Source organism: Malania oleifera, chromosome 9 (genome assembly GCF_029873635.1).
Source record: "Malania oleifera isolate guangnan ecotype guangnan chromosome 9, ASM2987363v1, whole genome shotgun sequence".
Taxonomy (NCBI): Eukaryota; Viridiplantae; Streptophyta; class Magnoliopsida; order Santalales; family Ximeniaceae; genus Malania; species Malania oleifera.
In genome coordinates this window covers 34,285,073-34,357,161 of record NC_080425.1, presented here as the reverse complement: position 1 = coordinate 34,357,161, position 72,089 = coordinate 34,285,073, and the positions used below count along the sequence as shown (strand labels likewise).

Below are 72,089 nucleotides of genomic sequence, written 5' to 3'. Positions count from 1 at the left end.
GATCCAACGGTTAAGATTCATTCTAAGGGCAAGGTACCTATATAATGAACATCTAAACCCTAGTGCCCTAACGAAGATCAAAAAGAATAAGAAGAACGATAAGAAACAACCACAATAAGAAGAAAATTGAACCTTTGGCATACGATTGAGCATATTAGCACAGCTTGGGAGATCACACTATTGAGGTTGTGATTGGGATTTCAAATCTTATACAACACATCTGAGCTAAAGCCACTTTGATCCTCAAAAGGTTTTCTTCTGATTATTGTGCAAGCATTTTGATATTGAGGTTTGGTAAATCAAACTACTTGTTAATATTTAGTCTCATAGAGTTCTTCATATAAACATATTTACGTGTTGATATTTAGTTTTCAAAGAACTCTTCATCTCAAAATCTATTATTGAATATAAGCTGAGTGATTGATCTTGAGTGCGTTTACTTATAGATTATTTAGATAAGATCACTACTTAAGAAAGGTTTTCACCATTGATTAAACGGTTTTGATTCAAGTGTGTATTCAGTTAAAAGGCTCTATATTTTAGATATCTTAAAACTACTTGATTAAATATCCTTAGTGTTCACAACTATATATTTTATTAAGGGATATTTTCTGGAAAACATTATATTCAGTTTTTGATCTTTGGAATTCATATTATATATATACATATATATATGTATATTTGTATACATATTGTTGACTCTACAAGTCCAATCCGGTTTTGATAATGACAAATCACTTGCTATTTGATATGTGCATTGAGTTTGTGAACAGGAACCATATTAAGCATGCACAGAAGGATAACGAGTCATGGAAGCCTTAAAGTAAAGTACACATATCTTAACATGATCCATGGAACTCAAAGAGTACGAGAATCAAGATGCAAGTGGCAAAGTTCAAGCATATCTTGGGAATGGGTACTTAGACCTCGTGTATTTACATTTTCGTATGATTTAATTTGAGGCTCAACATATACCTTAGAATGACTTTGGGACTCACGCATTTCATAAACATCATTAGGGGACATTCATGGACTTAGAATTAATGTCAAAACCCTGGAAAATGTTTTTATAAAAGAGCCAAGAAAGAAAGCAAAACAAATTTTTGAACTGGGAAGTAAATATGCAAAAATTGGGGACTTTGGTTGACTGAACTTTAAGTTTGGTTGACTAAAGAATTTCCTCAGACATCTGAAGAATAAGTTCAGTCGTCTGAAGTTTTATGGGTGAAAAATAGAAACTGGCAGAAACACCTTAGATGACTGAACTTGACACTTCGATCGTCTGAACTTGACACTTCGGTCGTCTAACCCTTGACCTCAGTCGTCTAACCCTGTGTCTAGGCTATTTTTTCGAAGGATAAATTGACTTCAGTCGTCCGGGCTCTTGACCTCAGTCATCTGAACTTGTGGGAAATATTAAAAATTTAATTTTTATTGAGCAAACACGCGAGATATCTTTTGATCCAACGATTGAAATCAATTCTAAGGGTAAGACACTATATATACTGAATATCTAAACCCTAGCTTGGATGCCAATAAAAACAAGAAGAAAAGAGAACACATTTTGAAGTGAATTGAGAACGTTGAGCACTTTGCTATACGATTGCCTACACTTCAACTTACTTTTATCAAGATTGGGAAAATCTACTCCGGAAATCAAAAGGGTTTTATTCACACAACTTTATTTCATCTTGGTAATGAGGTTTGTTTGATTCATTTAGTTCTTTCCAAGAGATTCTCATATCAACATCTGCTATTGAATATTTTTGGACAAGTTTGATATTGAGTCTTTTCATATTCATATAAAGATTGTTTTTGACTAGTTGAATACTTGAGAAAGTTTTTATTTGGCCATTGTTTAAAGAGTAATCATTCAAGTGTTTTCAAAATTAAAGACAAGATATTTTGGTTACTTCTAAACTAGTTGATTGGATATCCTAAGAAGTGCATAACTAGATCTATACATATTGAAGGATATTTTATGAAAATCATATATTAAGTATTTGATACTTGGTATTCTCATCACATAGATACATACATATATATATACATAAGGGCAAACACTACCAAGATCACATTGAGATCGAACTCTTAAGAGAAATATTGTTTTTGACAAAGTGTGTGTCAAATATTTGCAATGCTTCAAAGTTATTTTCGTATTCAAAGATTTAACCTAAGTTTCTCCAAAGTATTGATTCATAAAAACATTTTGGGAGATTTGATAAAAAGAGAATTGTGTGTTGAAGCATATCATACATAAATGATTGTATCGTTTCATACGTTCTGAGCTTCAAGTTATATCAAATGTTAAATGTATTAGGAATTTGAATTGCATTCACAAGCTTTTGTTTGGAAGCATTTTTGAGTATTTTTTACAGATTCTATTGTATTCATGGTTCGGTGTGTGAACCGGTGTTTGAGGAAAGAGTTGTATCACTTGTAAGCAGTGGAGTAGGAGAGAGTTGTGCCTCTTGTAAGCAGTGGATTGAAAGGGAAGCTCCATCCCAATTTAAGGAGCAGGGATTTTAGTAAAATCCTTGAGTGGTTGCTCAAGGAGAGGACGTAGGCCAAGTAGGCTGAACCTCATAAAAACCGCGTTTGTCTTCTCTCTTCACTTTACTCTTTACTTTCAGCATCACATTTAAATTGTTCATCTTGCCTGTGTAGGTTGAATAACATTGCACACAATTAATTGGGTAATAAGAACTTATTGCTAAATATACAAGTAAGGATTAAGTGGTAAATAGATTCAGTGAATTTTAAAATACCTAATTCACCCCCCTCTTGGGATTACACCTAATTTAACATATATATATATATATATATATATATATATATATATATATACATATTACAAAGATCGTATTGTGGTTGAATATTTGATAGAAAGGTTTTAGATTTTAATTGATATAATATTCAAGACAAAGCTTTTGATAAGTTCACATTTGTTATTCGTGCATTTTCATGAAGTGAACTAGGACCCTAATTTTCTCCAAAGCTTTTACTTATATCATTAATTGGGAGATTTGATAAAAGGGATTTTGGTTGAAGCATTTCATTCATATAACGATTGTATCATTTCATACATACTGAGTTTCAAGTTTCATCATATGTATATGTGATAGGTTTCAATTATACTCACTAGCTTTGTTAGAAGTAAATCTTGAGTTGTTTTTCAGATTTGATATTATATTGTAATCACGGTTCGGGTTGTGAACCGGGTGAGGAGGAAGTTGTGCCTCTTGTAAGTAGTAGATGTAAGGGAAGCTCCATACCGGTTAAAGGAGCAGGGAATTAGTGGAATCCTTGAGTGGGTTGCTCAAGGCGAGGATGTAGGCCGGGTTGGCTGAACCTCGTAAAATCGTGTTTGCCTTCTCTCTTCCTTTATTACTTTTTATTTTCTGCATCGCACTTCAATATCTATCTTGCATGTGTATGTTGAATAACTCCACATGTACTTAATTGGGTAAAAAGAGTTAATTGATAAAATAAATTTAAATCAGCCTCAAACTTTTGCGTTTAATTTGTTAAACATAGAAATCAAGATTAAGCGGTAAATAACTTTAAAGGTTTTAAAAATTCCTAATTCACCCCCCCTCTTGGGATTACACCTAAATTAACATACCCAATTCAACCCCCTTTTGGGGTTGCACTAAATCTAACAATTGGTTTTAGAGCCTCGTAACTTAGACTTAAACGTCATTTAGTAAAAGATCATGATGGCTCATGTTAGTGCGTCCCCTTCATGTGAGGAAAGATTGGTCACACACCCACCAGTATTCTATGGTGATAACTATGCTATATGGGAATTTCGAATGACTATGTATGTGAAAGCTTTAAATTGGAAATTATGGAATGTCATTGATGAGGGTGATAGTGTGCATGTTAAATCCATTGGTTGTACTAGTGTTTCTAAATCTAAGAATGAATTGAATGATTATGATAGGAACTTAGTGTAGGTTAATTTTGATGCCTTGAATACCTTACTACATGCTTTAGATTCTAATATTTTATGTGAGGTTATGGCATGTAGCAATGCTAAGGAGATCTGGGATGAACTTGAGAGGAGATATGGAGCACCCATGCAAAAAAAAAGGTGATCTCTCCATGTGACTCAAGCTCTACTGATCTTGAAGGACATAACCTGTGCTTTGTTGCTTTAACTGATAATGACGTTATCTCTATTCCTTCTATTTTAGAAGATAAATCTGAAAATGATTCATGTGCTGATTTGAATGATGTGTCTGGTTGTGAATCATATGATAGTACTGATGATGAAAGCATGCCAACTTATGAAGAATTGCAGATTGAATATGTTAGGACTCATAAGTTACTTGTTAAAAGTAATAAGAAATATACTGCTTTGAAAAATAAGTATAAGGCATCTTTCTTGTTGAAAGGGAAAATGATTTAAAAATCAAACAGTTAGTAAACAAGAATGAAAAATTAGAAAAAGATTTGAATGTTGTAAGATCTCAAATTTCAAGTGATAATAAAAAGGATCTTCTCATTTCATAACTTGAGTGTAAAGCAAACACGATGTCCAATGAATTCATAAAATTACAAAGTGTTTGCAAAGACTTGAAAAACTCAAAAATTCAAGATCTAGAAAAGAAAATAGAATACTTGTCTAAGATCATCCATACATTCACTAGAGGTAAAGAAAATTTTGACAAACTCTTAAGTTCACAAAAAGATGACCTTAGATAAGGAAGGTATAGGTTTTAATGGAGTTGAAAATAGGAAAAGGAAGAACCTATACATGGGGTACTTTGTAAAAGAATCAAAACATTATGCTAGTACCTCCTCCAATCCATACACTCACACCACATGTGTCTTGTGTAAAAGAAGGGTCACATAAAATTTGATTGCCCGTTTAAAAGAAAATGTGTGAAATCCAAATGAGTATGGTAAGTCAAAGAATCACCAACTCCTAACCCATTGAGAATAAAAGATAGAAAAATGGTATGGGTTGTTAAGAAAACAAACCCCTTGAAATTCAAGGAAGAATTTGCTTAAGCAGGAATTACATGATCACATAATTCTTCCTTAGCATTTAGGATTAGCTATAAGGGGTAGTATCATCTAAAGGCTTAGGAAGTGGTTCAGGTTGAAACCATAAAAACTTAATATTTATCCACTATTTAAAATTTTACATACTAAGGATCTTGAAAAGTTAAGCCAATACGGAAATTCAAGAAAAATAACCAATATGAACTTAATGCATATATTCCTTGGTTGAAATATGAAATTATTGGCTACTTGAATAAAAATCCACTTCCAAAAGGACATGACATGTTTGCCTTGTATTTAAATTTCAAATTTCTTAACTCACGCTTAAATATGAATATCTAAAGTTAAGCATACTCTGTCCATTGCACAAGTTTGAGTTTTAGGAAATGAAGTCAAAAATCTTATCCTAAACTCACCTTGAAAGCCTAAAATGCCTAATAAAATGTTTAGTCATTGCTTTAGGCCTGAAACACTATTGATCATAAATTCCAAATATTTCTAATGCTTATTAAAAGACATATTTTCTCTTGATCAAAACTAGAGGCATCCACTAGGGGATTCAAGTTTCACTATTAAATCAAAAAGTTCCCTTTGAGCTTAAATTATAAATCCTCTAATTTTGGTTTATATCCTCCATAGGAAATTTTTACCATACCACGATCACATTAGGTAAAGATCCTCCCTCTCATTGGTTCGTATTCTTGCTCCAAAATTATGATCATATCTAAATGATACATTCCAATCACCAAAGAGTGTCAGTTACTAGTTTTTCATATCCTCTACAATGCTCTTTGCCAGAATAAGTTAGGACATATTCTTTAGAATGCTTATTTTGTACAATGTCCTACTTCTAAATACTCTCCTGAACTTAAATAAAATTTTTAATCTTTAAGAGTAATCATTCTTTACTTCTCACACAAAGCTCTCAAACTTTAAGTCAAACCCATTAGAGCTTTATATACTTAGAGATGAGTCGAATGGCTAATAAAATCACCTAGGTCTCAATCTAGATGAATGTATCAAATTCAAATAGACCTATGCTTATGCATTTTTTAAATAGAAAGTCATTCAAACTTGGGCCTCTCACGTACTACAAATCATAAGAAAAGAGGCAAAATTTTGGCTTAGTTCACTTAAAGAAATATCTGTTGTGACCTTTTGGTCCTTTAAGCTGAAAGCATTTAAAGCCAAGATATAATCATAAAAACTTAAAACACTTGGCTAAAGAACTTGAATAATTAGAAAATGGCATAAAATGAGTTGAGCGCATAACTCAGGGGAGCATATATTCTTTCATGATTATATAAATTAAAATGCTCTCATATTTTTATTTCATGCCTAAATGTTCATATGAGTACTGCACTGAATTCCTAACTATTCATGGTTATTCATTGCTCATGCCATCTATTGGATAGTTCATTTCTTTTATGAGTTGTTGATTGAACTACTGGAAAGCATGCTTGTGTTGAAAGCCTCATGTATGGCGGATGCGGTGACATAATTTGCTTGCTAGTTGTGGATATTAGGTTGTGGCTTGTTTTATATGATTTATCTGTTGAAAACAGCCCACTATCAGGTACAAGTTTTATGAGAAAACGTCCAATTTACAGACGACATGCTGTCAAAATTTCGGTAGATTTTTCCCAAAATAAAACATTGTACAAAAATGATTATGATGAATAAATGTTAAAATATTTTTGAAAGGATGACTGAAAACAAATTGAAAATTAAATTTCATCCTAACATAATCATCAGGTAGTTAGAAGAGCTTAGCTCCATTCCTATAGAAAGATCATAAACAATTCATATGCATCAATTCACATTTTTGAATATTGAGGCTCTTCATAAAACCTTAAACATTATATCATGTGCTTAACACTTTATGATATGATATGGAATGTTCTTGGTTCACGAACTACATTGCATGCCTTAATATATACTCTTTGATGCATCTATGGTCTATAGGGACAACTATACTAATCAAGTGACAAATGTAATTGACAAATACTCAGTATAGTTCGTTTTAAAGAGTTGAATTGATGGCTTATACTACTTGGCATAATGAAATAATTCTCTATCCGGTATAAGCAGTTCGTTGCATCTAAACTAGAATTCAAATTGATAGGAGGAGCATCTTAAATTAAAATGTCTATCATGTTATGCTCACCAACACCTTTTAGCTTAGATCTGTTTTGAATTGAATGTGACATGTGCTTAATTAAAATGATATTATTGAAAATCTTTGTTTGTATTGCCACAGTTGTTTGTATTTGTCATATGATTTTACATGTGATTTTTGATTTTTTAGGATCATTATGGTTGTGGTTTTCTGGTTATATTGTGAATACTCTTAAAATGCTAAACTAGAAAAATTCGTGCTTGCATGTTTTGAATTAAATATTTTTTTTTAGCAAGCATATACCCTCAGTACTTTTTGCAAATATCAAAGGGGGATATATATTTATATTTATATTTATATTTATATTTATATGTATTTATTTTAATACTTTATGGCAAGAACTAATTTCAAAACTAAAACTCTTCCTCTTGCCTCATTATTATTATATACATATATTTTTTTCAAAATTGCATAACTGGTTTAGTAACTTCACATAAAAATGCATACGAACTAGTTAGGCCGTTTTATGCTCAAACCTTCTACCTGTTATCATATGTCGTGTTCTTTTAACTCAAATATTTCACGGGTCTTATGATATATTTCAATTGAAATGGTTTGTGCATATTTATGGTCTAATTCTATTTTTCATGTCATTTAAATCATTTAAATGATAAGTTGTATTATTTGTGTGCTAAATTGTTGAGGTTATCTTTGTCATTCATTTTGCATTGTATGGCTATTTTATCTCTTGAATGACTGAAAGTTATACTTTTATTTAATGTTTTGAGAATACTGAACTTTTTGAGTAAGTAGTTGTGGATATATTGTCAATATATGACTCAATCAGGTCATTTGTGTACAGAGATTTTTGGGAAATGTTCTATTTTCAAACGGCATGCTGCCGAATTTTCTAAAAACTTTTTCTCAAACATTTCCTGTATTCAGATGATTATTTGCCTATATACTTAAATGCTTATTTAGGCCCTTTTTGCTGTTACCAAAAGGGGGAGAAGTAGGCAAGTATTTTTCATCATCAAAAAGGGGGAGATTGTTGACCTTATAGGTCATATCTCGTTTTAATTATGACAAATACTCTAATATTTAATGGTTGATGAGTTTGTGTGCAAGACCAATCGAAAGTATCACTAAAAGAAGACCAAGACTCAGAATGTTTATTCATTGTAATTTATATTTATCATTTCGGGTTTGTAATAGTAGCATAGGAACATGGTCTGTAATAATTAAGTTCTTAGCTACATGGTAGGATAGATAAGCTCAATGACTATAGCTGGACCTAAGGGACGGTCAACCGACGCCAGATTTTTGGGCACAGTTGAAAAGCCTTGGCCATTAACCTTAGATTGACCCTAGGTAGGGGTGAGCAAACGGTCGGTTCGGCCAAATTCGGTTAATTAACCGAATTAACCAAAATTTTCGGTTAATGATTTCTGATAACTGAACCGATCGAACAAAGGAAGCTCACCGAACCGAACCCGACCGAATTACCTTTTCGGGTAATTCGGTTAACCGAATTTAACCGAAATAATTTGAAATTAATTATTAAAAACAAAATATAATTATAATTTTTTTACTAATTCGAGCTTAATTAAGCATCTCATCTATTAATTTTATTAATAAAAAAGATATTTTGGTATTAAACTATAAGAGTAGAATCACTAGAATCATTAATTATCAATTCGGTTAACCGAATTGATAATTCATATTAACCGAACCGATAACCGATTAACCGAAAATTGGTAAAATCGTAACCGAACCGAACCGACCAAAATTGGTCGGTTAATTCGATTAATTCGGGTTTCCCCGAATTATGCTCACCCCTAACCCTAGGTCCCTGATCATCACATGTAAAGTCCCCCATAACTTAAAATTTATACCTATATAAACAAGAGTGACTTTTGATAAAGAATAGGACCAAAGTTGTGCATTGAATAGTGCTTTGGTCGACCAAACTTTCACATTGTAAATCACTCGGTCGACCGAACCGATCAGAGATCAACAATTTGACCATAGCACGGTCGATCAAACCTTGCCAAGTTCATACAGCTTGGTCGACCGAACTCCCACCGAGTCAACGCTTTGACTCCTCGGTCGACCGCCTAGAAATATGCGGGCAACGCCCTGGTCGACCGAACCCCCACGTGGTAGATTCCAACTTCCTGGTCGACCAAACTACCTAGTTCAAAATCACCTGGTTGGCCGAACTGCTCAAAATTGAAAAATCGCCCTTGAGACCCTTAGTCCAGTCGACGGAACTCCCAGTTCATTTTTTGCACGGTCGACCGAACTTTGTCACTCGGTCAATTGAACCTTAAGTTCGGTCAATTGGTGGTCTCGGGTTAGGCATTATTTTTACAGCAGTTAAATTTTTTAAACAAGGTTAACTTTGCTAAAATGTTTTAAAACAATCCTAATAATACCCTACATGTCCTGAACGGTTATATTTTTGGGGAACTCTATACATACTCCCTCATTTGCAAAAATTAGGTGAGATTAACATATATAATTAGAAAATATCCTCTGAATTTCAAAAAGTCTATTTTTCATATTCAAGTTTTATACTCCCATTCTTTCTCATCCATATTGCAAATATCACTTAGTAAGAGTGTTCTTGTGTTCATCTTACCAATCTTTAGCTCTCACTTGCTCGTCTTGATTGAGATTGATTTTTCTTTGAGAGTAAGCTTCTAGTTTTTCTAGGGGCCTTCGTAAATAAGCCTCCCGTACAAAAACTTCATAGAGTTTCTGAGTTTTACATTTTCATTACAATACTCAAGAGTTCATATTGTGCTTTGGTTGCGAAAAATATTATATGTCATTTTCAAAAATATCTCTTGTGCTTATCTTTAAGAAATTCATTTTGAGATATTGTCTTGAGTTCTAAAATATCTTTGTTGTTATATCATTTGATTGAGATTATCATTTTAATACAAAGTTCAAATAAATTTTTACAAATCATTTTTGAATATCTCTTGTGGTTTATTATGAGAAAAAATACTTGTTGAGATATTTGAAGTGTGCTTGTGATCTTTATTGCTGCATTGTGATTGAGACTATTATTTTGACACAAAAATCCTATCACTTACACTCTCACGTACTGATTATCATACTTGCATTAATCTTTGAGAGTGGACACTAAGACTACACCAAGCTTATCAAATCCTTTTTGGTAGTGTATTGATTATACTGTGTGTATTGTAGTACATATCTTCTTGTGAAGAAAAGTATTTCCATGTACAAAATTTCATATCATTTGTTATATTCCAGACCCGGTTAGGAAAGTTAAGTGCGCCACCCTGGTAAAGTGTGTTGTATTAGGTGCTGCTCCACTCATTTAAATGAGTCGTAGTGAAATACTTGTGCTGGTGTAGCTAAAGCAGGGATGTATTCACTTTAGCCGAACCTCGATAATATATCGCATGTATCGTTTATTTTTATTTTTTTTCACACTTTACTTTACTGCACGTGTATGTTTATTTATTGATTGCAAAGACTTACCTTAGGTTGTGTAATATTGTTGTTAAACCAATTGACCTAGATGATAATTTTTAAATACCTAATTCACCCCCCTCTTGGGGTTGCACCAAAGCTAACATATATCCTAATGGCTTAGAAAAAAAGGAAAAAAAAAAAGTTTGAAGCAAATGAAAACAAGAAACAAGCTAGAGATCAATTGAAAAAAATAAAAAAAGAAAAAAAAATCAAACAGAGGGGAACAATTGTGTATTGGAAATGGTTACCTATTACTGGGGTCCTAACTAAACAAAAAGTGGGTACCTTTTAAAGTGTACTAGCGTGAATTACTATCAGGGTCCTAACTAATCAAGAAAGTAGGTGCCTTTTAAAGTGTAATAGTGTGAAAGCCACCAGTGCAATGGTTTTGAATTAGAGTAAGACCATGCAATTTTCTATGATTAATTGGCCAGTAGACACTAGAGGGATTGGAATTGAAAAGTAAAGGAATTAGGGAAGGAAGAAAAAAGGAAGCTTAGGGATGTAGGGTTATTCTGGGAAAGAGGCAACTAGAAAAAAACTCAAGAGGACCTAGGGTTCAAAAAAAAAAAAAGGAAGCTAGAAGGGGGTTTTGCATGTGGGGACTTGCTTGGGTTGCGCTTCTTGTCTGCAGCTGCTGTGTTGGTGATGCTTGCGGAGGACCCGAGGCTCTCCTTCTCCATCTCCATTTCTCTCTCTCTCTCTCTCTCTCTCTCTCTCTCTCTCTCTCTCTCTCTCTCTCTCTCTCTCTCATTTTAATTAGTTGTTATTTATTTTCATCTTGTCATTTCAATACATGTTTTAATATTTAGTTTTAGTTAATCATTACATTGAATGCTTTTATTTGGAGTTAATTTTGAATTTAAGTTTTTGTTTAAGTTAGTTGGTGCATTAAATTATTTCATTGTTAAAGAATTTTTTTTAGTTCACTCGCTCTCTTTCTCTCTTTCTCTCTCTTTGTGTTATTTTAATACTTGTTAGAGTATCGTTAAATTCAGTTTATCTTTTTTTATTTATTTAATGCCATTGTTAAATTTAAATTCTGTTTGGATTAATTGTAGTATTTTTTTTTACTCTTTCTCTCTTTCTTTTTGTTTAGAATCTTGAATACTTGTTGGGTTAATATTTACTATTAAAATCAATTTATTTTACTTTATTAAATCTTGCTTGAGTTATATTATTTGTTAAGTTTACTTTGCTGCGTTTATTTAAAATTAATGCTGGATTTAAATCACTATTCAAGTAGTTTGTTTAGGTTATTTTATTGTCAAAGGACTTTTGTTTAGACCCTCAGTTAATCTTCTTGTTTGATTTGTTTATCATTTATTTGGATGGTTGAATGGATTGTACTAGGTTAGCTTAGTTAGTTTATTTGTTTAATTGCATGATAGTTATTCTCCTGTTTATGCAAGTTATGTTCTTATTTTAGGTTTTAATTTATTTTAATTTCGCCACAAACTTTCAAAAACCATAAGATTTCAAATCAGAACCATGTTTAGTAAAAATTTTTTCTTGTTTTCTTTTTCCTATTTTGCGCTAGTTTAAAACTAATATGCATTCCTTGAAGAGGCAATCTGGCCTTTTTGGGCTAATTATTACACGACATAACTCCTATACTTGGGACAGTATTTGCGCTGCTCATTTTTAGAAGTTATTTATTTGCAAGAAATGAACCTATATAGAATATATTTTGTTTCTTGCTTGTATGCCTAAAAGGTTTCATGACTCGTGTCATATTGTTTTGAAAATTTTCTGTTATGAAAATTGTCAAGTCCCTTAAGGGTGTTGCATTGCATAATTGGTTCATAGATTTTACATGAAATGCATGTGAACTAGTTAGACTGATCCTATACTCAAACCTTCACTTGCATTCATATGCCGCATGCTTTGCATTCATATTTTTTTTGGCAGGTCTTATGAAATGCTTAAATTGCAATGGTTTGTGTATATTTCTGACTTAACTTTGTTCTTCAAGTCATTTTTATTTTGAATGATCAGTTATTATTTTATGAAAAATAAATGCTAAAAATAAAAAAAAGGGAGAGTATTGAACAAATTGAAATTTTTTTTCAAAAAGGGAAGTTCTCTTTGTTTAGTTTGTTTTAAATATTCAAAATGTTTTCTACTTAACTTAACTCTTTTGCTGATGATAAAAAGGGGAGAATTTTATGAGTAAAATGTTTATGACCAAAAGGGGGACGTTTTTTTTTGGGCAAATCGCATAGGGGAAAATATTTGAGCTTGTGCTTGAATGCTAAAATTAAATGCATGATCATTTGTAAAGTCTTCTTTCGTGAATATGCTTGAACTTTACTGTTTATATCTTCTATGCATATTGTTGGGGGGAGCCTTTTCAGGCTGTATCCATTTTGCTCTTATGTGTTTGTCATCATTAAAAAGGGGGAGATTGTTGGCTTTTTGAGTCCGATATGTGTTTTGATGTTGACAAATACAAGTGTCTCATATGTGTGTCTAGTATTTTGAATAGGTTCTTTATTTGGAATGCACACGCAAAAGAGGAAGATGGAAGCCAGAAAGGACTTAAAGCTCACATCATCTTGGTTGTTCCATGCAAACCTAAAGAGCAGAAGAAGAAGAAATAACTGTTCTATTTGTATTGCATTTTATTTTTATCTTTGGTATGTAATAATACATGCATCTGTATGATATGGATTGATTGCCCAGACGACTTTAGATTGAACCTAGGGACCAACACTTTTCACATAAGAACTTTTTCTTAAATAACTATTTGGTTGGGGTCAAAGATTACAGTTAAAATGAAGTTTGACCGACACTGGATTTGTGGCCTTAATTAAAAAGCCTAGGTCATAGTCTGACCTCAGGTTCCCAAACATTTCATGAAAAATCTCTTGAACTAAAATGTCATACCTATATGAAAAAGGGAAACTTTTAATCAAAATTTGGACCTAAATTTACTTTGAAAGAACTTCGGACAACCGAACTTAGGAGGTTACAAATGCCTCGTCGACCGAACTAGTAAGAAGTCAACAAGTTGATTGAGGCTAGGGCAACCAAACCATATTTAAACTAACCGTCCACGGTCGACTAAACCTTAAAGTTAACTTTTCTCATTGTCCTCGAGCGACTAAACATGTAGTTCAAAATAGGCTCAGGCGACCAAATAGTGAAGTTTGGCAACCCGAACCATGGACCGGGCACCTAAAGTCATGAACGAATGGAAAATTGCCCTAAGTTCAGCCACCCGAACTTGCATTTAGTCACCCGAACCCAAGAACAGACTTGAGTCTGTTTGAGTGACTAGCCCTAAGGACCAGGCAATCGAACCTCTTTGGTTAACTTGTTTTAACCGCGGTAATTAGGCTAAAAAATTAATTAAATAATTTTAAAAATCCCTAATATGTCCCTAATGGTCATAATTCTTAGAAAATCTATAAATACCCCATCATAACCTCAAATTAGCAACTTTGATTAACTTTCAAATCCTCTCAAATTATTTTGTTAATCAAAGTTCCCCCAAACCATTTTTAATGTAAAATCCTTTTCTTTGGGTCAAAATGTTTTAATTTCTCCTACTCTCTTTCACTCTCTATTTTTTGAAAAATAATTTTTGAAAGAGAGCACTTATCTCTTTTGGGCATTCATATTGTTAATCCATAGCTTTTACTCTCACTTAGGTTTTATCTTGAAAATCATTTTTAAGAGTAGCCTTAAGATTTCTTCAGTTTTTTTTTTCTTGATAAACGTTTTTGGAAGAAATCCTTTATTGCACAAATATTTTCTTTGAGCCTAAACTCCAAATTATCCAAACATTTTTATTAGCAAAAATCTTTGTTTGAGAACAAAATAATCATTTTGATATTTTCATATGTTTATGTGTGCAATAATTATTTAGATCAACACCCTTCATCTACTGAGCATAATGCATATCATTTGAGAGTACATGTATTTGAGCTTTTAATGTGTACATCCATATTTGTATTAAGAAGCGTTTTAATATGTACAAAAATGATTTTTATTATACCGGTTGGGTTCATCCCATTAATTTAACTTAGAAGTCTTAGCCCCGTAAGTGAGACCGATTGAGTTTAACTCGAAAATTGAATTGGGGACTCTCAGACCCGTAAGTGACACAAGTTGGGCTCAACCTTATAATTGAGCTAAGGTTTATCTTACCCCATAAGGAAAGGTTGTAACGACTTCTGCTCCGCCCATTTAAGTGAGCAGAGATAGTGTAATCCTTGGAGGGTATGCCCACGGCAGGGGTATTGGCTAGCTTGGTTGAACATTGATAACCAATATTGTATCGCTCTCTCTCTCTCTCTCATTTAATTACTGTGTTTTAATTTTCACACGTGTATGCTTGTTTATTCATAATTTTAATTATTTGCATACACACCTTTATTTAAATGAGATATGTTATACGTGTATGTTCACACTTATAAGTTAATCATTTTACATATACGACCATAATTAAAATGAGATATGATATGTGGTGAATCGACGAAACGTTTAAATTAGACAAAAAATTTTAAAATCCAATTCACCCCCATCTTTGGATCACACTAATTCCAACAGTAGCAATTTCCAATGCATAAGCATAATTCCGTGGAATGACAAAAAGGGTTTGTGAACTACTTTGAATCAAGAGGCTACTTACTGAACTAGGTTTCACCTTTACTTGAAAGTAAAAATAATTTAATTTCCATTTGTGAAGTTTGAAAAACAAGTAATAGATATACTCACAAAGATAGTATCAAGTAAAGATTTTCACAACTCACTCAACAAGTGCGTGGGAGATTTGTATGCATTAACTTAAGGGAGAGTTTGTTAGAAATCAAATAAGGAAAGAAATAGCTATCCATGTAAATATAAAATCAGCAAACTTAAGAAAGATACAACTATAGATATAAATATAGAATCATTCTCTTTGTGTGACTTGTATTGCCAAAAAATAGGATTTCAAGTTTTTCTATCCACAGTATTCTCTCAATGTAAAGATTAAACAGGGGAGAAGAAATAGAAAGACAGCAGAGTTGCCATGAACAGCCCTCTTACCCGCCATGGCTCTCGAAATGAAGAACCCACTACGGTTCAGAACACCACTTCTATTTCTCAGAAGTTGGACCGCCCCAATTACGAACACTATTGGTTTTGTCCAGAAACGAGAATCTATAACAGCAAGCACCCGCCCAGACACATTCCTTCAGACCCCTATCTCGATGTTGTCTCCTTCATCTTCTCACACCGACACAATGGGGTTTCCGCTCTCATCGATTCCTCATCTGGGTCTTCTCTGTCTTACTCAGAGCTGTTCCCCTTGGTGAAATCCGTGGCTAGCGGTCTCCGCGAAATGGGTATCTCGCAAGGTGATGTAGTGATGATACTGTTGCCTAATTCCATTTACTTTCCTGTTATTTTGTTGGGTGTCTTGTATGTGGGTGCCATTGTCACTACCATGAATCCTCTCAGCAGTCTCTCAGAGACCAAGAAACGAATACTTGATTGTTGTGTGCGTCTTGCCTTTACCGTGGCTGGCAAAGTTGAAAATCTGAAGACGTTGGGTGTCTCTACAGTTGAGGTGCCGGAAAATGCAAATTTAGATTCAGAGCTGAACGATTTTCCCATTTTTAATAAGCTAATCTCTGGTAATTTTGGTGTAGTCTCAAGGCCGGTAATTAATCAGCAAGACACAGCGGCAATCATGTCATCTTCCGGGACTACTGGTGTTTCTAAAGGGGTTGTTCTTACACATGGGAACTTTATAGCAATGATTGAGCTTTTTGTTCGGTTTGAAGCGTCACAGTATGAGAATTTACCTTCAGAGAATGTGTACTTAGCTATTCTACCAATGTTTCATATTTATGGCCTTTCACTTTTTGCAATGGGATTCTTGTCATTGGGTTCCTCCATTGTGGTGATGAGGAAGTTTGATGTTGATGAGGCAGTAAATGTTATTGATAGGTATAAAGTTACTCATTTCCCAGTCGTTCCGTCAATTTTAAGGGCATTAACAGTGAAAGCTAAGTGTTCTAGTGGAAGGAGCTTGGAAAGCTTAAAACAGGTTTCCTGTGGGGCAGCTCCTTTGAGCAGGAAAGTCATAGACAACTTCATTCAGACTCTCCCACATGTTGATTTCATTCAGGTTAGGGTGCTCTGTCGATCAACGTATTTTAATTTTTGACACATTATTTGCAGATAGCCAATAACATTTTAGTCTTCATTGAAGAGCTAGATTTCTTTTTATGTCACTAGAATTAATTGATAAATCTTTTCCTGCTCTGTTTGGTTGCTGACAAAGTGGAGGAAAAGGGATAAAAAAAGGTATTGCATTTTGATACATGTACACACATGTAGCAGAAGGGATAGTTCTAGGAATCATCTATTTGGGAGGGAGAGCAAGTATTGGTTTTTCTAAATTCCTAATAGTCTTTCATAATTATACGCAAAGTTTAATAAAAAAAAACTATAATTTCACAACATTTTTTTCTTCTGGAGCAGGGGGAGGGGAGTGAAGTAGGGGTGTGGGAGGATTGCCAAGGCCCTCTGGCTACCCCCTCAATCCACCCCTCTGTAACTAGACATAAAATGTGAGATCTTGTCTATAATTGTAACCTTAACATGCACGAAAACAAATTTCCATTTTTTTACCTATCTATTCAGACAATGGAAAGTCATAATTTCTTTTATAAAAAATTATCAATTTTGAAATTTCTGTCCTTAACATCTGTTTTTTCTCAGCAAACAGGTGAAGGGGCTTCTAGAATCTGTTATATTTAAATTCTGTTATGATTTGTTGGTTCTAATTTTCAGCTCCTTAGATATTGATACTAGTCAGAGAGTTCAGACCATCTGAGTTGTTTTGTTAGTTTTTAGAAATGTTCGGACCAAATTTTGTTTGTTTACAGGGTTATGGCATGACTGAGTCGACTGCAATAGGAACTCGTGGCTTTAATACTCAAAAGCTTCGGAAATATACTTCAGTAGGACTCTTGGCCCCAAACATGCAAGCTAAAATAGTCTATTGGAAGTCTGGTTCCCCTATGCCTCCTGGAGAAAGTGGTGAGTTGTTGATAAGAGGGCCTGGTGTTATGAAAGGTAATAAACTTGCTTACTTTTCTGAGTTGTCCTTGATACTAAGTTGCTGTAAAATCTAGTAGAAATGAATTGCTAAACCAAATGAAACAATGTTCAACCTGTTTTAGCTTTTTCTTTTCAAGCACCGTATTTTGACACCAGCAAATATAGTGCTTCTTATTTTGTTTCAAGGTTTTTGTGTTGGACAATGGCATTGGTTTTGTGACGTTCTAAAGAGTAGGGGTAGTGAATTTAAAGGAGGAATAATGTAAAATGTATGATCTTAAAATAATCTATGCAAGTTGTAAACTTGCAGTGAAGTTTTTATTCTGTAATAATGAGTTTGTAAAGCAGTACAGCAACAACTAACCAAGCCTTAAGTCCCACTTGGTGAGGTGTGCTACATGAATCCTTTTTTGCCAATTAATATAATAATCTATAAAAATAAGATCAATTGGAGATAAGATTTAGTTTCTCATAAGCAGGCTTGAGTGAGCAACTATCTAGAGAGAGTATTTCTTAGCAGGGGTAGCACTGTAAATTACATACTTACAAATGAAGGAAATGAGCAGCAAAAAGCTGCAAAGTTCTGTTTCGAGTATGGAGGAAATAACACGTAGTTAGAACTAGCCTAACAAGATGATGAATTTCAACTCACAATTAGCATAAAAATGTTTTAATAAACTGCAAAGATTAAGGAACTAGAATTGTTTGAAATGATCAATATGGGTCAAAGGAGAAGTTTGAATTTAGTCAGCCAATTAAAATTTAGAGAAAGACTTTTTTCCACTTACGATATGTAATCCATCAATCATAAGATGTGATATTAATGTTTGGACCCACTAAAATGAGAGATATGGTTTGGTGCGAGTCTCAATGATGTAATGGTCCAGTTTTTCATATAACAATCTTATGATAGGTGGGTTCCAAATCATATGTGGAGGAAATGGTCCTTATAAATATTTCTCTAAAATCAATCAGTTACAAAGAAAAGTGTATATATCCTCGCAACCAGGAGGGCTCATAAAAGATGGTGTTTAATTGTAGTTAAGGGAAATAATATTGAGGAAATGTTGAAGTCTTGAATGCAGACTTGGATGACTTATTCGATAAAAATCAGGGTCTACTCCTGTGATGCAGGCCGTTGAGGAATTTCAAAGTTTACTGAGGCAGTAAGTATACATATTTTTTATGAGAAAAATAAAATTTGAAGTTTGAGAAGTTCTAATGGAAGTAAGAAAGGACTAGGACCTGATGAAGTGATGATTTTCTTAGTTCCTGCCTGCATACTTGGGCACTCTCCTGTTAAATGAGTTGTTTAACAAGTTTCATGCTCTACTAATTTACACTATGAGGACTATGGAGCCTACAGTGTTCTGGAAGAAAAAGTGCTTAGAAGCTGTTAATGAAATAGACACAAAAAATAGGAGTAGGTTGAAATGGATCACTGCAAAGACGAGTGGAAATTAGATAAACAGGCTGCGACACTGAATACATGATGTGAGAAAGTCTACTAAAGTGGTTTTGTTACATAAATGAACATTTAGTAGGAAAGGAATGATAAGGGCAAGTGAAAGGCTCAGCAGAGCAGAATGGTCACACTCTAGGCAATTGAGCCAAGGCTTTGTTGAGTTGATTTGAGCACAGCTTATTGCTAAGTTATAATGATGAAAGTATATCTTTTTTCCATGAATGCAGCTTGAGCTGCATTATTTGGTTTTCTTTGATGACCTTAATCCTTGGTAAAAGTAAAATTTTTTTTAGTAATTTTCTCTCAATGTTACAGGATATCTAAATAATGTGAAGGCGACTACTTTGATAATTGATAAAGATGGCTGGCTGCACACTGGAGATATTGCTTATTTTGATCATGATGGTTACTTGTATATAATTGATCGTTTGAAAGATGTTATCAAATACAAGGGTTTTCAGGTACACCATCTATTTTCCACCCCATCCTTTTCCACCGTTGTTTCTATTAAACATAGTTGAAAATTGCTGTTTGCCTCCATTTGACACATTATTAAATTCAAAGTAGTGGACCTAGTGGTTGTATTATCTGCCTATGCTTTTCCCATCTCTTTCAAGAACAGCAAAGCAGTGCACATTGAAGAAAGCATGTGTAAGAAGGACGTGTAAGAACTGTTGGTCTGAATCCATTCTTATCAACTTATTAAGGAACTGATTAGGGATGGTAATCATGGTATTGAATTACTGCCTGACAAAATGTCACTTTTGTAGATCGCTCCTGCTGATTTAGAGGCTGTATTGTTTTCTCACCCAGAGGTCCTTGATGCTGCAGTAGTAGCGTAAGTGGATGCTCTTCATGCACTTCATTATAGCCAAGTGATATTGTTTGAACACTGTGGGAGCAGGATGATTTTTTTTTTTGTTTTCCATAGCATTTGGAAGCTGCATTTCGTATTCACAGACTGCCCTCCTATTTGATGAGAGGGATGACCCTAAGTAGAGCATAATGTGGGGGAAGGTCCTGTGGTGGAGTTCTGTGGCAGTATACCTTTTTTAAGGATCAAGTTATGCCTTCAGAGTTGCTGGATGGTTTTTTTTATTTTTTATTTTTTTAAGATTTTCTTCTTCTTTATCCATAAATTCATTCAGTATCCACAATATTAAAGAAGAAAATAACTTCTGGTATGCCATTAACTGGGGACAAAAATGGAAAAAAGTGAAGATCACATCATTGCATAATGTGAATCATATGCATTCCAATAATTATTTGTTTCTGATCATGTGCCTCACTCCTGTTATCTGTAGTGCCAGAGATGAAACAGCTGGGGAGGTACCAGTGGCATTTGTAGTGAAGAAACATGGAAGTGCACTTTCCGAGTCAACCATAATAGACTATGTGGCTCAACAGGTTCATTGCTTTGACCTCAATGTCTTTTATGGCCCTTTATTTCTTCATCGTTGCAATCGTAAATTATAATCCTAGCTCATGACCAGTGTTTACGTACCATTGATCTGCTTATTGCAAGCAAATTAACAAGCTTCCTGACATGGTTTGTATCCTTTTTTCCTTCTTCATCAGGTTGCACCTTACAAGAAGGTGAGAAAGGTGGTCTTTACAGATGTAATACTGAAATCTGCAACTGGAAAGGTCCTCCGGAGGGAACTCAAGAACTTATTGACTTCTAAAATTTAGGTCTCTTTATTAGAAACTATTCTAAAATAGCTCAAATAGTAACTATAGCCTTTGGAAGAAAATTTTAAATATTTCATTTCCAGTTTCATAGTGATATTGGAACGAAAATGAAAAAGATTGTTTGAAACATTTTATTGTAATTAATAAATAATTTTCATTTGATTTACAAATGATCTATATGTGATGCATCAATTCACCTATTTGTTGTTAAAGCATTGCTAGTATCAGCTGGATTTGAACAATGATAGCACTTTCACTTTTTTTTTTCCCCTCCCTCTTTTTGAGTTGGAAAATTTAACATGGAATTAATGCAGTTATCTAGTAAGATTTTATCATATTAAATCCAGTGAATGCCCTTTAAATTGTTGCTCCAGATTGTGTACTTAATTCCTTCACTTCTATGGTTTCTCCATTCTCAGCGCCTTGCAAGTATTGATCCTGACAAAGTGGTATTCATTAAAACTACCTGCTTGCTCTTTAGAATTTTGTTTAGGTTGCAAGCAGAATTCTACATGAGAACTTCATTCTAGTGACATGGCAGGTCTGTCATTGCATTGAAGTTTCTACTGTCATCAGGCGTCCTTTGGCTGGCAAATGGAAATTACATTCAAAGAGAATCCCCCAAGCATTAGAATGGGATCATTACTCAACAATGAGGATCAAGAAGAGGTAATAGAAGCTGTGCACTCATTTTTTCCTAAAAAGAAGAGCGGACACATTCTTTTAGGTTTTCTTCTTTGTCTATTTGTGACGCATTTTTTGCTTTAATACACAAGTGTCTATTTTTCAGGTTCTTGTATAGAACGATCGAAAGTTGCTCACTTTGTTTGATACGCAACTTGCAAACTTGAATTGAAACACTCCAGCCAGGGACATACCTTCTCCTGTGGCAAACACACATTTAGTAGAATGATCAATTATCAATTATTTCAAGTGAACAATAAAACCGATGACACATAGTTAGCAACTCACACGAGAGTGTGAAGACTCACACAGAAAACCCTTTTGGTGTGATGAGAAAGACTGCAAGCACGAAGTTTGCTTCCATCTTTCACCATGTAAGAAGTAGTAGGCTTGCAAGTCTTCTTTCCTGCTCAAAACAAGAGGCAAAGGTCAAATATAGTCATCCAATGTAGCTAGTCCTGTCTAAATGAAACATGTAGGTTGCGAGTAACTCTGTACCCACAGAAGAACAAAAACAGAAAAAAAATGAAAAATAAATTTGGGCCTAGCAGCAGTATGACACTTGCCATGGTTTTTTAAGAAGGATACATGCGCATTAAAGTAAATTAACACATACACCTAAAACAATATGCTATAATACTATAATATATAAATAAATTTTAAATTGGATTTTGCTTCTTTTTGGGATTGGGCAGGTATTTCGAATAATGAGAGACTTTTTCTTATTTAATCAACTAGCATGTAATTTTTTGTTTAAATGATCCCAAACTACGTCATATATATATATATATATTTGAGTGCATATTTATTTGTCGGACTACTAATTTTCATTTTTAAAAGAAATTGACCCTCATATTTTATTCTTAAAATCTCTGTTATATTCATTTAAAAAATTGCTTGGCCTTCATATTTATCTTAAAGATGCTCTCCATCTGGGGTGAGCATTCGGTCGGTACAGTGAATTCGATTAATTAACGGAATTAATGAAAAAATTTCGATTAAAAAATATCATTAATCGAACCGATTGAAATTTCATATTTAACCAAACTCAAAAATGACCGAACCAAATTTTAGTTAAATCGGTTAACTGATTTTAACCGATTTAATATTTTAATGTATATATATATATATATATATATATATATATACATATATCAAATATATATTTTTAATATATATAAAATATAGATAATATATATAATATATAATAAATAAATAAAATTTTAGTACATATATAATTTATAAACTATTTTAATAATTATTTTAATTAATTTATACTATTCGGTTCATTTGGTTAACTGAATTAATCGAATCCAAAAATTGAATCAAAAATCAAAAATCGAAATTCAACGAAAATGAAAACCGAACCGATCGAATTTACTCAATTAATTCGATTTCAACCAAATTATGCTCACCCCTACTCTCCATGAATATCATATTTAGTACATTTTATAACAATTATGTAGAAGGCATTGGGAAATATTTTATTTAAAAGCAACATAATTTATTCTCTTATTTTTTTTCTTTTTCTGAGATTGCCATTGCTTTATATATATATATATATATATATATATATATATATATATATATATATATACCTATACGCGCACCAGCCCCAACATAAACATATGCTTTAGGAGATTTTGTTTTTATTCAGAAGATATTATTCAGAAGAGTACTTTGGAAAATAAAAACTAAACAGTCATCTTCATGTAAGGGCTCCCAGCCCCCAACAAGCCCCGAAAGGAAAATTGTAAATCTTAAAATTCCCGGGAAAATACCGCACTAGTCCGTTGAGAGACAGGCACTGTGCATCTCATCTCCTTTGTTTTCCAACGAGCCTTTCATGTCCATTCAAATGTTGGCACCACCAAATTAAAATCGTTTCATTCTTGTAATTTCTGCCCTCCTTTCCATGGCAACCGCGTCGGCAATTCCACAGAAGCTTCCTTCCTCTCTTTCTGCTCCCCACCACTCGAAAATCTGTTTTCCCTCTTGTCTCTGTTCACAGTTGAACTCCCAGCGGAAACCTCAAAAAACATCACCAGTTGCTTTCAACCATGTCGGACTCTCTTATAAATGCTTCAATTCCCGGGAATCGCCTGCACCCATTAGAGTTCCTGAAGCTAAATCGGCGTTCTTGCGAGTGGGTTCTTATAAAACTTTCTCGACTCGAAGAGTTCCTACAAATGCCATGGTGACAGACAGCGGTAGCGCTTCCCCACCTTTCCAAACTGTGCGTAGTGGTTTTCTGGTCTTTGCATAATTTTGACTGTGAGCTGTTTGACTGTAAAAGTTTGTTAATGGGTGTTCTTCTGTGTGCATGCCAGGTGTTTGAGCTTTTGCATTTGGTCATTTCGCTTGGGATTATCCTTGCAATGGATAAATTCCTGAAGCAAGCTTTTGTGGCGGCTGCCATTAAATTTCCAAGTGCTTTATTTGGGATGTTTTGTATATTCTCCATTCTTATGGTTCTTGATTCTACTGCGCCCTCTGCTGCAATGAACTTGATGAAATTCTTCGAGCCTGCACTTATGTTTATCCAGAGGTGGCTTCCTCTGTTCTATGTTCCTTCATTGGTGGTTTTGCCCCTTGCTGTTAAAGATATTCCCACAGCTTCAGGGCTCAAGATATGTTTCATCATAGGTACCTGAATTTTTGGCTTCTTAGAGCACGGTCTATTGCTTTTCTGAAGCTTCTTAACATGTGATTTTATTTGAGAGGGATGAGTCTTTAGTTTTCTATATAGTTGCGATTAGGATCCTTGCTTCTGTGTATTGATTCTTTCTGTGGTTTAAGCTTGTCAATTGTCATCTTGCAAACTTAAAAGCCATAACAAATACTTCTTCTTTGTCTTTATGCTTTGCATCTAAAGATACTCTTTGTCTATGTTAATTTTTTTTTCCTGTTTTGTTTTGTCTTTTTTTTAAGCATTTTTTTTTCTTAGATTACCACTTTACCTAAAAGCTTAATCTGTTAGGTTGTGGGCCAACAATGTAAATCAAGCTTTAACACTCCCCCACATGTGCAGCCTAATTGAACATGGAGAGATAAACCAAAGATAAATAGCACCCATTACAGGAAATGAGACGATTTTTTTAATCAACTATAAATGTGGGCAACAAGTGTAGAACCTGGGACCTGTTGGATACCATGGCTTTGATTCCATGTTACCATGTTAGAATCTAGTGCTAAAGTTGACGACCTAGCTACACCTCATAAGTTTTTTAACAAGCTTGTGTGGTTGAAGTCTTAAATAAGATATGAGCTTCTTGATGATGGAGCCCACACATATGTTTTGTCATAATTGAAGCACATTGAAGTTGACTTCCATTTTGTGAGGGATGCTGTTTTGAAGGTTGAGAAGACTCCATTTGTGAAATTTATGGATCAATTAGGAGATGTTTTCACTTTATTGGAACCAGCCTTGTCCAAATGTTGTAACCAGATGGGGTCAGCTGACCTCTAGCTTGAGGGGGAATGTTAGAAGATATATTATTTGAGTGATTAGATGGTGTGTGTGGGGGTATTTTGTCCCTTCATATCTTATTATTATTAATATATAAAGAGTGCAGACCTTGAACTGTATGTTATTCTCCAGGACTGCTGACTGCTACTTCTCCCTCTCACCTCTTCTTCTCTCCTCCTTTTCTCCTTTTTTTAACAGAGTACTGAATTTTCTTCATCAAATATTCAATTTCTTTCAGATTCATAACAAATTTTAATGCTTAAATTGCAGGGATTATGTATATAACTTCAACTGATTAATTGATTTGTTGCTGAAGTGCTTTCTATGGAATTTTTATGTGCTCTGCTAGTTCAATTTATAAACAGAACCATAAAAGTTAGATTTGTTTCTGCTCATGTGTTAGAGTTAATCAGCTTCAAGGCATATGAAAGTAAATGTGAAGGAATTGTTAAATCTGGATTTGGACAGATAAAATTTAAAATTGAGACAAATTTTCACTTTTTGCCTCTATCTGTTTTGTAAATGCACATGTTCTTGGGGTGGAAGGGGTCAATTCTATTTCTAATAGAATATTTTCTTTCTTAATTTTCTGCAGCTGCAGGCTGGCTTGCTTCATTGTCTGTTGCAGGTTTTACAGCTATAGCTGTGAGAAAAATTGTAAGGACAGAAATGATACCTGCTGAGCCTATGGCAAAACCTTCACCTTTTTCTGACATTGAAGTATGGACTTGGAGTGGAGTTTTCGTTATATCATTTATTTGCGCAAGTGTATTTCCAACAGCCTTGGGAACAAGTGCGAGAACATGCGTTCCTTTCCTACTTGCAGCTACTGTGTTAGGTTACATGGTTGGTTCTGGGTAAATTTCAGTTTCCTTAGTTGTGCTAAACTGCTAATGTGGATTGACGGTTATTCCTTTTGTCAAATAGATTAATGACCTAAGTCTGCGTGTGATTATTTATGTCTTGTTTTTAAACTTGCTACTGTTTCATGTAAGAAAAGTCTTACTATTTTGTTAATTTCTTGACTTCAGGTTACCTTCTGATGTGAAGAAGGTTTTCCATCCAATTATCTGCTGTGCATTATCTGCAGATCTTACAGCATTGGCATTTGGTTACTTGTCTCGCTCTGGATTTGATACTGTTCTAGGTTTGCACCCGACTTATGCTTTTAGCATTTCCTTATTAACCATGATCCCCTTGACTGGTAAGGCACAGCAAAATCTAGGCTATGTACAATTGTACAAAGGGTTGAGTTAAAAGGAGAACATTGTAAACAACATAAAAACAAAAAAAACAAAAAACAAAAAAAAAAAAAAACAAAAAACGAAAAACAAAAATCCTTGAAATGTTTCGAATACACCTAGCAACAAATATAATAGACTTATCAGAAGGAATCGGTATGAGTTTTGAAGTATCAATATTGTGTAATGCAAGCATCTCTTCAACCATAACAGTCCTCCATTCAGGATAGGATATGGCTTTCTAATGGGTTTAGGAAGAGCAACAAAGGATAGAGTAATAACAAAAATAGTAATATGACGATGACAAGAAATCATAGCAAGAAAAATTAGAGTTTAGATGTTGGATACAAGTGCTTTTACTTTTCTGAACAGCGAAGATCAACATTTTGGAAAATAACAGAGTTCTAACAAAACACTAGTACAAGAGTGACAAGAAATGATTGCATCATCATGCAAGGAAACTAGAGACGTAGAAGTAGAAACTAGAGGAGGCTCTCCTCCCTCGAATTGTCGTCGTGTACACCTGCAAATTCGGATGATCCAAGTGATGAGATGGACTCAATTTGGATGAAGATGCATGAGGATTGAGTTGAGGTAACACGTTAGGATCTAGAAGGCTATGCATAAGAAAGACTCATTAAATTGGCTCGAGAAGGTGACATTAGCGAAGACAAAGAATAGATGTAAAGTACCACTATAACATTTATTTCCCTTTTCAGTACAAGATTTTTCCAGAAAAATACATTTGATAGAACAAGGATCCAACTTATCCATACCTGGACTTTACTGATGGACAAAGTACACAACCAAATATACGAGGAGGAAGTGAGAACAAGGAACCTTTAGGAAGATAAGTTAGATAACTGAATATGGTATTTTGCTACCAAGGACAAAGGATGTCATTTTATTGATGAGAGAAAAAGCAAGGAGCATGGCATCACTCCAAAAAATTTTGGGGATGTTCATTTGATACAATTGAGTATGAGTGACTTCAAGAATGTCTGTTTTTTTTTCACCCTGCATCTCCATTTTGTTGTGGAGCATGGGCACAAGATAATTATTGAATGATACCAGAGTTAGTCATAAGCATAGTGAATTGGGTACTAAGTACACCTTAGCATTATCAGTACGAAGTATCCCGATTCATACATCAAACCGAATCCTTATTTGAGAATAGAAGGCATGAAATATATCAAACAGCTCATAAAGATGTTTCATTAACCATAACCAAGTCATCCTAAAGTAGCCATTAGCCATCGACAAATGTAACAATATCAAGATCCCAACTTTGACGTGACATGACTAGGACCTCAAACAATGATGAACTAATATAAAAGGGCTGAGCACCCATCTATTGACTTAGAAAGCAAAGGGAACACGATGGTGCTTTCCCAACTGACAAGACTCACACACAAGATAAGTCATAAAACTAAAAGTAGCAACTAGCTGTTTTAACTTGTAAGGATGACCAAGGTGACGTTGGGTTTGTAGTGGTGTAGCAGCAAGACTGCAGGCAATAGGAGGAGAGAGCAACTCAACATAGATTTTTCCGCCAGCCTTAGGTCTTGTTCCAATCACTTTCCTTGTATCCTCAATAACGACAAAATTATGAAATAAGGTTAGAGAACAATTCAGTGACTTCATAATCTTACTGACAAACATGAGATTGAAAGGAGATTTAGGAATGTGCAAAACAAAAGAATGAGTGTTTCAGGGAGTAGGACGTAATGTTCCTATCCCCTGCACTGTAGTAATGTTGGTTACATGCACACTATAGGAGCCACTAGCAGGAGAGATACCAAATGACGTGCAGTCTGTAAGATTACCTTTTCGAGTAAAAGATGCAATGTGATGAGATGCTTGTTGGCATGCTTGATATGAGACAGTTAACAGTTCACTGTTCACCAATGGGCAGCTGGACAAGTGACTGATGAGTTAAGCATACTTTTGGAATTTGTGGACTCCATCCCAACACACACACAACCTTGACTATAGGAGCAAATCAGAAACAAGCAACAAACAATTTACTTTTGGGATTGGTGGGCTCTATCTCAATGCGCATAACCTTCAACAACCAGAACAAACCATAAACACACAACAAAAATGATAAAAACTGAACTAAATCACAAAGAGAGAAAATACAGCTGTTTCAGCCTCAATGAACTCAGAAAAAACCAACAAACAGCCTCCAGCAGTACCATGCTAGCATTCCCAGAGTGCCACACATGAACAACTGACAGCTAAGATCCTTGGACAAAAATCCATCACAAAAAATTCAATGATATGGTTTGTAGAGGGATTCAAGCAACACAAGATCAATTCAGGCGAAAAACATAGCTGTATGAAGCTTCATGCACTGGGCCACTGGCACACGGGGTTGGCACTAACAGCTTTCGAGCAGCATGTGAGGGCATATGACGGTAGCTCTAGCAATGGGTTTTCAGGTGTAGGCAGAAGGCAGTGTCTGTGTGTGGCTATGGTGTTGGTTTTGCAAGATCTAAAGCAGATTTGGTGTTCATGATCTGGCAGGGTCGTCCAAGGAATTTCTTGCAACTGCTGACCGGTTTTCTGACCTACGGTGATGCTAGCAATTCTCTACAGTGGTGGACATGCAGCAAATTTAGCATTTCAGGCTTCAGTTTGATGCTGGCTGTGGGACTTAGGGGGTTTAGGCTTTTGCAACCATGCTTTGACACCATTTTAAGAGTATTGTGTAAATGGGAAAATCTACTCACAATATATATCTCTCCCTCTATTTAAAATATATGCCAAATATATAACAATGGCCATATATTGCCATTACTACTAACGCACACTTACCAACACAGCAATAACACAGCAGTGATAAGGAAAACTATCAGCCCAAGAAAGGTGACTTTCCTGGGACAGGCAGCGATCTGTAGGAGAGTATTTACTTCTGAGAATCTGCATAAAAGAGGTTTGTCAAATAGATAGTATCTGTGCAATGAGGTTTTTGGGCCTGTTTAGGGATTAAGAGTAGCAATGAGAGGAAAAAAACAATCAATCTTATTCCTATTTCCATTTCTGGAATGTTTGGAAGGAAACACTAAAGAGTTAACTAGTAGGAATTTCACTGTTAGATGCTGTTTATATTATTGGTACGAAGCTAAGTGAGATGAAATTTTAGAAGATTTCATTGATTTTGTTCCCTTTTTTTTTTTTTGTACTTTGTAAATGGATTGGTAGTTGGCATTAGGGTTGCAAACGAACTAAGGTACTCATGAGCGGCTCGGGAGCTCGGCTTGGTAAGAGCTCGTTCTGACTCGTTTATTATCTAAATGAGCAAGTCCCAAGCCTAAGTTTTAGGCTTGGTTTGTAAACGAGTCGAGTGTGAGCACAACCGGGCTCGGCTTGTTTCGGCTCGTGAGCAGCTCAATAATTGGCTTGAATGGGCTTGTTTATTAGACTTGTTAGGGATCTCGGTAATGAGCTTGTTAATAGGCTTATTAAGCTGGCCCAATCCCAAGAGTCGAATACTGGCCCAAATGCCCAAGGAGAAAGACAAATTCTAATTCAAACAAAATAGGTGGATGGAATTGTTATTATTAAATCATTTATAACATTTCAACTCAAGCCTGAGCCCAAACTCGAGCATGCAAATGAGCCGAGCCCGCTCGAGCCTGATTCAATATTTTTAATCTCAAGCCAAGCTTGAGCCCAACTTTTTTGAGCTTGAAGCGAGCCAAACCCGATCTTGAGCCGAGCTCTGGCTCTACCAAGCTAAGCCTAAGCATGCTAAAGCTCGACTCTGCTTGATTCGTTTGCAGCCCTAGTTGGTACCCCCTTTGGTGTCCTTTTGAAAATACTTTTGGCAAAAATAATTTGAAGTCACATCAATGGAAAAGCAGATAAACCATTAATGGAGTAAAGGCATTGCCTTGTAAATAGCCTTCTAGATACCAACCAAAAAGGGTTTTATGCCTCAACTATATCATTGACATCTTTGTTCTACATTTGTACATGCTATACTTGACAAAATGATTTAGAATTAAGGATCAACGTCTTTTGTTATTCCTCCATTATGCATCGTGTAAGTTGGCATTTACATGTTGTCAATGCTAATAGATTCTTTTAATTGATGTACTTGGTTACAACATTATGTGTTGTTAATGGTGTTGGATTCTTTTAATTGATATTGGCGGTTAGTTACAAAAGATGCAAAGAAACATTTGTCTGAACATGCATGGATGCATGAGTAGCTTTAAAGAAAATAAGGAACTACTTCAAGAGTATAGACAATGAGTTAAGAACAGGAGTAGTCACTTTCATGAATTATTTAATGAGTATGGCGTGAGGGAACAAAGTAATCAAGGACATGTTCATTTAGGGAAAGGGTCATTATTTATATGCATCACGGTCTTAAATTCCACAAAATTATTGAAATTCCAGTCAAAAATTTATATTAAGACACCCTCAAAATCAAAATGATATTTAATTTTTATTGAAGTTTTCACAAATCATCTGGAATTATGTTGAAATATCCGAATTTTAACTAAGTTTGTTGAAAATTTGACTACAAAAATTTTGAGTAAAATGAAAACTGTCTTTATAAATCTTCTCTAGTTTATATTAATTGAATATGAGTATGTTTAGCATGGTTATAATACACCTAATACCAACAATTGATTGATTTTATTCATAATAGTGTAATTCCAAATCTTGAATTATTATATCTATGTCTAAACATTCGTAAAAATTCCATGCTTTAATATTAATTTTCATTGTTTTTATAATCAAAATCGACATCAATTATCAATGTTTTTTTCATTGATTTTTATTTTTCTTTGTTTTTAATTTTTATTGATTTTCATCGGTTTTAGTTCAAATTGAAATGTAAAACTTCAATATGCATTCCAAGAAATACCTTGTCTTAATGTAGAGAAGCTTTGCAAGATATCAAAATATGGAAAGGTCTAAGCCTTGATAGGAGCGCCTATTCAAGGTTTGCAATGTTCAGTGTATGGGCAATGTAAGAAGATGTAGAAATGCAAAAAGGTTTTGAAGCCAAGCAAGGTGAATTTGATGGGAGAATGTACAAACATTTTAAGAAGAAATGCCGAAGGATGTTTATGTATTGTGGAATTTCTGAGTGTTTGAAGCAGGATACACATGAGAGAGATAGCAAAGAGAATAAGGAAAGATGGAGTGATGTGTCAGATATCAATACTGATGCAACTAGTTTGATCATGATGGTGGTTCGCTTCTGGAAAAGTTCCGGGAGCAATATGACTCTGTTTTTGAATTGTCTGATTTACTTGGGGATATATAGGTTTGGATGGTGTCTCTATCTTTGGGATGGTGGAATGGGTAAAGAGCAGTAGCGTGAGGATGGGATTTTTCCTGGAAGAGATAGATGGGATGAACTTAGATGCTTGACAATTGGTCGATAAGATGGGCTTGTGGCTTTCTTACCCTAGAGGTAACGAAGTTTGTTTGGATGGGAGTAAAAGAAAGATGAAGAAGAGTTAATGTGCAGTGTCTAGGGAATTATGTTGGAAAGGGTTTAAAAGCTGGGTTTTCTTATCTAATTTTTAATTAGATTTTTTTTCCTGTTTTATTTTGTTGTTCTTTTTTTTCTTGAGAATTTCTTGCTCTCTTTTAAGTTGTAATCTCCTTTCCTTTTTCTTGATGCATCTTCGTTTATTATTTTAAAAAAAAAAATGTATGGGCAATGGTACAGTCCAAATGAGTAAATTGATTAATAAGGTAAAAAATATTATAATAATGCCTATTTATCAGACATATTGGATTTGGCACTTGGATGCACATATATACACGCATATGTATGCATTTGTGTGTGTAGCCACGAGTTAATGTTTTTATCCATCCTTTATCATGGTATCTAACTTTTGATTGTAGAATGTTCTTTTGCATTCAGCACTTGCTATTTTAGCTTAGGGTGTTAGTACATCTAGTGGACTGATTTGGTAATCATATATCAATGCATGCAGGATATTACCTGACAAAGGCTGCATCTAATCCTGGAGCTGGTGACATTCTAATGGGATTTTTGGGTTCTGTTATTATTTCTTTTGCCTTTTCGATGTTCAAACAGAGAAAGGTAAGTATGGTTATTCAAATTCAGTGAGTTGATTTGCTTATTTTAAAATCATTATAATACTTTTACTGCAAGCTAGCCGTTGGGCATAAAATTTTTTGAGTTAAGTGGAGCAGGGTCTGGGTATGTTTTATTAACCTAATAATGTTTCAGACAGCCTCGGCCTTGCACTTTGTTAGTGGACACCTCTCTCTTCAGTGCCATATTATAGTAAATTAGTAATGTGACCCATACCATGAATGAGATCCTCATTTTTTTTTTTTTTTTTTTTTTGTGGTTTAGGAGATATGAAGTTAATGACTTGACTTAATTATGCAAACCATTTTCTTAATTTTGCAAGAGAAGTAATTGTAGATTCTAACATCGATGGAGAATAATTTCAAATGGGTTGCTTCTGCTAAAGTAATTATAGAAGATGGCACTTAAAAATTGTTGGTGAAGCTCTTAAATGTTCGCCATTCTCATAAATTTGGCATGAATCAGATGCCACTAGATACATATGGTTTCAACTAACTGCTGCTACTGGCATATCTCTCTCTGGGACACGGGGTGGAAAATTTCTGTTTCCTGAAAGGATATTTGTTTCTCCTTTTCAGCTTGTGAAGAGGCATGCAGCTGAGATTTTTGCATCTGTAATTATCTCAACAATATTTTCGTTGTATTCGACTGCCCTCATAGGACGGCTTATTGGATTAGAACCATCTTTGACTGTTTCTATATTACCCAGATGCATTACTGTGGCACTAGCCCTTAGCATCGTGTCCTTTTTCGAAGGTGTGTTGATGTTTATGAAGTGTATCCCGTACATTACTTTGGTTTTAATTTTTCTTACGGTGACAAATTTTGTTTTCTTAAATCAAACACGATAAAAAAATATTGTATAGAAAATCATGTTGTACATTTAATGCGCCTGTTTATACTTGATTCTATTTTTAAAAATATTCTTTTTTGCTGTATTGGTTGTAGGTGCCAATTCATCTCTTACTGCTGCTGTAGTTGTAGTAACTGGACTAGTTGGAGCAAACTTTGTGCAAGCAATGCTTGATAAACTACAGTTCCGCGATCCTATTGCTCGAGGAATAGCTACAGCCTCTAGGTATGTACTCCCAGAGGTGATAAATTAATTAATACTCAATTTTACATAAACAAAGACAAAAAAAAAAGGGTTCCACTTTTATAATCTGTGGGACTATGGTCCCACAGACAACATTTGAAAGAATAGTGTAGCAGGTTTCAAATTTCAATACCCTTAACCATTTATTGTTTTGATTTAAGAACTGATGATTTGGAGAATAATATAGTGGCTGCATACAAGGACACTTAAATGTTGGAGATTTGCAATAATGATGGTTTTGAAACCATATTAACCTCACTCTAATAAAAAGGTGTTGCACTTGAAATGAGGTGAGAAAATGAAACAAAGAGAACATTGTAATGTCATCAAAAGCTTGAAACTAGCAGAGAGAATGTGTGGTTAAAGATCCATAATCTTTTCTTGAAATTTGGATTTATGTTATTAAAAAATAGAGTATTAAAATGGAGTTTTAAAAGGTTTCCACTCCCTCTTTTTCTCTTTTTGTCAGAACTTTAAATGTAAGCAGTCACTGCATTTGGATCAAAATGGAAAATGTGAACTCTTATGAAAGTCGGAAGAAATTGTAGCTAATCTGTGGCATTAGATGTGCATGTGATCCTAGATCAACCAGCTAGTGCTTCTGTTTGGTTCAGTTCCTAGTGATATGTCAGCTCAGTACTGTTTCTATAATTTATAGAATCCATTAATTTGGTTTAGTCATTTGTGGGTTAAGATTTTTGGCTAATTCAATTATCTGTTTTTCATGAATCCAACCATCTGATATGAGATGTTCATTTTATGTAAGTTTTAAATTGTCTGGATATCTCTATGCCTTTTGTATGACTATAATTTTTTCCCAGTGAATAAATCAAAACTTTAATTTAGATTGCTTGTACAGATTGAATACTTAGGGGGTTGTATTACTCTTATCCATGCTTGTCTGTCCTCCATTCCTATGTATTATCTCTTTCTAGAATTCTTGTGAGTGACGCAGAGGCTTGAAAATTGATGAGAGATTTCTTGTGGTTGAGCAGTGGTGAGTGTAGTATAGACTAGTCTTGTAGGTTGGGACACTTTGAGTAGATCTAAAAGGAAGGGAGGCTTGGGTCTAGGCAACTTGGAGTCCAAAAACATCTCTATAATGGGGATTTTTTTTTTTTTGTTTTTTTGATAGAAAAAGGAAATTCATTAGATAAAGAAAGAATGCACAATCAGGAGAGAAGACATCTCCTTAACAAAATCTGGGAACCCCAGAAAAACAAAACAAGAAAAGAAAACAAAAAAAAATGCAACAAACTCGAATCAGCATGCCCTTAGAAGGGATTTCGAATCCTGCTGAACATCTGTGAAACTCATCCCTTAAAATTTCCATTGCCCACACAGCACAAAGAAGCCATAAAAAGCACTTTCTCCAACACCAACCAATATGAAATCTTCTTCCCTGAAAAAATACATAAATTACGTTCCTTCCACAAGCCCCATAGAACTGCAAATAAAGCACAATTCCATGAAGCAATACCTTCCTTCCTCCTTCTAAACCCCACAAAAGATATTGCCAAGAACTCCACTGTTCTTGGACAAACCCAGCATTCTCCAAAATAATTAAATAACTTATTCCAAACCTTGCATGCAAAATCACAATGCAAGAAAAGATAATAAATAGATTTTGAACAATCAAAACAAATTATACATATATCAAGGGATAAAGCCTTTAAAGGTTCCCTTATTTGTAGCAAATCATTAGTATTTATTCTATTAAGCACAACCAACCAAAGAAACACTTCAATTTTATGGCGGATTTTGACCTTTCAGATTACTTTGTAGAGCGGAAAGGAATTATTGGTACCAACCAATAAATCTAAGAAAGATTTATATGAGAAAACACCCGAGGAATCGAACAACCAAGATCGACTATCATCCTCGGAAGACATCCTACAATTGTTCAACATAACCAACAAAGATGATAATTCAATAGTTTCCCTATCGTTCAAGGCTCTCCTCAAATGAAAATCCCAAGAAGATAGAAGACTTTCCAAATCTACAATAAATGAAGAAATGAGATCATTTTGCCCTGAGCTCAAGCAAAAAAAGTGAGGAAAAGAGGTGGCTAGAACGACATTCCCTAGCCATATATCTTTCCAAAAACGAATGTTACATTCCTTAAGCATCACAAATTTGGTATTGGGAATAAAAAGAGCGTAAATCTAGGAAATAGCTTTCCATGGGCTTTCCGAAGAATGTCTAGAACCTAATTAGTATCCTACCCATTTCCATCAAGTCCAAATTTACTTTTGATAACTTTATGCCACAAGGAGGAAACCTCTAATGGGAACCAAAAAAGCCATTTAGCCAAAAGAGTCATGTTCCTTGACACCAAATTTACAAGACCCAAACCACCTTCTCTCTTAGTCCTACACACCACTTCCAATTCACTAAGTGATCCTTAAAACCGTCTATCCCTGACAAAAAAAAATCTCTCATAATTCTCTCAATATTACTAGCGACTCCCATTGGCATTTTAAAAATAGACAAAAAATACAACAGAATACTAGAAAGACAAGCTTGGATTAGAGTAATCCTCTGTCCTAGAGGAAAAAGGGCTCCCTTCCAACTGCCTAACTGCTTGGACACTCTCTCCACCACCGGATCCTAAAAACTAGCTACTTTAGGATTGCCCCCCAAAGCTACCCCTAAATAGGACATCGGCCACCCCAACTCAGCACATCTAACTTCCAAGGCTAATTCCTTAACACTCAATAGATAGGTTAATAGTCGCAATTCTACTCCTCCCCATATTAATTTTCTACCCCAATACCCTTTCAAAAATTTGAAGAAGAACCACTATATTTAGGAAAGAAGACTTATAGTCCTCCAATTAAAAAGATAGTATCATCCGCGAACTGAAGGTGTGATGCCATAATCTCCTTCCTTTAGGACCTTTCACTAAACCTATATTTACTGCCCTATCAACCTACCTACTCAGAACATCTCCCACTTGTAACGCCCCAAACCCTTAAACCTGGGTCTGGTGCGTTATACCTGATCATATCCTCATAAATCATATTCCATAACATACGCAGCGGAAAACATAATCATAATCTTCATATAACATCATATCAGAGTTTACTAATTCTAACTATAATCCATATTAAATCATTCATCACCTGCATTTCCATAAATCTATATAACTCCCAAAACAATTCAGTAATTTCACAATCATTCCTTACTCAATAGCCTTAAAACATAAAGGCATAAAACTTAAATATTCTACATCTCAAAATTAACATAAAAATATACCATTTTCTTTTACTATTTCCCAATAATGCTATAGAACCTCGAGCTCTCTAAGCTCGATCTCGATGAAATCTTGAAAAAAAAAAAAAAAAAATTCATATTTAGGTGAGGCACATCTCAGTAAGGGAAGAAACCATATATTAAAACAGTATGTGGCCAACATGAGTTTATAAATATCATTTTATAATATTTGCAAATCATTAACATAATTTCCTGAAACCATTTTCTAATCCTAATCAAACACATACAAATGTTTAACCCACGAGATTACTCGAGGATAGGGGTGATTACCCGCCCATACAAGTAGCACCCCTCTGCTCTGATACTTAGGTAACCCTAAGGTCACAATTAAAACATAGCAGAGCACTCACCTTACTCAGTAAGCCCTCAAGTGTTAAATTGATCTCGTACTCATGCATTCAACAATAGTTTACCGGAAAAAACCCTAAGGATAGGGAATTCTACCCACCCATACAAGTAGGTTCCCTCTGCCCTAGTGCATTATGCAGCTACTGCCACATCTGAAGCTACTAGTGCACTCGCCTTACTCAGTAAGCCCTCAGGCAAAGAGTATGTCTCGCCCAATCATAACATGTTTTACATACATAAATACTTCTATTATCATAATACATCATTCTTTTCTGTCATTATACATTCATGCACATTCATTCCTGTTCATAACTTAACTTTGCATTTCATTTCACTTTAAGTAACTCTTTCCCATTTACATCATTTACCTTTGTCATTTCATTTCATTGTCATTTCATCGTCATTTCATTGCATAACATTTCATTTCATTATTTCGTACTACAGCTGGTCTTTAGCCATCATCAGTTAGTCTATGTAGAAACGTGCTAGATCTGCTAACACAGCTCCTTTTAGCTGTCATCAGTTAGTCTATACAGAAGTGTGTTAGATCTGCTAACATGGCTGTCTTTCAGCTGTCTTACATTTACATGGTTGCATTTAACATACTCAGGCAACATTGTTCATATCATATATTATTTTCATTGTTTTACTTACTTAGCCTGCATCTCATACATTTAACATATATTTGCACAGATTCTCGTGCCACACAATTTAGCAATAAAATTCTTATAGTGCTTGTAAAATAAGTCAACTAACATTTAATGTTTATATACTGAAAATACCTTTCATTTCTTACTTAATTATCCTGAAAATATTTCCCACTTTCATCAGTTCATTTTCGCATATACATATCTAAAAAACAACCCTAAACTCGAAGGAAATATAATTTAAATAGTTGGGATTTTACCCATACCGAAACATATACATGTACATATAACACAATTTATTTTTTCATTAAATTCATAAAAATTCTGATTAAATATATATTTTTCCCTTACCTGGTTTCTTGAATTAGGCCAACAGGGACTCTGAAAAATACCTGCGGCGCTCACTCGGACCCTGAAATTAAATTCCTAGTTCCAATAAATTATTCTTGAATAAAATATTATTTAAATATTTCCTAGGGCCATAATTCCTAAATAAATAATTATATCCTTAAATTTAGCCAAATTCTCAATTCCCATTCTCACTTTGGAGTAGGGCCTAGAAAACCCAAATTGGAAAATTACATACGCCAAAATGACGATGACGACAATTAGGACCCCGTGGTGGTGTCCGTTCGTCAATTTAACCACATATTAACGGCAAAATTGAGAAAATAGGAAAAAATTACCTTTTCCCAGGAGCAGTGCTTAAGCCGTTCCCACGAAAAATATGCTCCAGTAGGAATGTCGGAAGCGGAACCAGGATTCCAACGGCACCTTCCGTTTCCCAATCCGTCGCAAGCTCGCCGAGTAATTGAGAGAGAAGGAGAGACGAAGACGGAGGTGCGGCTCGCTGAAGATTTGCAGAGGGGGGGGGGGGGCGTGCCAGTTCTGTTCCTTCTCTTTCTTCTTCTTCTTTTATCTTCTGTCAGTTACTTTTTATATATATATATATATATAAATCTTATCTTATACTTATTATATATATTTATATAAATATATACATATATACATATATATATTTATATATTATATTAATCTACTATATAAGTATATATATATATATATATATATTTCTCTTATTCAATTAGTTTTTTTTTAAATCCAATGTAAAAATATTTAATTTAATAACTAATTATTTAATTATTTAATTTATCTTAATTTAATTTAATTTCTTTAATTTTAATTTTTTTTTCTTCTTTTTCCCACGCCATTCCTTTTATTTATTTATCTGTTTTTTTATTTTATTTTTTTTCTAATTATTTTAATCCTTTTAAATTTCCGGGTCTTTACACCACTAATGCAAACAAAAATGGAGAAAAAGGATCCCCTTGTCTAATCCCCTTTGTGACCCTAAACCAAGATTTAGGCTCACCATTCACTATCACTACAAAATTCACATTAAACATACAACATTTCATCCATTTAATCTTTCTCCAAGCTTCTTCCTCACTAAAATCTTATCCAAAAAATTCCAGCTCACTTTATCATAAGCTTTTTCAAAATCCAACTTAAAAACAAACTCCTTCTTCTTCCTCCTAATATCCTCAATGGTTTTATTCACAATCATAATTGCATCCCTAATCTGTCTTCCCCCCATAAATGTACTATGGGCCTTAGAAATAGCCTTATCAAGCACCACACATAACCTATTAGCTAACCTTTAAGTGATTATTTTATAAACACTAGAAACTAAGTTAATTGGTCTATAATCAAAAATCTTGATGGATCTATTTTTCTTTGGAACCAAAGTGATAAAAGTAGAATTAATACTCTTGCTAAGATCCCCATTTCAATAAAATTCATTAAAACCCTTCATAAGGTCATTCTTCACCACCGTCCAGCAATATTAATAAAAAGCCAAATTAAAATCATCAGGCCCAAGAGCTTTATCCCTCTCCCTCCCAAAAACTTTGGCCCTAACTTCCTCTTCCTCAAAAGGTCTCTCTAACAAGGATATCTAATCAACAAGCAAAGGATCCCACTCTAATCCATCCACCATCAATCTACTCTCATCCTCCTTAGAATACAAATTATAATAAAAATCTGTGATCTTCAAAGCAATTCTATTAGAGTCCGTGATAATAACCCCCCTTTCTTCCATCTCCCTTATCAAATTCTTTCTCGTTTTCCCATTAGCCATCCTATGAAAAAAAATCTAGAATTACAATCTCAATCTCTAACCCACTTAAAACTTTGTCTTTTGCCTGCAGCTTCTCATTTCCTTAAAGATTAGCTCTTCTAGTTCATTTTTCAGAGAAATCATTTTAGCCCCTTCTGCCCTGAAAGGGCCACTGATTTTTCCTTTCTGTCTAACTCTTCCAAATCTCCTGGAATAGTAGACTTTTGAACCCTAATATCTCCAAACACCTCCTTGTTCCATACTTTTAGTTTTTCTTTCAACCTCTTCAACTTCTTCATAAATCTAAACCCCTCCCAACCTCTTTCCACATCTTCTCTCCACGAATCCCTAATCAAGGATTGAAAAGAGCCATGGTCTAACCACATATCTTGAACCTGAAAGGGGTGGGGCCCCAAGGCACTTTCCTAGATTCTAAGAGTATAGGAAAATGATCAGACATGGGTCTAGATAATACTACTTGAGATAGATTAGGAAACTCCTCCTCCCATTCATTAGAAAATAAGAACCTATTGACTCTATGAGCCACCTCCCTAGCCCCACCTACTAACCACATAAAATTGGCATTACCCAAGTGAAGATCCCTCAACCCACACTTCCTAATAACCAAATCAAACTTCTACGTAGGTTTATTACCCTACCACCCCCTTTTTTTCCTAAAGGAACCTGACTGCATTAAAATCACTACCCACAATCCACTCGGCAAGCAAAACCCAGAAACAAAATAAAGCTCATCCCAAAAAGGATCCCTAAAGCAGGCATAAAGGGACCGTGCAAAGGGGAAATCCACCATTGACCCCAATCTCTAATTTCAAGAAGGACCAAAAGAGAGAAAAAACCCACTAAAATACCCACTTTTGTAATAAACCGAGTATCCCATAACACCATAATGCGCCTTGCTGCACCCCCAGAGGGTACAAAAACCCAATCCTTATATTGCCCTTCCCAAATCCTTCTAGCAACCTCCCCATCTACCAACTCAAGCTTAGTCTCCTGAATTAAAACAATATTGATAGAGATCCTAAGTAAAGCCTCCCTAATCAAACAACTTTCCTAGCATCCCCTAAACCCCGAACATTCTAACTAATAATCTTCATAATCTAACATGCTTACACCCATTCCATGCCTACCTCCTTCTGCCATAATTAATGCAAGAAACCAGATTTTTTAATTCTTTTTCCACCCTCTTTTCTTTTTTTTTTTCCCCCTCTCATAAGTTTTTGGACTCAAACCCAACTTGACCTCAACACCTACAAGATTCACTAACTTTAACCTTATATCATATAAAACGTTTGCGTTTCTATAGTCCCTCCCACTAGGCCCTTGACCAACACTAAAGTCACTCCCCCCATTAGTTCCCTCATTGTGGCATAAAGACTCAATAGGAAAAAAGGACTGAACAAGAATAGGAAGAATATTTTTTCTAGGTTCCGAAGACTTCAGATCGCCCACTGGATCAATTGTCTCCTCATCACTACCTCTCTTGACATTTGGAGGACTAACACCAATGACTACATTTTCAAGAATAGGCCCAGGAAGGTACAAAAGCCTCTCATCAATCAAAATTTTGCTATGATCAGACATGTGCTTAACAAAACCTTTTCACCCTTGCCTAATAAATCAGAGGACAATAAAGGCCTCTCTTCCTGCGTAAGCTAATGTGTGAGTGGTTGTTTCGTACTCCATACTATCTCTTCCATTCTTTTGTCATGCTCAAGTCCCCAGCATGTTTTTATCAATTCTCTTCTACTCTCATCTCTATCTCACTTCTTAGCTGATCAACTAATAAGCCAGAATCAAAATCACAAAAGATGCTGACATCATCATCTGCATCTAAAAACCTCTCATCGTCATCATCATCTATTTGAGTATCTTCATATTCAATAGAAAATGATCCCTTATTGCAGCTTGGATCAATTTTGGAAAAGGTACTGCTCTATTTCTACTGACGTGATTTTTTTATTTGATCCTCTAAATTGTCCCTTTGCATAAGTATATCAACTGAAAACTCTACCTCCCCTTCAACTAAATAACCCTTCTCTCCCTAATTCTGTCATCGTGTCTTTAGGTCGCTCAATCTTGTCCATAGAGATTGAAATCATTTTAGTATGCTCACTAAACCCTTCTACCTTTGGGCTTCTTTAATTTCTGCCTCAGTTCTGCCCCCACTCTTTTCCTCACTTTTATCTTTAGTATTCCCTTGGGACTGGCTATAAGCATTTATTTTGTTGTCCTCTGGTATAGACCCAACAACTCTTCAGATAAGGCTTAGCCCACTACCCCCAGCTATGCTCCAACCTTTCATGTCTTATCATGTTTAAGGAACCACAATCTGAACATCTAAAGGCAATAAGCTTGTTATGATCACAAGAAAGCTGCATAAGTGCTTCAAAAAGATTTCTCCAGCCTTCACTTTTCTTACTCTTAGGAACACATAAAATGCTGCGTTTTCCTCTTGCATTCCCCTTCTATATACGAAGAAATCTCCTTTTTCATTGAATCAAAATTTAATTGAGGCCCAAGTTCCTTCACCTTATAAGTCTAAGCCTCCTCGATTAAATTTGTCTACTCCTCACTTTCCTTCACATATTACCCCCAATATCTTCATGATCCTAATAAATTCCTCTTTCTTTAGAGCAATATACGAAAACTTTCTCCATAAAAACTCCTAAATCTAGAAAATTGAGGGCTCAGGACGATTAGCATAGAAGGTTTTGCGTTCAACCCACACTGATGAATGACCTCCCTACCTAAACAACTTTTTACCTGACAAACCACTGGTCCCCCCTATTCTTCAAAAATAAAAACTATAATGAAATTGAGTCGAAATAATCAGGTAACCATCTCGTCCACCACTCATGAGAATAACAATCGTAGAAAAGAGTTCTTTGAAGGCCGAAAGAGTATTCACCGATTGCCTCTGAATACCAAGGATGATTTGCTAAAGGGTGTTCTGATTGTATGCTCGTGTGCGACGACTGTGCTGAGATCAATTTCTAGGAGAAAGATTCTCCTGATGGTCGAGCAAGGTGTCTCAAAGAAGTATGATTGTCAAAGAAGATTCATCTTTGTTAAATGGTTAATCGACTAGGTTAAGAATCGATCAATCACTCTTTGTCATTGGTGGACTTGAGCGAATCCTAAAGCCAAGGATGACCTGCCGCAGGCATTGTAAGGGTTTGTATGAGGGAACGATAGGTCTAACTGGTGGATATAGGGTCAAATACTAAGGAGGTGTTGGGTCTTCAATTTGGTTTTAGGTTTAAGTTAGCAAAGAAGATTGGTTTTAGGCCAAAAAGTACAGGAGAAAGATGTTTGGACGTGTTTGTCATTCTTGCTATCATAAAGGAGGGCAGCATTGGGGAGAGTGTTAAGCTGAAATGGAAACGGAAAAAATGGAAACACCTTAAAGAGGATGAGCTGCAGCCGCGTGCCAAATTCATTCCATCGAAAACACAATTATCACGTGCTAAAATAATCCATTAAATACCACGTGCTCATTATCCCTTTAGAATGCAATAACTCATTTCCTTTTATATCTATCCTATGTATCTATAAATAAGAACATTTGTGTTGTGTGAAGTGTGCAAGTGAAGTGAGTGAGCAAGGAGTGTGAGAGTGCTGAAGGTGAGAGAGAGAGAGAGAGAGAGAGAGAGAGAGAAAAGTGTGAGAAGAGTTGAGTTAAGTGTGTGTCTCATCCTCTTGTTTTTCTCCCAGGTTATAGTATATTTGGTGTGCTCCGTGGACGTAGGTCAGATTAGATCGAACCACGTAAATCTGGTGTTCGTATTTTGTGTGCTTATTTTGCTTGTGTGTGTGATTATTGTTCCTAGATCCCTAACAAGTGGTATCAGAGACAGATTGTAGCAAACTTGCCAGATCAAAGCAAAATTTCCAGATCGGAGCATAGTCGCCAGATTTGAGGTCCCATGAGCTATATTGTGCTGATTACGTGCTTAAGAAAAATTCTGTCTAGGAAAGTGAGACTTAAGCGGTCTATTGTGACCCCTCACTTCCCATAGAATTTACCTGGTGTAATTTAGCACAATCATTGCTGGGCTCCACTGCCACGTCAGTAGACACATTAGCACTAGGCCCCACTGACACGTCAGCGTCACGTCATCATTGGGCCCCACCTACCACGTCAGCAACTAGTTAACGGTGTCAGTAATGGCGTCAGAATTTTCCATTAAGTGGGAATATATTCCATTAAGTTTAACAGAAAGTTGATCGATTTTGACCAAAGAGTTTGACCAGATTTTCAGAGTCATTTTAGGTTCGTTTTTCGAACAACTTCAACCATTTATAAGGTTTTCAGCTATTCCGGATCCAACCGTGTTGTCCGTTTGAGCTGATTCCATCTCTGGATTGACAAATCGAGATGTCGAACGAATAGAGCTCAAAGATCGAGATGTTTAAAGGCACCAACTTTGGTTTCGGGAAGATGCAAATTAAGGACTACTTGTTTGGTAAGGAGTTACACTTACCATTGAAGGGAAAGCCAGATTCCATGAAGGAGGACGAGTGAAAGTTGCTTGATCGAAAAGCTCTCGGAGCTATCAGGATGATGCTGGCAAAGTCTGTTGCCTTCAATATCAAGCATATGACAATCACAAAGTCTCTTATGGATGAGCTCTCCAACATGTATGAGCAGCCATCAGCCACCAATAAGGTACACTTAATGAAGAAGATATTTACCATGAACATGTCCGCGGGTGAAAGTTTTAGTAGACATCTAAATAATATCAATGAGCTGTTAGATTAATTCGTCTCAGTTGAACTCAAGTTTGACAGTGAGATCCGTGCCTTATTGATTCTTAGTCAGTTGCCTGAGAGTTGGAAAGGTGGTGTTACTGTGATCAGTAGTTCTGTAGGAAAATCAAAACTGAACTTTGATAAAGTTGTCAGCATGATTTTGACAGAAGATTAAGGATATCAAACACAGTTACAACCTTAAGGGTACCCTTCAACGTGGCACCCTAGATAGATTCTTGCAAAGGAGTGGCATGGACGATCAAACAATCACGGCAGATCTAGGACCAGGCGGTCCAAATCCAGAAATTCCAGAGGTTCCCAAGGCACAAAGAACATTGAGTGCTGGAACTGTGGAAAGTTCGGTCATTTTAGAAACCAGTGCAAAGGTCCAAGAAAGGAATATGAGGCAAATACAAAAGCAAATGTTGCTTCAGAAGAAGGTGATATGTTGATATGCTCTTTGGAGAGTAAGGAGTCTTGGGTCTTAGACTCTTGAGTCTCATTTCATGCCACTTGCAGTAAAGATTACCTAAAGGAGTAAAGCACAGGTGCTTTGGTAAGGCAACATTTGCAATGCATCAACCTTGTGCAACATAACTGGGCAAGCGGAATTGTGAAAATCAAGATGAAGCAAGTCAGTATGGAAGGCTGTAAGATTCCAGATATATTCAGACCTAAGACGACTTGATCTTAGTTTTGGTGCACCTAGTCGACTAGCAGATGATGGATACACCACACATTCATTGGTCGATGGCTGATCAGAGTATACGGGTGCACTGACAATGCAACGAGGTAAGAAAAGTGGAGCATTTTAAATGACTTCTAATGTTTGTGCAATTTCTATTTCGTTTGCATAAGGAAATGACTATAGCACTTTACATCAAAACTACATCGTTCACATGATTGAGAAGTCAAAGAATATGAAGTAGGTGGAGGAGATGGAGAGAAGAGAGAACCAGACAATCGAAGGGAGGAGGAAGCAGGTAGAGGGAGAAGATTGAAAGTAGGTGATAAGCGCAGAGAGAGGGAGAAGTACGAACAAACAACGAAAAAGAAATAAACGTACAGTAGATGAAAAGACCGTAGAAAGATAGAAGAAAAGAAGGGTATGGAGAGAGGAGAAATGGGATTAAGGAGGGTTGTACATGCGGAAAATGATGAAAGAGAAAGGGAAAAGCGGTGGAGTGAATAATAGAACAAGGGTAGTAAAGGGGAGAGACAAAAAAGTTAGAAAGACACGCGTGGGGAGAATAGGAGGGAGGAGGAAGGACTCAGTGTGAGCACTTCAAAGGGAAAGTTGCGTTATCTACATCAGTAGATATGATATTGCGAGGTCTTGCATACTTGTGAATGAGACGAGATTAGTTTTTCAGACATACTTGAAGCCCAAAGGAGGAGAGACTTGAACTTTCAACTCAGATGTATGGGGACCACGACGTCCTCAGTCTCATCCCCAGGTGGAAGGAATTACTTTGTGACGTTTATTAATGATCATTCTCGGAAAGTATGAGTTTACTTTCTGAAATACAAATCTGATGTCTTTGATGGTTTCAAGATTTGGAAAGCAATGATTGAAAATAAAACTGGTTTGAAAATCAAGAAGCTGAGAACCAATAACGGTGGTGAGTATGATGACACCGGGTTCAAGAAATTCTTCTATGAGCATGGTATCAGGATGGAAAGAATTGTACCGAGTACACCTCAGCACAACGGCGTAGTTGAGCAGATGAACCAATCATTGACTGAAAGAGCCAAAAGCATGCGTATTTAGTCAGGCTTATCAAAGCAGTTTTGGGCAGAAGCAGTCAATACAGTAGCATACTTAATTAACAGGAGTCCATCAGTACTATTGGACAACAATCTACTAGAAGAGGTATGGAGCGGAAAAGAGGTAAGACTTTTACATTTGAATGTTTTTGGTTGTGTAGAATATGTGCATATTAGTGATCATGTCAAAAGCAAGCTTGATCCAAAGTCCCGGAAATGCACCTTCGTCGGTTACGGTGAAGATGAGTATGGATATCGCATTTGGGATGATGAAAACAAGAAGGTGATCAGAAGTAGAGATGTAATCTTAATGAAAATGTGATGTACAAAGACAGACACACAACAGAACCAACAGAACCCGCAGAACCAGTTCAAAATGAAACAACCTATGTAGACTTGGATGATGTCTTAGAAGGTGTCGGGACACAACAGCGAAACACCAAGAATCCTCAGGTAGAGGAGACACAATAGCAAAATGCCGAGAGTCTTCATGCAGAGGAACCTGTGGAGCAAATTGTCACACCACCGCCTCCTACTCTAGCTCCGGAGCTTAGGAGATCTTCTTGACAGCATGTACCAAATAAGAGGTATATGAATTATTTACTTCTTATAGATGGAGGGGAATTCGAATGCTATGATGAAACATGTCAAGGGGCGTAGATTTAGAGTAATGGGAGCTTTTCAATGAAGACGGAGATGAGTCCGGTTACTTCAACAAACGTGGAACTAGTTAGTTGCCCAAAGGTAAGAAACTCTTCACAACAAGTGGGTGGACAAAGATCAAAGAGGAGTTATGACGGATCCCAGGGATACAAAGCCCGTTGGTAGTCAAAAACTTCGAGCAAAGGAAGAATTACTACCTAAATTTTTACACTGGTTGTAAAGTTAAACAACCATCATATCAATCTTGAGCTTGTCTCAAGGGGCCTGCATCTCGAGCAATTGGATGTGAGAACAACATTTTTCTGGTAATCTTTGATGAGGAGATTTACAATGGCATCAACCATAAGCTTCCTTTCTCAGTAAAGTAAGGGATCTTGTGTGCACATTGAAGACGAGCTTGTGGTCCTCAAACAAGCTCCCAGCAATAGTAACAGAAATTCGACATCTTTATGCGCAGAAAGATTTTCAGAAGTCTCCAAATGTCGCCCACTGTTCTCTCTTCAAGGGTATCATTCTAGGCTATATCATAACTATTGCCTATAATGTCGATGACATGTTTCGTTGCATGAACTAGATGTGGGAGAAGATCCATGAAATTGAAGCAACAATTTAGAGGAGTTTGACACCATGAAGACTTGGGGTTAAGCCAAGCAGAACTTGGGAAGCAATCTCCAGAGAATAGCAACAGGAACGTTGCGGTTATCTCAGTCGAAGGTCATAAAAAAATTTTTTATCCACGTTGTATAGATTCAAACTGAGCCGTGCCAAGCAAAAATACATACCCATTGGCCGGTCACTTTCTCGGTCTCTTAAAGGTCAAGCTCCCCAGACAGAATCTGAAGAGAAGCGACTTCATGGCTAAGTACCCTTAGCCTCAGCCATTGGAATTCCCAATGTCGTTTGGTGTACCGAGACCAGACATTAGTCAAGCAGTGGGAGCTGTCACCAGGTTCAGTCAAATCCAGGAAGACTCATTGGGACGCGTTGATATTGGATTTTAGAAATATCTAAACGTGGCACTATTGATAAGTGTCTATGTTTCGCAAGGAGATTTGAAATTCGAGGGATGTTGATGCTGATTTTGCAGGTAAAAATTGGTAAACATTGCAGAAGCAAACCCACTACCAAATAGTGTTCCTGTTGCATAGCAAACTGTTAGTTGGATGTCACAATATAGAAATTATTGTTCTATCTCCTACAGAACTTAGTATGTATATATGACAAGGCCAGTAAAGAGATTATTTTTTAGGCTCAGATTTGTTAACAGAGCTCGGAATAAAGCAGGAAGAAATGTTTTGCACATCACGTCAAGTGTGATACATCTGGCAAAGAACTCCGCATTTCATTCCGGAACCAATACATTGGATTATGTATCATTTCGTCAGATCTCTATTAGAGGATGGAGTGTTGACACTAGAAAAATCCAAGGTACCGGGGAATCCGAGAGATATGTGACAAAGGGGTGACTTCAGAAAAGCTGAAGTTTTGCTCAACTTCATTTGGTCTTCATGCTTGAAGACAATTTGAGCACGATCGTTATCTATATACTAGTGAGATGTAAATCTTCGTCGCAGTGGGAGATGTTAAGCTGAAATGGAAACTGAAACATGTAAACGCCTTAAAAGATACTACAGCGCATTGCCAATTCATTCCATCAAAAACACAAATATACGTGCTAAAATAATCCATTAAATACCCCCGGCTCATTAATCCCCATAAGAATTGTATTAACGCCTTTCCTTTCTATATCTATCCTCTGTTATCTATAAAATAAGAACATTTTGTTGTGTGAAGGGTGCATGAAGTCGCGTAGGAGTGTGGAAGTGCGAAGGTGAGGGAGAGGGAGGAGAAAGTGTGAGAAAAGTGTGAGTTTAGTTGTGTCTCCTCCTCTTGTTTTCTCCCAAGTTATAGTATATTCGGTGTGCTCCGTGGACGTAGGTCAGATTAGACCGAACCACATAAATCTAGTGTTCTTATTTTGCTTGTGTGTGTGATTATTGTTCCTAGATCCCTAATAGAGAGAACATCATCTCAACAATCCAACTACTCTAGAACGGGGAAATAGTTATGGTGTTTTCCTTTATAATTTAATTCTCGTTGGCATAAGTTAATCTACACTAAATTTGGTCTACTACAAAATGAGTGGGATGCTGAAGTGGGATTTAATATTACTTACTCGAGACCCTGGAAGTTTGCATCTCAGATTTATTATCATTTTCTTCCCAAAGTCCAGTATATAGTGGGTAATTGGGAGAGAATTGTTTTTGGGCGGACCTTTAGGTGGGGGAGACACATTTGGCTCTTGAATGTCTTCATCTCTTTCGGTTATCGAATCTTCATGATATCTTAATTTCTACTTTTCTTATTTTGCAAAAGGATGGGCATTCTCAGGACTTCCATGTTGGGAGAAATCTTAATGAGAGAAAGATCAATGAGTTGAATCTTTTGACCAACTTGCTTAACTCTTTTCATGATCATTTGGGGATAAAATGGTTTGGAGCTTAGATACTTTTTGGGAATTCTCTTGTAAGTCGCTTTTTTCCTAACTGACTCACGATCCTAATGTGGCCTCTTTTGCCTTGTACACTTTGGTTTGAATCGCTTAAGTTGTCTCAAAAATAAAAGCTTGTACTGCAATACTTGAGAAAATCGATACCAATGACTTGCTTCAAAAGAGAGGACCTAATAAGGCCTTGTTGCCTAATTGCCCTTTCACTTGGCCATTTGGAATAACTTCTCTGGTATCTTTGGTGAAATCTGGGTTCGTCCCTCCACATTGAAAGCTTTTTTTTTACTATTATATTTTGGGGAGTTGGCAAGGACAAGAAAGCTTTGTAGTGGTGCACTGTTATGGCTATTATTTGGTGTGTTAGGTTGGAGAGAAATGCTAGAATCTTCAGAAGTATGGCTACCACTAAAAATTTTCTTTGGAGTAGAGTGGTTTATCTTGCATTGCTGTGGGTTTCGTTAAGTGGTTTATTTCAACATGTTTCTTTGGAAGACTTACAGTGGTCGGTTGGCTCTACATCATTGAGTTGTTTTCTGTTTTTCTGTGATCTTGTATCTGGTTTTCTTGCTGTAAAAGGATGATTTTCTTATTCTCCTTGTTTTATTTTTGCTTTTTTTTTTTTTCTCTTCTCTTCTAATACAATTCTTTGTTTATCAAAGAAAATAAAAAATAAAAACATTTGTGTATCTGATTGTTGAAATTTGGTATGCATGATTATGTAGATGATACTTGAATTCAGTGGTCAGTTTAATTAAAAAAAAAGAAAATCCCACAAGTGTCTAATGGAACTCTAAATGCACATTTTAACCATTTATATATGATATGAATGTCTCTGTGTGCTCTTCTGTGTCTCTGCTGCAAGTCATGGTAAAAATTTCCCTGAAATTGTAGAAAATATCACTATGGAACGAATTTAATTGGAAATTGAAAACTGAGTTTTGAAATCCTCCAATATTAACTCAATACAATACCTATTTTTTATAAACTTTGGTGTAGATTTTTGAGAGTTTGCTAATTCTCTAATAAATTTCTATAAATTCAAAGACTTTTATTAAAATAAATGTCATTTCAATGGAAGTTAAAGTGCTTGGATTTTCAACAAAGCTATAGTAACTTACATTTGCAATTTGCATATGAATTAGTTGAGTTGCTTAATGAATTTCATTTATTCTAATTGAAGTTTTTATATGCTTATTCTTTTACAGTCATTACATATTACTCGCCTTATGCATATATTATGCATTTTATTTACAATATTTTATTTCTAAATAATTCATTACTATGTCATTCAATAGTTTCCAAAATCTCATTTAAAATTTTCTTGTTTTGCTACTAATTTTCATCATCTTTTGCAATTGAAATTGAAATTGACCACAATATATTTTGTATTTTTAAATCCTCAAAATTTAATTTAAAATTATATGCACAAACACACTAGTTATAGTTGTTGCAAGTAAATAATTAAGTAAATATATTTAAATTTAATTTAATTTAATTTCTAAATTATTCAGTTTGAACGTCGTTTAACTTTATACCCTCGTTGGCCCCCCGAGTTATATTCTACCGATTCCTATCCTAGTTTTTATATATTCTTTGACACACCCTGTGATTAGCATTTGTCAATTCAATTTATAAATAAAGTATCGACATAGTTTAAAAAGGGATATCTAATGTATCTATGTGCACATTCTATTTTTCTTTGCATTAAGTAAAGTGTGATATATATGCACATAAATATATAAAAACATATAATAATAATAATAATAATAATAATAATAATAATAATAATAAGATAATTTTTTACAAGAAAATTTAAAACTTTCTCACATGGCTGTCTTGACTTATTTTATCTAAATTTGTAATATAATTATCTAGTTAGGTCTTTATATTTTTAGATGAATTGATAATATTTTGTTATAGCTGAACTAAGTTTTCTTATTTTTCAAAAATTTATACTTTATATTCCTAATAGAACTAATTTTTCCGAAGATTAAAATTTTAAAACAAAGAAGTATATAGTATGGATTAAGAAGAGTTTGTTCATATGAGACTTCAGGTCTTGAAAAAATATTCTTCAGTGAAGATTGATTGATGAATTAAATATATATTTAGGTTTCCAAGAATGGTTTCAAGTTCGACATATAGCTAACAAAATTGTTATTTGTTTTATAGTCTCTTAAGGTGAGACAAAATATAATTTATAAAATCCTCTTTAGAACAAAACATTCACAATATTTTGTTTATTGATGCTATAAATGGAAGCATAGCTAGTTTTCTTATGTTTTAGTTTCATTTAAATTTCTTGATGATGTATAGTTCAATTTTCTTGACTACGGTTTTTTTTTTTTTTTTTCGGCAACTCCTTTTTTCCATTTAAATGTAGCTAGGGGTGCATCCTCCACTAGAACCTATATTAGCCAATTCCTCTCCTCCCCACACCCCCCCCCCCTCCCCTTTTGGATCTTCTTTTCATTGTTGCCTTTATATTGAACCAAGCACTGCTCTTTCTGCTGCATTCACCAGTCTCCATTGTCTTGCCACCACTTAAATGACTTTGCCCTGATCTTGTTCGAAAATGACACTGTATGTTGCTTGTGGTATTGTATGTAATATTGCCATTCATCCGTCTCGTCTTCCTCAATTTTGGCTTACACTTCTCTAAGCATTCTATTTTACTTGCCTTGCATTATAAGACAACTTTCCTTCTTACCGTGTCCCAAAATATTCCCTTTTAACATGATATGTATGAATATTAAGTGTATGAACATCGTGTTGTTGAGATAGTCCTCAACCTGCAGCTTCGACGTGCACCACCTCCAGACTTCATCTTTCTTTGAAAAAATAAAAAAAATAAAAAAAGAGGAAATGATAACGTTCCCTGTCTATTGACAACTACATTTAGGAAGTTATTTGAGACACAGGAAATTGCTCATTATGATTCTGTTTGCAAGTTGTTGACTATAAATTCCCTGATGCCTCAAAATGATGTACTGTGGATTCCCTTATCTTCATTTTCACTCTACGATACTTATACATGATACAGATTCCAGCTTGGCTCCTTATCAGCTTATGATTCAAAGTACTTAGCAACAGGAATTTACCAAGATCAAAATCATTGACCAACTCATATTTTTCATGTTATCTTCCTCTAATGGCATAGAGCCCTTATTGACAAGATACATCATATTATCCCTTTTGCTCTCCATCTTGTCACCTGATTCATTTTCAGACCATTAAATTGAAAATTGTCTAATTCAGAACTTTAGTATAATGCTTTAACTGATCACTCTCCTCGTCTGTTTCAGTGCTCATGGATTGGGAACAGCAGCACTGTCCGCGAAAGAACCAGAGGCTCTACCATTTTGTGCCATTGCTTATGCTCTCACTGGTATATTTGGCTCCTTGATTTGCTCAATACCAGAAGTGAGGCAAAGCTTGATCGCAATAGTTGGATGAATAACAAGAAGTTTGAATTTCAAGATGTACAATTTGAGCTCTTCAACGGGACCATTTAGCTCATATTGGGAGAGAGAACCCGTATATTGGCTAATTTATCATTGATTAGCATTCGCTGTAGCCAACGATTCCTCAGTTTGGCAGGGGATCCAGAGGACTATCATCTACCCATGTTTATATGGAACGTGCCATTGATAGTTCGATTGTTCATGAGAAACATGTTATGTATATGTGTGTGTATATAATGGATGGTCCATTGCAAGCCTCGACAGATAATCCTTTGCCCTAGTTGCATGTGATGTATATTAAGTGGGTATTTAGAGAACTGTTGCTATGATTAGGTACATAATTTGTTCGGGGTTACGTGGAAGGGGGGGGGGTTATAGCGGGGTGGGTGGAGGTTTTTCCTCCTACTCCCTCTCCTCTCTCTTTCTTCGTTCCTTCCCATTCTCATTACCATTACAATAATCAATGCCTGAAACAGAGTCCAACAAAAATTGTTTCTATTTGCATATAAGTAGTAGCGTATTAGGTGACTAGTCACTGAGACTCATGTATAACACATAATCTACCCTCTTGTTGACATAGAAAGCTACAAAAGCCTATTGTGACATTGTTGGCTTGTTGAGTCATTCTTCTTGTAGTTGTGTCAGCTCATTCTGGGCCAATGAGTCTATAGACCATCTGATGGTGGAGACTGGCTGCTATGGAATTAGTGATTTGGGGATCTCCAACAATCTAGTTAGATAGACTGCAGAGGCCTCCAAAGCATGTCTGATTTTAGAAACACCAAATTGCTTGTGTGAGTTAAGGATTTTTTTTATGTCAAATCAAGTAAAGTAAATAAAAGATGTTCACACTTAGGACTGTAAAGGAGTCAAGTTGTTTAGGAGCTATTTGGTGTTCGACTTGATAATAGCTTGTTTGAGCTTATTCACTAAGATAAATATGTCCAGTTAGAAATTAAATTCTAAGCTTGAAAACTAAACAAGTATGAACTTGAGGTGGGCAATACTCGGCTTGCTAAGCTCGTGAGTTATCTCATTTAACTAGTTTGTAATTTGAATTATTTAAAAACTCAAATAATATACTTGTTTAATAAGTTTAGGAGTTAACTAATGAAGTAAGTTCATGAACTTTTTAGTATGTAGGATCAAAAAGTAGACTTGTCTATTTTTTCACTAGTAAATACGAAATAGGATCCACTTTGGCAGCTAAACTTCTTCTATGCCTCTTGTGCTAGTTGTTCAATATGCCTATCAATAAATCTCATTCAATCCATCAATCAGCGGAGCATAGCATGGTAGCTCCGCCATCTACTAAGAGCGAATGATTGTTTTCCAATGTAGGACAAACTCACTAGTGGAATTCTTAACAAAAAACAAAACATATAATATAAATAACATACATAACATACACATGCATACGAAACAAGTGATAAATGTAAAGGGATTTGAATTTTTTGTTTGTTTGGTTGAATCTACCAAAGTAGATTGCCTACATATCCTCAAAAGACAAATCAAGTCATCTAGAGTTTGAAAACAAAATAAATTTATTTTGGAAAAGAAATATCAAACAACATATATTTTCATGATTTTGGTTTCTTTGAGAGGAAAATCATAAGACCAAGTAGAAATCTCAATTTTATCTTCTAAAAGAGAGATCTTTCAATCCACTCAATCGCCACATCACAAATGCTCCATTAAAGGTTAAATTTCCTAAAAGACAAATTTGGTTTATTTTGAAAGAAAACAATGAAAACCATTTGAAAAGTGTAGATTTTTGGGAGGAGAATCACAAACCTGCCTTGATCGTAAATTTGAAAAGATTGGAGAATGTCACTTCATGGGTGTATGACCCCAAGTAAAATGAAACAACTCCTGCTATCATAGAGATGAAAAATTGGAGAATACCCAAACGCCACTTCATGAAATTACGATTCCAAATGATTTTAAAACTTTGCAAACACATTGATATTTTCTAGAATTTTTTTTTTGTAGAGGAAACCATGAAAAATCAAGAGAAAAGATCTCCCAACATGAATCATAGGTACTTTATCATGTGTAGACACATTAACATACTTGAAATCCCTAAGAAATCAATAAAGGATGCAAAATATGCACTTTTGGGACCACCTGTAGCAAATAGCTACATTTTCAAAAGATGAAGAGGATGGTTGACCGCCTGAAGATGGACTTCCAAGCACACATACAATTTTGACATCCTATCATGTTTTTTCCTATGAAAATATGAAAGAAACATGTATTATGATCCCTAACATGCAGTTTGAGCATAGGAAAGTTTCAAAGAAACACATATATGCTTCAATATGTCAATATCTACCATATGCATGGAAATCAATGAAGTAAAGGATTTGGCACTGACTTTTTTGAAGAAGAACCCTTTATAGATCAAGTGGAAGAATCCTCACTTCGAATCACATCACAAAAGCCTATTTCAAGAGAAAAGAAGTATGATTTCTCTTCCTTCTCTTTTCCAAATGAAGATCCACTTGAGACTTACAAATTCCTCTTGTAAACCCTCACTTTGCCCCCTTTTTCATCTACCCTAAAGTCTTCTTGAAAATTTCCTTTTTATATATAGACCTTCAAAGAAGAGAGGGAATACATTTTAGAATTTGAATTTCAAAATTCGGATTTGAAAATAAGTACCAATAACTACCACCCATTAACTACCCATGCTAGCGGTTGACATGTGACTTTAATGGGACATGTGGTCGCCCAAGAATCTCTAACCAATCACACAATGGCATATAAAAAAATTTCAAATTTATCACTAGTCGATCAACCATCTTGAGGGGGAGGGCATGTTGACCGCCTATAAGATGGTGCCAACGTTTAGAAATGGAGGGAGGGCCGGTTAACCACCCAATGTAATTTTTCTTTTTTCTCTTTATTTTTTCTAGATTTTTACATCTTCACTTGAATTAAATGTGTTTGGTTAAAAGTTCACTATCGACATTCCTTATTCTAGTGCAGTTGAGAGTTTGATGTATGTTGTGATTTGTACCCGCCTAGACATTTCACATGTCATTATTGTTTTCATCCTTATTGCTATTATTTCATTGTGACCACGAAAGTGTTATTTATTTGACTAAGGATCAAAGTCTTATGAAAGAACATAATATTATTGTTATGTATCACTCTGTTCATGATATTATTTCACAAGGAAAAATTATTGTATAGAAAATTGGTACTGATAATTATCTTGCAAATATGTTGACAAAGTCATAAGCATCGTCTAAGTTCACACATTGCTTGGACTTGATTGGAATTTGAAAATTTTGAAATATGCCTATGGGGGAATAAGATGGAGAAGATCGAAGAATAAAATTATCATCCATATGTGATTGGAGGGGGAAATTTGTTAATGATGAACAAACATTATATGAATGCTTCATAGTAAATCTCTCATTTAAGCTCTCATTCAAGAAAGGAGTTACTTGTCTTCCCATGCCTAGGTCAATGCATTCATGCTTCACGTTAAATCTCTTATTAAAGATAAAAATTATTTGATGTAAATTAAGAGTTTCTTGTCTTACTAAAGGGAGGACTGTTTTTTTTTTTGGGTATGGAAGAAAGAAAATTAAGAAGTTGACTTCAAAGGGAGTTAATTTGCATCCTTGATTTGAAGGAGAGTTAATTTGATTTGAGAGGGAGTTATTATTGATGAGGTGAATATATATGTACCTTTATAGCTCTTTGTAAAGTGTCTTAGAGAGCATAATATTTTAGATTTTCTTTTATTCTATTTGCTTCCTAATAGTGAAGTTCTCTTGCCATCATTGCCAATGGATTTAGGTTATAAGCCGAACCACTTAAATCTTATGCCTATTTTTTTGCATCTCTCTTTTATTATTCACTTGTTTTCTCAATTATTGTTCTTATCAATCTTAACAATTTCTTAATTAATCTCCAAAAAATTAAAATTATTTAAGTGTCTAAAGGGAAAACTATTACAATGTTTTGGCGGAGGTTATGTGTTTTTGTGTATTTTGCCAAAAAATAAAACTAGACTAGTTTAAAGCATAAAGTAATAATTTTTAATTTCAAATTGTAATCTTTTTAGTGAAATTTGGAGTGGTACATTTTATCTATATTAGAAAGAAATCATGTAAAGAGAGGTATTGGATCGAGGTATGGGATCAAACACCAAAGAGATTTTTCTTTTTCTTTTTTAAACATTGGAGCAACAAAAGCAAATTCATATATGCATGAGTAGCAGCAAGGATAGCCATGAGGCTTTCCAAACTTATGTGACATATTGCTGTTAGCATACGCGAAGTGGAAGCACTCTTGCGCTCTCACGAATCAAACAAATAACCAACGCAATCACTCAATGATGAACAATACTAAAGAAGCACACACTTAGTAATGAGAAGAACGGAAGTATTATTGAAAAGTAAAGTGAACTCCCAAGAGGGGGGGATGAATTAGGTTTTTAAAATTTCTTTGTTTACTTCGTATTTAAAAATTCCTTAGTTGAATTTTAATCTCAACAATATATACTTTTAGAAATTTACCAATAACCACAATACTATTGATAATCAATTAAGTTTAACCAATATTCAATCTCAAGTTCAAATCTTTGATATTAACACTGAATTGATTAAATTCCAAAAATCAGATTAGGATAATTTAAAAAATAAAACTCATATTTCAAATTCAAAAACTTAGATTTTATTCCTTTACTCCAATCGATGAAATATAATTTTCAGATATTTGATTTTTGAAAACTTTTAAATTAATATTCAAAATCAGAACTTTGATGAATTTATCAAACGAACCAACTAGCTAACGTATGTTGAATTTAAATATGCTTTAGAATCAAGACTCCAGCACTCCCAAAGGTTTAGCAAGATATAAAGACTATACACACATTTAATATCTTTGTAGAAATTTAAAGAGAGTAGGGAGAAGAGCTTAGAACCAGATTTTTACAAGGTTCAACTTGCAGCTTACGTCCTTACCCCAAGCAACCGGTGTGAGGATTCCAACTTTTTTATTAGGTAAAGTTACAACCTCTCTCCTTCTTAGGTGGAGATCCCTCTCTAACAAGATTACCCCTTCTCGTTAGCCAATGATTCAACAACCTTGAATCATCAAAACAAAATAAGAAGAAAAACAAACTTTGTTGCTGTACAATGAACACTCTTAGTTAGAGCAAATTTGCATAAGTTAAAAGCACAATATACTTAAGTAAATAAACATGTTGGCCTAACAAAGCTTTCAAATCTTATTTTGATGATAACAAATCAATGGAATTTAACGTGTTTTGGTTAAAGTGATAATCTTTTAGGAAACAATTGTTGACCTTATTGGTCACGCTCGGTTTTGATTATGACAAATACTCATTGTATCTAATGAGCGTTTGAGGTTTTGTGCAGGAATCAAGAATGATAAGATCAAGATGTACACAAAGCAAGAAAAGCTTGAAGACCAAATCGTATTCTTTGTAATATATCTATATTGGTCTGTAATAGTAATTAGGGCATTTGGTTTGTAATAAGCTCACACACATCACACACATGATTTATTTTGTAAGCTCAAACCGAACCATGGATGAGAAAGGACTGTAGAAAGACCTTAGGGTGGTCGACCGACACCGAACTTTTTTCAGTGTTTCCAAATTGGACCTCAAGTGACCTTAGGACACACACATGCACAAATGTTTGTTAGGCACTTGAATAGGACTTGTTTGGGTCAATACGGGACCGAAATGCACACTTGGTGCACTTTCGGTTGACCGGCCAAAACAGTTCATTTTTGGCCTGGTCGACCGAACCTTACCTGGGTCAACCGTTGACCTAGGTCCTGGTCGATCGAGACCATGTAGTTCATTTACCCCTGGTCGACCGAACCACCTGGGAGTCAACATTTTGACCTCCCGGTCGACCGACCCTTCTTGTACTCCAACTACCTAGTTGACCGAAGGGTCTCAGGAAAATTCTCAATGGTCTGGTCGACCGAACCATGTAGTTCAAAAAGGCCTGGTCGACCGAACCTCGAAAAATTACAAAATCGCCTTGCCTCAGTCGACCGACCACTCAGTTCAAAATACCCCTGGTCGACCGAGCCATTTGAGTCCTGGTCGACCGAACCATTTCTGGTCGACCGGACCTCTCGGGTTGCTCCTATTTTTACCGTGGTTAATATTTTTCTAAACAAGGTTAAAATGCCTTAAACGTCATTAATCTTTTCTAATAATACCCATTAGGTCCCGAACGGTCATATTTTCTCCCTTGCCTATATATATGAGTTCATTTGAGAAAATTAGTGTGGGATTAGTCACTTTGATTAGGGAAAATTCTTTGAAAAACCAAAGCCCTATAATACTCATTTCCAAGCTCCACACACTCAATCTTACCTTCTCATATTGCCTACATCATTTGTAAGTTGGTTTTGAGTGTTTTGTATTGATTGGTTTTGCTCTCCTATCTCTGGATTGTTTGACTTATTTTTGGAGAGCTAAACCTTAAAGTATTCTTAGGGGACTTCGTTAATAAGTCTTTCCTAAGAAGACTTATATAAAACTTCTGAGTATTGCATAGTCATTGCAATATCTTAAGAAGTTGGTATTTGCATTTTGGTTGCAAAAACATTTTCAAATATCTACTGTATTTTTATCTTGAAAATATTTGATGAGATATTTGCTAGTGTGATAAAATCTTTGTTGCAATATTCGTTAACTCATATATCCCTTTCTGAATACAAAGATTGAGTATCCTTTTGCAAACCAAGCTTATACGTTGCTAGAGCTTCATATACATATATGTATTGAGAAAATTTGTTGATTGAAACATATGAAGTTTGGATAATATCCTTGTTTGAGTACTCAGATTGAATATCCTGTGATACAAAGATCATTTAGGTTTGCACTCTCACGCACTCATTACAACGATAGTAAATCTATTTGAGAGTTGATATCTTAGACCACATTGAGCTTACAAATTATTTCATATTTGTGGTGTATATTATTGCGCGAATTTGGGTACATATCTGCTTTACTTGAAAGCACAATCACTGTACCATTTCATTGTAATACACTTTGGTTGTATTTCCAGGCACGGGCCTGAAGAGGGAGACTAGCCCTGGAATAGTCCCGGATTGGCTTAGACCCGGTTAGGAAAGCTAGGTGCGTCGTCCTGTTAAGGCGTGTAGGTTGAGGTCAGCCCCGCTAATTGACCTGGTTAAGGTTGAGGTCATCCCTGTGTTAATTTGACCTGGTTGTAAACGGTGTCGCTCCACCCTTAAGTGAGCTATTAGTGGAATCCTCAAGCTTGCGAGCTTGAGGCAGGGACGTAGGCATAGTTGGCCGAACCTCGATAACATATCGTGTGTTTGCTTATATTTCTGCACTTTATATTTACCGCATGTGTATGTTATGGGTGAATGATGCGTATGACTTAATTTTCATAGCATATTTATCTACGCGTTTGGAAATTGCATAGACTGATCCTAGGTTGTGTACATACTGTTGTTGCATAGATCAACTTAGGTGAAAAAGTTTTAAAATTCCAATTCACCCCCCCTCTTGGGAATACACCAATCCTAACAACAATCATATAAGTTCAAGATCGAGTGCTCAATATGATCACAAGCCTTATTAAAAGAAAAAGCTTATACTTCAAAGACAATCAAATGAAAGCTTAATAGGTGGTATTGAAGCTTGGATTTAAGAGAGATGAAAGCTCAATTGAATATTGAAACTTGGTTTCAAAGATAGACAAATCTAATGAAGCTTGAAGCATATTGAAACATGAAGTCAAGATGAACTCAAAGAAATGAAAAAGCATGAAGACTTAGTACTTAGAGTGTTTAAGTTTAAGAAGTCTTATGTAAGTACTTCATTCGATATCAATATGGATATATGAAGCTCTTTAGGTTTTATTATAGACTTAGAGACCAATTTTTGAAAACCCCGGAAAATGATTTTAAAGTTACATTTAAGTTTTTCAAAAATTAAAGGATCAAAGTCTTCAAAAAAAAAAAAAAAAAAGGAAAAATGACTGCTCAGCCGACTGACCCAAAAAGCCCAGTTGATTGACATATTTTTATTCTAAATTTTTTCTGAAACAAAATAGGCCCAGTTGACTGACCCAGTCGACTGATCTATGGAAAATTCAAATTTTAAAAAGTAACAGGAAATTTCCAAAATTAAGTTTTTGAAATCCAAACATTATTAAAACTTGGGAAACACTCCAAGTTACTTGGGGAACATGAAAATCACTTTTTAAACTCTCTCTCTCTCTCTCTCTCTATGTATATATATATATATATATATATATATATATATATCCCCCTAAACCTAATGATTTTTACAAAAAACAACTTACAATCAAGAAATCAAAGTCTCTAATTCTCAAAACTTTCTTGCTCACACATTCTTGTTGAAGTTATACTGAATTCCTGCTGATACAACCACACGGGTCTTGTGTTCTTACTAAACTACTTTCAATCTAAAGAAGAACTCAGTGTTTAATTTCTTGAGTTTCAAATTCATTCTTTATTGATATTTAATTTGAAGTATATTAGTCCTCTAACTTGTACTAATAAGCTCTATTGTGAGAGTGTCTTTGTACACAAGAATTTGTTCTTATTTCTTGTTGTTTTTTGACGGTTCAGGTTGTTGAATCGTTGGCTTATTGAGGGTGGGGTATCGCTTGGAGAGGAGGGTTCTATCCTATTGAAGGAGTATTCTAAAGGTTTGCTCCGCCTGTAAAGAAGTGGTATAGTGGAATCCTTAGGTGTGTTGCCTAAGGCGAGGACGTGGGTTGGTATAGTCGAACCTCGTAAAAACTCGGTGTCATTCTATTCCCTACTCTTTTTAAATTTCAGCACATATATATTGCGTGGATGTTTATTTAAATTGCTGGAAATTGTTTTGTGTTTGGAAATTGCGGAAACCTCAAAAGGGGAGTACGTTGATTGAATCTTGCGGAAACCTTCTAAGGGAGTGCGTTCATTAAATAGGTTGTTCATTAGCTACAACTCAACATCAAAAGACCAAATCATGGAAACTTGCTGGAGTTGTTAAAGCAATTCACATTTGTGAAGCATTATATTGATTGATTGATTTATCTTATTGAGTTTTGGTTAAATTGTGTCTTGAATTTGTGATTGAAAATCTAATTATACATGTGTGTTTGCTGAATTCAAAAATTAGTTGAAAAAGAATTTATAAAAAGAGTTTAAAGAAAATTTTAAATCCCAATTCACCCCCCCTCTTGGGAGTACACTTTACTTTTCAATTGGTATTAGAGTAGGGTTATATCAAATCTTAAATTAGAAGCTATATAAAGATCTCTAACACCTAGGCGTATCTCCCTTTGCCGAGGGTCAATCCTCAGTTAGACCTCCTATCTTTTGTGCTGTTAACTACACCTTTTAGAAACAAAGAATGAGAATCTATTTACAAACTATGGATCAGAAAGCATGAAAAGTTGTCATATAAGGTGACCTTATTCCCACTAAAATCGTAAATAATAAAAAAATACCCAAAGAGGAAAAAGAGATGACCGACAATGACCATAATATGTTGCAAGTAAATTCAAGTGTTATGAATGCATTATATTGTGCTCTTGACATAAATGAATTTAATATAGTCATGGCATGTAAATCAGCTAAAGAAATATGGGATAAATTCAAGGTAACCTATGAAGAAACTGTTGATGTTGGAGATAGTAGAATTGACATATTCACAAGCGAGTATGATGAATTTAGGATGAATCCAGATGAAACTATTACTATTATGTACACTAGGTTCACTCATATAATAAACTCCCTTGATGCCTTAGGGAAAAACTACTCTACATATGAGATGATTAGAAAAATCACTCCCACCAATTTGGGAACCTAAAGCCACAACAATTACCAAAGAAATAAATCTTAAAAATACCTCCTTAGACAAATTAATTGGATTGTTACTCACATATGAGATGGCAATGAATGAAAGGAATTATGAAAATAACAAACAAAAGAAATCAATAGCCCTAAAAGCTGCAAAAGAAAGTTCTAGTGAAGAAGAAGAGGATAATGAATTAGATGGTGATGAACTAGTATTGTTCACTAGAAGACTCAGAAAATTTTTCAAGAAAAATAAGAAATTTGCTAGAAAATTTAGAGGTGCAAAATCTGAAAAAGAAGAAACAAAAAAAAAAAAAAAAAAACTAAGAATGAACCTCCTACTTGTTACAATTGTAAAAAGGTTGGTCATATTAAACTTGATTGTCCACAACTCAAGAAAGACAAAAAGAAGAAGTCTATGAAAGCTGCTACATGGGATGACACAAGCTCAAGCGAATCAGAACGAATCAAGTGAACAAGAAGTAGCGAACATCTGCTTCATGGCGAAAAATGTTGTGGTAAAGTACTATTCTAGCTTAACTGAAGAATCAAGTGACAAATCATGTAGTGACTCATGTGAAAGTATGCCATCATATAAAAAAATTCAAGCTGAGTTGTTTACATTACATAACAGGTTTATAAAAGTAACAAAAAGAAACATAGCTTTAAAAGAACAAAATGAAACACTCAAAAATCAACTAGAAACTTCAAAATTAGTTGAAAAAGAAAAGGAATCATACATTGATGAACTCATGAAGAAATTCAACAAGATGTCTCAAGAGTTAGTAAAAATTCAAGTGAATGGTGAAAGCAAAAAAGAATTAGGAATAAAAGACCTTAAAAGTAAAATTAAGGATAAGGATAAGGATAAAGTCATCTACAATTTTACAAAAGGGAAAGAGAACTTTGAAAAGTTATTTGGAACCCAAAGAATGTCATTAGACAAAGAAGGTATTGAGTATAATGGAATTAAAAACAAAAAGAAAAAGAATCTATATATGGGATACTTCGTAAAAGAATAAAAGTATTATGCAAGCACATCGTCCACAAATATCTATGAACACACTACGTGCTTCTTGTGTAAGAAAAAGAGACATGTAAAATTTGAATGCCCATTTAAAAGAAAAAATGTTGAAGTAAAAAAAGTATGGAAAGATAAAGAAAATAAATCTGAAATAAAAAGACCTAAGAAAGTTTGGGTACCTAAAAATAACATATTGAACCCTTCTTGTAGGTTTGCTTTAGGACAACCCCATCAAAAGACAAATGGTACTTGGACAGGGGGTATTCAAGACACATGACTAGAGATAAATCCAAATTCACCACACTAATTAAAAATGATGGTGGATACGTCACGTTCGGAGATAATGTTAAAGGTGAAATCATTGGAATTAGAAAAATAGGTAAAGAACCTTCTTTGACCATAGATGATGTTTTGTTAGTAGATGGATTGAAACATAATCTTTTAAGTATAAGCCAATTAAGTGATAAAGGATTTGACATAATCTTCAAACAAGACAAATGCATTGTTAAAAATATAGAAAAACATAACGTTCTATTCACCGCTAAAAGAATTGATAGCGTGTGTGGCATAAATTTTGAGGATCTAAAATCTCAAGATATCATATGCTTAGCAGCCATGAATGAAGCAAGTTGGCTATGGCATAGAAAACTAGGACACATTAGTATGAGCTTTCTATCAAAATTAGTTAAAAAGAACTTAGTTAGAGGACTACCAAGCACTAAGTTTGTAAAGGATAAAATATGTGATGTTTGTCAACTAGGGAAGTAAACTAAGTCCAGCTTTAAGAAAAAGAAACATATTTTCACTAGTAGGCCCTTAGAACTAATCCACTTAGATTTATTTGGCCATACTAGAACACAAAGTTTAGGAGGACAGTAATATGCTTAAGTTTAGGAGGACAGTAATATGCTTTCATCATCATTGATGACTACTCCAAGTTTACTTTGGTACTCTTCTTAGCTTCAAAAGATGAAGCTTGCAATATTTTGATAAACTTATGTAAAAAACTTCAAAATGAAAAGGGATATGGTGTTTTAAATATTAGAAGTGATCAAGGAAGAAAATTCAATAATAAAGATGTTGATAAATTTTGCAATGAACATGGAATAAAACACAATTTTTCAGCACCTAGATCTTCACAACAAAATGGAGTTGTTGAAAGAAAGAATAGATCCCTTCAAGAAATGGCTAATACCTTGTTAAAAGAACACAAATTACCTAAGTACTTTTGGGTTGAAGCGATTAATACCGCATGTTATGTAAGAGTTTCCTTAAGATCAACCTTAAATAAAACCCCCTATGAACTATGGAAAGGAAGAAGGCCTAACATAGCTTACTTTCATGATTTTGTATGCAAGTGCTTTGTACTAAATGACAAAGATAACTTAGGAAAATTTGATGGAAAATCAGATGAAGGAATCTTTTTAGGATATGTGTTGAATAGCAAAGCATTTAGAATCTATAATAAAAGAACACTCACAATTATAGATTCAATTCATATAATCTTTGATGAAGTAAATCCATTTACACATGCAATTGATATTGAAGAAGTTAAAACTGATGCTACACAAAAACTAGAAGACTTAGAAATCGTAGAAGTGAAAGAAGATAAAAATGAAGTAACTCCATAAAATGATTTTACTAAAAATTCTGAATTACCTAAAGAATGAAAATTTGTAAGAAATCATCTAGTAGATCAAATCATAGGAGAACCATCACGAGGAGTATCAACTAGATCTTCATCGAAAAACTTATGTAATCATTATGCATTTCAATCCAAAAAAGAACCTAGGAACATTGAAGAAGCGTTAAGTGATGATTCATAGATAATAACAATCCAAGAAGAATTAAATCAGTTTGAAAGAAATAGAGTATTGAAATTAGTTCCTAGACCTGATGATCATTCAATAATTGGAAGTAGATGGATATTTAGAAATAAAAAAGATGAAAATGGTATTGTAATAAGAAATAAGGAAAGACTTTTAGCTCAAGGATATAATCAAGAAGAAGGAATAGACTACAATGAGAGTTTTGCTCCCATAGCAAGAATGGAAGCCATAAGAATGTTATTAGCCCTTGCCTCTCACCAAGAATTTAAACTTTATCAAATGGATAAGAAAAGTGTATTTTTAAATGGATTTATAAATGAATAAGTCTATGTAACATAGCCTCCTGGTTTTGAGGATATAAATAATCCTGATCATGTATTTAAATTAATAAAAGCATTATATGGGAGGTTAAGTGGATTCCTACTAGAAAATGGTTTTTCAAGAGGAAAGGCTGACAACACCTTGTTCATGAAATCTAAGAATAAAGATATGCTCCTCATACAAATTTATGTTGATGATATCATATTTGGTGCTACAAATGATGATTTATGTAAAGAATTTGCAAAATATATGCAAAACGAATTTGAAATAAGTATGATGGGAGAGTTAAATTACTTTCTAGGATTACAAATCAAGCAAGTTAAAAATGGTACATTTATAAATCAATCAAAATATATAAGGGACATGCTTAAGAAATTTGACATGGAAGGTACAAGTCCATAGGAACACCAATGAATACTTCCATACGTCATGATAAGGATGAAAAAGGAAAACAAGTTGACATGAATACTATCGAGGTATGATAAGTAGTTTGCTATACTTGACAACTAGTAGACCAGATATAATGTTTAGTGTATACATGCGCCTGGTTTCAATTAGCTCCTAAGGAATCTTATCAAATTGTAGTAAAAGGAATCCTAAGATATTTGATAAGCATTATTGACTTAGGACTATGGTATCCTAAGGACACTGGATTTGAGATGATTAGTTATTCAGATGTAGATTATGCGGGATGTAAAATTGATAAAAAAAGCACAAGTGGAACTTGTCATTTTCTAGGATGATCTCTTGTGTCTTGGTTCTCAAAGAAACATAAATTTTGTAGCCTTATCTACTGCTGAAGCTGAGTATGTTGTAGCAGGTAGTTATTGTGCTCAAACGCTCTATATGAAACAACAATTAAAAGACTATAATTTAGAGTACTCAGCAATTTCTATAAAGTGTGGCAATACAAGTGTGATAAATATTTCCAAAAATCCTATCTTGCACTCAAGAACCAAGTATATTGACATAAGACATCATTTTTTTAAGAGATCATGTGCAAAAAGATGATATTATACTTGAATTTGTGAACACTAGTGATCAATGGGTGGATATTTTTATCAAACCTCTACCAGAAGTTAGATTTATATCTATAAGAAGAGATCTTGGATTGTTACACAATAGAGAGGTTGTTTAAAGAATGAATTTTAAAAGAGGGCAATGTCAGCCGACTAACCTCGAGTTTAGTCAACTGACTGATGGAGCTTAAAAATGAACTGAACACAAAATCCTAACATTTCGAGCCATCAGTCAATTGACCCTGTCTTGCTTCTCTCTTTCCTTCATTCCCCTTTGATCTTAAGCACTTTAAACTCCAAAAACCTCCAATCAATCTTCAAGACTCATCACCCTATATCATTCCCCCACAAAAATCTACGTTTTTAACCATTCATTTTTCTTTTTAAATCACAATGCTGAGATAAAAAACGATTGGGCGTAAGACTTCCTCACAAGATTCTAAAGACTCCTCCATTGAACAATGGTTCATCACTCCAAATGCTAAGAGTTTCTATAGAAATCATCTCCGTTCAGCTGATCTGATTCTGGGTAAAGTTCTTGATACTTCATTTTTCAAAGAAAATTTTCCCCACATCCTATCAATGTTTAGTAACCTAAGTTGGAAAATTTTTTTTACCTACCAAGCCAAAGTACACTTCCCTAAGACATAACTTAAAGCCCACATAACAACTTGGTGTATTCGATGAAGAGAAGAGCAAAAAGAAGAAGAAGACATTTATTCTTTATTGTATATGATATGTTTGAATGCTCAGATGACCATAGGTTGACCCTTAGGGACCTAACCACTCACATAAAACCTTTTTTTTTTTTTTTTTTAAATTGCCTAAATCACACAAAAGTTTTCAAAATTAATTAAGGTAAAAAAAATAGGGCTTACAAAGGTCGACTGACATTAGATTTTTTGAGGCAAAGTTGGACTTTTAACGCGCTTGGTCGACTGACCATTTGTATGGTATAATCTAATGGTCGATCGAAACACTGTTTGCCCCAGAATCAAAATGTTGACCACAACTCGGTCGACTAATCTCTTGGTGTGTTTATTGCCTTGGTCGACTGAACGTTGGAAGAGTCAAAAGTTTGACTTGCTCGGTCAACCGAACCATTTTAGTTTAAATTAGCTTGGTTGTCTGAACCAGCCCTGAGTCAAAAGTTTGACTTGCTTGGTCAACCGACCCACTTTTGAACTAACCTTCCTCGGTTGACCGTCCCCTGAGAATTTCACTTTTCCACAAACTTGGTTGACCGAACTCATAGTTCAAAATAACCTTGGTCGACCGAACCTCAAAGATGGTCAACCAAACCTAAGCCATGGTTGACCGAACCTACGAAGGGTTCAAAATACCCTTGAGACAGTCAACTATATCTTTGGTTCAAAATTGCCACGGTCGACCGAACTTGTTAAAGTGGTCGATTGAACCTTGAATATGGTCGACCGAACCTCTTAGGTTTCAAAATTTTTAAGCGCTTAAATGTAATTAACTTTTAACTAAACAATTTGGAAAATACCCAGCATGTCCCCAACGGTCATAATTTTCAGAAAATCAATAAATACCCCATCATAAGCCAAGATTAGCAACTTTGATTAGTTTCAAAAACCTGTCAAATTATTTTCCTAATAAAAGTTCCCCCACTCATATTTTTATTACAAAATCTTTTTTGGGTTATATTTTATACTTTCCATTGTCTTCCATTCATTCTTTTGAAAATCATTTTTGAAGAGAACATTTTATTTGGGCATTTATTTGATTTTCTTAGATCATATGCTCTTATTTATACATTCATCTTGAAAATCAATTTTGGAGAGTAAAGATTATGTTTCTTCACATAATTTATTTTGGTAAATATTTTTGAAGAAACGATCAATCTTATTTGAATCTTTGAGTACCTATCATATGTATGTCTTTTAACTCAAAGAATATAATTTTTGTTATTTGCAAAAAGGGTCTTTGAAAGCAAAACCCAGGTTCTCCTACCTTATACTGAAAATATTTTTGGAGAGGTATTTTATTAGGGTTCAAATCTTTGAAGCATTTTATCAGATATATCTTTCTTCAAAGATTGGATTATTTATTTTGAAAAACACTCTTTCTCTACTGAGCATAACTCATATCATACTAGAGTGCATATTGAGCTTAAATGTGTACATCTCTGCTTGTATTTTTAGAAGAATTATTTTGTACGAAAAAAATAGTTTTAATGTATCAGTTGGGTTCAGCTCAGAATTGAACTAGGGAGTCTCAGCCCTGTAAGTGAGACCGGTTGGGTTTAGCCCGTAATTGAACTTGGGGGTCTCAACCTCGTAAGTGAGACAAGTTGGGCTCAGCCTTGTAATTGAGTTGGGGTTTACCTCGCCCCGTAAGGAGAGATTATAACGGCTTCTGCTCCGCCCATTTAAGTGAGCAAAGGTAGTGGAATCCTTGGGGGGTATGCTCAAAGCAAGGACGTAGGCTGGTTTAGTCGAATATCGATAACAAATATCGTGTGTGTCTCTCTCTATCTTATTTAATTTCCTACACTATAAATACCGCATGTGTATGAATGTTTATTTAATGTCATAATTATTTGCACACACACATTTGATTTAAATAAGATATACTACATACGTGTATGTTTGTTTTCATTGTTAAAATTATTTTACATACACGCATGTACATTGATTGGGATATGATTTGTAGTGAATTGGCGAAAATTTTAAATTAGCCAAAAAGTTTTTTAAAACCCAATCATCCCCCCCCCCCTTTTGGGATCACACCAATTCCAACACATCTGCATGTTTCCTTTCCTACTGATTTTTTTATCAAACGTACCCATTATGATCTTTTCAATTTTACCACAATCAAGAAAATGCGATATGAAAAATATGAGCAAGGTTGGTTTCTCAAAGGTAGTGGAAGGCAAAGGCAAGCTCCTGAACTGCAAGCCCTAATTCAACACCTTGCCTCTTAGATTGATGCTACTCCTTCCTGGTTTCTTGCTTTTAATCACCAATTCACCACCTTCAGTAGTGACATGAGATCTAGACTTCAATCTCTTCAAGAGAATTTTGCTTCTCTTCAGACCAACTATTCCTCACTTGATCAGCGACTTGGTCGTATTGAAAAATATCTAGCTAGTTCTTTACGTAGTATAGATCCTATAGATATTAGATCGGCTTTTGCAAGTGATGATGAAAGTGAAGGAGAAGAAGAAACAACAGAAGAAGAAGAAGAAGAAGAAGAAGAAGAAGAAGAAGGTGATGATGAAGGCACTAGACAAGATGAAGGAGATACAGCTAATGATGATGATGATGCTGCAAATGTTTGATCTTTTGTTGCTCTTTATGCTTTCTATATCAGTTCCATAATACTATGTTTCTGTGTTGTATATCTCTTGATGTTTTTGACACTTTTGTATGCATCTCGATGAATATGATTATCTATTTTATGCTTTCAAGTGTCTGCATCTGACTTTGCTTTGATACTTTTTGATTGATGTCAAAATGGGGAGAAAAGCCTTAAGCAAAAATGAATGATGCAACATTGAGATATAACTCTAAAAAAGATTGATCTTAGATATGTTGATATGAGATATGACAATATGGGACATAGACATTTATATATATATGATCTTGAAATATGAAAATATAAACTAAAAAAGTGATTTTAAAAACATCAGATATTTCATTTTTTTAAATATTGTTAAAAGTATGTTTGTTGTAAGGGGGAGCCTTATCAAGGTTCACTCACTTTTACTCCTTATTTATCATCATAAAAAAGGGAGATATTGCTGGCCTAACAAGGCTTTCAAATCTTATTTTGATGATAACAAATCAAGGGAATTTAACATGTTTGGTTAAAGTGATAATGTTTCAGGAAATAAGTGTTGGCCTAACTGGGCTTTTCAATCTTGTTTGATGATAAAAAAATGAAGGATGCTTTAACATGTGATGTTGAGTGATTTGATTTAGGCAAAAGGACACGCACGGTAGCTGAAGTTCAATATCAATCTAGTGGAAGCTCCTCAGAATATTGAAGTCAATGAAGAACAAATGAAGAGGTTAAAGGCAAAGCAAGTCTTAAAGTCAAAAGTGAACCTCGAGAGTCTAAAGGAGGCTGAAGGACTTAGTAATTAAGTAGAGCATGATTAGAAGGATTGTTATAAGTACTTCAAAGCCAGAAACTATCTAGATATGTAAAGCTCTTATAAATCAAAAGAAACTAAGAAACATGTGTTTTGAAAGATCTTAAAATATGTTTTTGATCAAAGGTCTCAAAGGAAGAAAGTTTTTCAAAGTAAAAAGGGAAATATTGAGAGCCAGGCGACTACCCTATATAGGCAGGCGACTACCACAATTGAAAAGAAATAATTTAGGAGGCAGTAGGGTTCCGGGCGACTGCCTGAGCACTGGCAGGGGCCTGGGTGATCAAGTCATACGACTACCAACCTTTTGGGTTTTCAAAATTGTTCTTTGGAAAAATTTTGAATTTTAAAATTAATTCAATAATTTAATTAAATGAGGAAATTGTTCCTTGTAAAAATTTTGAATTTTAAAATTAATTCAATAATTTAATTAAACGAGAAAATTGTTTTTTGGAAAAATTTTGAATTTCAAAATTAATTTAATAATTTAACGCTATCTAATTAAATGAGGAAATTGTTTTTTGGAAAAAATTTCAATTTCAAAATTAATTCAATAATTTAATGCTACCTAATTAAATGAGAAAATTGTTTTTTTGAAAAATTTTGAATTTCAAAATTAATTTAATAATTGAATGCTGCCTAATTAAATGAGGAAATTGTTCTTTGGAAAAATCTATAAATACCTCTTTTGGGCAATGAAAATAAAAGGATATACAAGAAAGATAAGCCTAAGAGATAAAGCAAGACAATACACTGAAATTCTTCCTGCGCTGAAATTCTCCTTGAGTTCCTTTGCTCACATCATTTTGCTGGAGAAAAACTCTACATTTTCGGTGGATTAAAAAAATCAAAAGCTTGGTTCCGAATTGCATTCAAATTTTTATTTAGAACCATCGGCGACTTC

General features: G+C 34.7%; 2 protein-coding genes across 2 annotated transcripts; both read left to right on the top strand.

Moving 5' to 3' along the window:
• Positions 1-15,531: 15,531 nt before the first annotated feature.
• LOC131164703 (4-coumarate--CoA ligase-like 6) lies at positions 15,532-21,031 on the top strand. Its single transcript, XM_058122111.1, has 6 exons — positions 15,532-16,766; positions 17,530-17,719; positions 19,485-19,630; positions 19,940-20,007; positions 20,474-20,576; positions 20,748-21,031. Exons 1-6 carry the CDS (start codon positions 15,663-15,665, stop codon positions 20,859-20,861), a joined length of 1,725 nt encoding a protein of 574 aa, XP_057978094.1. The 5' UTR covers positions 15,532-15,662; the 3' UTR covers positions 20,862-21,031.
• A 2,191-nt stretch (positions 21,032-23,222) lies between these two features.
• On the top strand, positions 23,223-53,331 carry LOC131164530 (plastidal glycolate/glycerate translocator 1, chloroplastic). The gene is made up of 8 exons (XM_058121793.1): positions 23,223-23,781; positions 23,876-24,191; positions 25,610-25,871; positions 26,046-26,161; positions 32,228-32,337; positions 32,931-33,108; positions 33,301-33,430; positions 52,856-53,331. Exons 1-8 carry the CDS (start codon positions 23,461-23,463, stop codon positions 53,004-53,006), a joined length of 1,584 nt encoding a protein of 527 aa, XP_057977776.1. The 5' UTR covers positions 23,223-23,460; the 3' UTR covers positions 53,007-53,331.
• Positions 53,332-72,089: the final 18,758 nt, after the last annotated feature.

What these genes read in the sequence shown, in the direction of transcription:
- LOC131164703 (XM_058122111.1), top strand. Translation starts at nt 15,663, where the DNA reads ATGAACAGCCCTCTTACCCGCCATGGCTCTCGAAATGAAGAACCCACT. An exon ending in AGGGCCTGGTGTTATGAAAG is followed by an intron (nt 17,720 to 19,484) that starts GTAATAAACTTG and finishes TCAATGTTACAG; the next exon opens with GATATCTAAATAATGTGAAG. An exon ending in TCAAATACAAGGGTTTTCAG is followed by an intron (nt 19,631 to 19,939) that starts GTACACCATCTA and finishes TCACTTTTGTAG; the next exon opens with ATCGCTCCTGCTGATTTAGA.
- LOC131164530 (XM_058121793.1), top strand. Translation starts at nt 23,461, where the DNA reads ATGGCAACCGCGTCGGCAATTCCACAGAAGCTTCCTTCCTCTCTTTCT. An exon ending in CTTCCCCACCTTTCCAAACT is followed by an intron (nt 23,782 to 23,875) that starts GTGCGTAGTGGT and finishes TGTGCATGCCAG; the next exon opens with GTGTTTGAGCTTTTGCATTT. An exon ending in CGATGTTCAAACAGAGAAAG is followed by an intron (nt 32,338 to 32,930) that starts GTAAGTATGGTT and finishes TCTCCTTTTCAG; the next exon opens with CTTGTGAAGAGGCATGCAGC.